The sequence below is a fragment of the Dama dama genome, chromosome 21 (assembly GCF_033118175.1).
Source record: "Dama dama isolate Ldn47 chromosome 21, ASM3311817v1, whole genome shotgun sequence".
NCBI lineage: Eukaryota > Metazoa > Chordata > Mammalia > Artiodactyla > Cervidae > Dama > Dama dama.
The window spans coordinates 19417234-19489322 of NC_083701.1; the positions used below are offsets into that span (position 1 = coordinate 19417234).

The 72089-nt window shown below is 43.0% G+C and overlaps 1 protein-coding gene across 1 annotated transcript; it reads right to left on the bottom strand.

The window, feature by feature from the left end:
- Positions 1–6027: 6027 nt before the first annotated feature.
- LOC133042186 (cryptic protein-like) lies at positions 6028–19770 on the bottom strand. The gene is made up of 5 exons (XM_061122745.1): positions 19674–19770; positions 17510–17704; positions 16313–16427; positions 16051–16160; positions 6028–6165 (listed from the first exon to the last, which is right to left on the bottom strand). Exons 1-5 carry the CDS (start codon positions 19768–19770, stop codon positions 6044–6046), a joined length of 639 nt encoding a protein of 212 aa, XP_060978728.1. The 3' UTR covers positions 6028–6043.
- Positions 19771–72089: the final 52319 nt, after the last annotated feature.

Here is a 72089-nt window from a genome sequence, read left to right on the forward strand (position 1 = left end):
GTTTACCACTACATTGGAATTTACAACATAGAACATTATAAATGTTTATTACTATTTGCAAATTCTGTGCTGTATATGAAACCATTTACCTCAGATGGGACTTGAACGCATGTGCTGGGACTTGAACCCAGCCAAAACCCACAATACCTGGTTTCAGGACCTAATGAAGCTCAGATTCTTGCTGTCTCATCACAGAAAGAATTTAGTAAAAGACAAAGTGATAGGTAAGTAGTGAATTTATTTAGAAATACATTCCACAGACAGAGTGTGGGCCATTGCAGACAGTGAGTGTGGTGGCCACAAAGTGTGGTGTGGTGAGTTTTTATGGACTGGGTAATTTCATAGGCTAATGACTGGGAGGATTATTCCAACTATTTTGGGGGAAGGGGTGGAGATTTCCAGGAATTGGGCCACCACTCACTTTTTGTCTTTAGACAGTGCCTTGGAATTGTCATGGCACCTCTGGGTGTGTCATTTAGCTTGCTGATTGAGGATCAAGGTCTAGTTGAAGTTGACTTGTCTACCATCTTGGGCCCATTTGATTCTAATCAGTTTATTTTATGTCCTTGAGCTATGTCGTTCTTTCAAAAATTGTGCCCTGCCTGCTTCCCTCTTGTTTTATACTCTATGTGTAATAAACCACTTTACTTGTAATAAACTGATATATATGTAATTTTTTCTGGAAAGCTAGTTATTAAACATTTACTTGCTCATCATTCTACAAACTCCATTGGAAGTGTGCAGACATTTCCAAGCACAGCACCTTCACTCAGCTTGGCAGTGTTCAACTGCTGGGCATTCAGCCATCTCTGTGACTACAGATTTCCACTGTACCTAGTTGGGGTCCTGCAGGGATCCAGTTGCTGGTCAGGTCAGCAGTCAGCCAACAGTTCTAAGTAGAAGAAACACAGCCCCTCATTTTTGTTTCCCAAGAGCAGACAGTCCAGGTGAAATGGAAAAGGCTGTGCTTATGAAGCTTACTTTTAGCTATTTAAAGCTAAATTTAATAGATCTGTCACAGGACCTATGACTGGTGTGATATAAAGCTACATGTGCCAGAGTGGGTTTTTGAAGATAGAAGAAATTAATACATTCAGAAGCTGGTTTTCAATGCTCTCAGCCAAGATTAGAGTCAGTTGTTCTCATGCTAGAAAGGGGTAACTGTGATGTGGCGGAGAAGTACAAGAGGGCACCTCCCCACCAGACTCTTGCTTTGGCTCTGAAGTAAACTCTAACACAGGGATGGGTTGAAAGGTTTTGAACAGCCAGGGAATTGAAATCATGTGACTAGTATAAATTCCTGTGGCTTTTTCTGTTCCTTCTTTCAGTGTCTCTGTGTGTCCTTAGTGAGAATACACATGACATTGTGGCAGATCCTAGTTTTCTAGGCTATGCAAGGGTAGACTGAGTGAGAACAAAAGCTGGAAAGGAAAGAGTGGGCTTCTATAAACAATCCAGAATTGGAGAGAGCTTGTTATTGCTTTCTCCAAAGGGAGGACTCCTCACCCTCTGTCAGAGTGAGAAAAACCAGGGTGTGAAAAAGCTCTTTCCTGTGGTGGGGGCAGCTCTGAGATAACGGCCCAGGAAGACTGTCTCTATCTACATTCTTCAACAGCAGGAGATAGGTAAGATCCACGACACATTTATGTGAATGAAGCTTCCAACCAGGAGTCCAGTATCGTCATTTGTCTCCTGGGAAGTTTCTACTTTTTAATGATCTTTCTGAATATCTGGGGAACCATTTACAGGGAAAATACCTTTTACACTCAAATTCTTCATGCGCTATAGAAAAAGCTGGCAGCTTACTTTTCACAATTTCTGTTCTTTTCAGAGCTAGGTAAATCAAGGTTTCTCAGTTGGTTAGTTAAGTGGATGTATAAATGAATGGATAGACAGAGAAAATGGTTAAGTTGATTTTCTTGCTTAAAATCAGGAATTATTCTCTTAAGAGAATCCATAGTCTGGATTCCTAATTTTCTATTTAAAATGTAGATGAGCATTTATATCCTGCATATTCTTACTAAAAATGAACATGTCTTGCTTTTCCTTTTTATTACAATTATAATTGTAATAAACTTTTTTGTAATAACTGTTCAAGTGTGGAACAGCCTCTTAGTTCAATTTCCTTAAGTGGAGCTATTGACAACGAGACAATGTATCTTTTTGTCTGTTTGTTTTTGTTTTGTTTTTTAGCAAACTTCATATTGGTATAAAAGTGTAGAAGATATGCATTTTGTAAACATTTTACACATAATATAAACACATTCATCAGGTTCTTAGGATAAATTTGCAAAGTTCATCACTTGTTTATTTCTAGAAAATTAAGCTACAACAGATAGTACTGTTCAGAACGTACTTGAAACCATGTAAAGACAGTATTGCTATCAGAAGACATTATTACCCAGAAATATTTATGTCTCAAAACTTTAATAATTATTTTTTCCCAAACCATAGTCTCAGTCAAAACTGGCTGAACTCAACTTTTTTTCTTTACCTCTCATTTGAATATTACATCAAATTCATATTTCCATAGCCAGTGGTGGAAAAATTTGAAAATGCCCAGAAACTAATTTGTAACATACATTTTTAAAACAACTCCATTTCATTCCTTAGGAACTAAGGAGTATTTAAAAAGCTGAAAAAGTCAATGGAAGTGTCACCTACTTGTGAGCTTTCAAATTGAACATTCTGAAGTGTGCAGTTTCATGCGCATGGGGCCTTTCTCAGTCTGCCTGGCTCCTTTGTGTTCTGAAGAATCCTGGGAGACTTCCATAGTCACTGACTTTGGCACTGTTTCACTTCTGTCTCCTACTCAAGCCAGAAGGGTGGGACCATCAACCCCAACTTATAGGGGGCCTAAGAAGGTATTTGCTGTGTGTTTGTGTGTGTGTGTGTGTGTGTGTGTGCACGTGCGCACATGCATGCATGCCTGCTTGCTTTGTAGAGCTCTGAAGTACTAAAGTATTCACTGTTGTTAAGTCACTAAATCGTGTCCAACTCTTTATGACCCCATGGACTGCAGCACGCCAGGCTTCCCCTGTCCTCCACTATCTCCCAGAATTTACTCACACTCATGTCCATTGAGTTGGTGATACCATCCAACCGTCTCATCCTCTGCCATCCCCTTCGCCTCCTACCCTCAATCTTTCCCAGCATCAGGACCTTTTCCAATGAGTCAGCCTTTCCCATCCGGTGGCCAAAGTATTGGAGCTTCAGCATTAGTCCTTCCAATGAATATCCAGGGTTGATTTCCTTTAGGTTTGGCTGGTTTGATCACCTTGCTGCCCAAGGGACTCTCGAGAGTCTTCTCCAATACCACAATTCAAAAGCACTGGGGCTCAGCCTACTTTACGGACTAATTCGCACATCTGTAAGTGACTACTGGAAAAACTATAGCTTTGAGTATACAGACCTTTGTCGGCAAAGCGATGTCTCTGTTTTTTAATATGCTGTCTAGGTTTGTCTTGGCTTTTCTTTCAAGGAGCAAGTGTCTTTTAATTTCATGCTGTAGTCACTGCCCACAATGATTTTGGAGTCCAAGAAAATAAAATCCGTCATTGTTTACACCTTTTTCCCATCTATTTGCCATGAAGTGATGGACCCAGATGCCATGATCTTAGGTTTTTGAGTGCTGAGTTTTAAGCCAGCTTTTTTCACTCTCCTTTGCCACTTTCATCAAGCACTCTTTAGCTTCTCTTTGCTTTCTGACATTAGGGTGGTGTCATCTGCATATCTGAGGTTATTGATATTTTTCCCAGAAATCTTGACTCCAGCTTGTGATTCATCCAGCCCAGCATTTCTCATGATATACTCTGCATAGAAGTTAAATAAGCAGGATGACAATATATAGCCGTGACATACTCCTTTTCAATTTTGAATCAGCCCATTGTTTCATGTCTAGTTTAACTGTTGCTTCTTGACCTGCATACAGGTTTTTCTGGAGGCAGGTAAGGTGGTCTGGTATTCCCATCTCTTTAAGAATTTTCCACAGTATTCATAGTGAAAGTGAAAGTGTTAGTTGCTTAGTTGTGTCTGACTCTGCGACCCCATGGACTGTAGCCTCTCTGGATCCTGTGTCCATGGAATTCTCCAGGCAAGAATACTGGAGTGGATAGCCTTTCCCTTCTCCAGAAAATCTTCCTGATCCACAGATTGAACCTAGGTCTCTTCAACTGCAGGGAGATTCTTTACTGTCTGAGCCACCAGGGAAGCCCCAAAATAGAAGCCCATTTAACTCAGCAAAGATCCTATTTCAGTGTTCACACAGAACTCTCTACTTAGCTGTATGTGTAGTGCACTGGGATGACTCTCTCTGGGCAGGGAGGTTTCAGTGTTTATTGAAAGCCACTTTTCTGTCCACAAAATCACTTCAGGATATATAGCTTTATATCACATGCACAATAAGCTCTGTGATGGCCTTTGCATTGCATTCAGCTTTGAATATTTTAAAGGAAATTCTACAAGGTTTATAAAATATCAATATTTTGATCAATTAATTTAATTCAGGCTGTATTGTCTATCCCAGAGTCTTTTTCTCTCTCATATTTTACTCTTATTGATTTTTTTGACTGAATAATTTGCAATATTCTTCCTGTTTTCATTCTTGTGATTTTTAGTTATGGTATCTGTCCAAATAGGGCTGTGTTTAATCAATAGAGAGTTAATGTATTTGACAGATCCAACTGAGAAACACCTAACTCCCAAGTTCTGTGTGATAGGCAGGAAAACAGACTTCTTGGTCCACTTAAAGAGCTCCGTTTTATGGAGATACTGGTGATAATTCCAAAAGGTGCTAACTGTCCTAAAAGCATGTCACAACTGAGTCATTAGCAGAAGCTGGAGAAAAGGAGGTAGGGTGCCTAGCTGCCTTTTCCAGCCATGGCTCCTTCCCCTTCCTGCCCTTCTTTCTCTGTCTATGGAACATTTTTTGGCATCTGCTCCTTGCCACATTCACAGCATAGTGGTGCTGGGGACACACATGTGGCACTGTCCCTGCCCCCCAGGGCTTAGAACTTGTGAAGAGACTGAGTGAACAAATAAACAATGTCAAGTGTTGCAGAATCTATGTGTGGGGCTCAAGGAGTGTGTAAAAGGGAGCTGTTACCTGAAGGGCCACATGTTTGGTCTACTCTGAATCATCAGAGATTCCAGCCGAATAGGTCCCAGCCTCTAGTGTTTACTCCTGCACATCTAGTCATATACAGTAAGTCCCCTACATACAAATTTTTGTCAGGTTTCAAAGACATGAATGTGTGTTCACATGTCCAATCATGTTATTTTGAGGATCTGGCGTACATTGTCAAGCGCGTGCATTCTCTACATGGTTGTGCTTTTGTGTTCTTCACTGTATAGTACTGTACAGAGTACAGTGAAAGTGAAAGTCACTCAGTCGTGTCCGACTCTTTGCGACCCCATGGACTATACAGTCCATGGAATTCTCCAGGCCAGAATACTGGAGTGGGTAGCCTTTCCCTTCTCCAGCAGATCTTCCCAACCTAGGAATCAAACCGGGGTCTCCTGCATTGATAGAGTACAGTAATACAGTATTTATATTTTAAACCCCAGATGTCCAGAAGCAAGCATAAAAGCAGTGGTGATGTAGCAGTGACTATATTGTAAGATTAAAAATATTTTCTTTACTTCTTGTGTTTGTTTTTATGTATTATTTGTGTGAATAGTATTGCAAGACTATTACTAAATAGCTGATTGTATTTGCTTGGTACCTAGGCTAACTTTGCTGGGCTTACAAGCAAACTGGATTTACAAACATGCTCTTAGAATGGAACTTGTTTGTATGCAGGAGACTTACTGTACCTTGAATAACAAGGAAAGCAAGAAAGGATCTTTCATGAAAAAGTTTATTAAGCATTACAAATATTCATTTAATGTTCTGGTTTATAAGAAATGAAACCAGCCTATTACATACAACATAGACAATGCAAGAGGACACATAATCCCTGGCTTCCCCATGCAGCACCACATGGTTCAGCCATGCTGGGAGGCCAGGAACAGTTCTGGTTCTGGTGGGTGAAATGTGGTCTGATCAGCAGGCTCCCCCTTCACTGAGGATGGATTTCAGAAGAAAGCAGGACAGGAGGAGGAGAACACTCCACGTGAGCTGGGTTCTAGGTCCATTAGAGTGTGAGGTGAGAAAGTCTTTCAGGTCTGGAAAAAAAATCCCAAGAGAGTTATGAGACATGCTGTGGCAGGCCTGCTTTAAGAGAATGAGCTAGAAATGTCTGCACCTGCTCAAGGAAAGGCTCTTTTCTGCCTGGGCCTCCTTACTGGGCCTTGCCCTGTGGACTGGGCCAGCTGGGGGGCAGCACAGAGCATGGATGGACACCAGCTGTAGAGAACACAGCACTGCTCAAGGGAGATGTGCTTCCCTTTAGCTTGTACATTCCTTTCACTGCAGCTGGAAACAGAGGGATTTTTATGTAACTTGGAGAGCTGAAGGAGAATCTGTTTGCTGCTTTTAAGGCTCACAAAGAAATAGTCCAAAAAAAAAAAAAAAAAGAAATAGTCCTTCAGCCCTTCTCATTTGGCACATGAGCTAACCAAGGTGGTGGTCCAGAGTACTATACCATCATTTAGCAATTCAGGCTAGTGGATCCTGAATAAAATAAATATAAAATAAAATAAAACAGCTTGCATCCATCTGTTGTCATCTGTTCCCCAGTTAGTCCTAACACTATTTCTTTGACTAGGGACCACTTATTAAAGAGGAGGAAAGCACCCTTTCCTACAGCAATGGTGGACATTCTCACAAAGGACATGACAACGAGGCACAGCTCCAGAGCACTGGGGACTGTGCCCCGGTTGGCGTGCTCACCTCCCCACTGAAGCACTGTGGCTCCTCCACTGCAGGCCTCACTCTAAGCCCCAGACTCAGTAGGTCTGGCTTTCTCTATAGCCAGGACCCCACCCCAGAGGTGTTGAGTGAGAATCTCTGGGGTAGTGAGACCAGATAAGGGTGTTGGCTTAACTCCCCGGTGGTGAAGGGTTACCATGTGAAACTGACAAGCCCGACAGGTACGGCTGTAGGCAGGGGTACCAACTCCACTAAGTAGTCTCCCAAGCAAATCTGGGGCTGGACGTGGGACCGGCTGGGTAGGGAAGCATACAAAGGCCCAACTTACAGGGACTTTTTCCCCAGGCTGCTTGGCAGAGGCCAGCCTGCGCTTCCCCCTGACAAACCTGCCAAGCCCTGCCCTCTAGGATTCCGCCAGAAAGTGCCTTCTGAACGCCAAAACCTATGGTCAGCTTGAACCATCACTAGCTAATGAGTAGAGACAAAGACAAGCCCCCGCAGCAGAGACCTGCCCTGCCTCTTTCTGCAGGTGACTGGTGAGCACGGCCAGGAGGCCACACTCATCACAAGACTGAGGGCAGGCCCGCTGCAGACCTGGGCACCATTCCCCACATCACCCCACATGGGAGAGGGTTGTTCCAGGGTACGAGAACCCCACAAAACAGAAGCCTTAGCATGCAGGCACAGAGGAGGCTCCAGAAAAGCTGATGATACATTAAGTGTTCTCAGTGTGAGAAGCAGCTACACGTCAGCCCATACTGAGCTTCACTGTTGATTTTTCTCCTGGTGAAAGGGAACAGGCTGACCACAGAGAGGATTCAGGCCCTGTTGGCAGTCTTTTCTTGCATATGAACTCAAAAGCCATTGTTAGAGTCAGCTTTATGAGCCAGTCCCTCAAGCAGGGGTCACCAAACTGGGGCTGTGAGCACCAGGCAATGTCCCTCCTAAGGGGCCCAAGGTCGCCCACTGAGCTAAGAGAGAAAATATTAGAAATTCCACTATATATTGATAGGAAAAATTAAAATAAGCTTTATTCACATTCACTGTTTATTGGAACCTACAAAATCAATGGTTCTGTGGCCTATCATCATTTTTGCTGAAATAAGTCGCTCAGTCATGTCCAACTCTCTTTTTGTGAACCTATGGACTGTAGTTCACCAGATTCCTTTGTCCATGGGACTCTCCAGGCAAGAGTACTGGGGTGGGGTGCCATGCCCTCCTCCAGGGGATCTTCCCAACCCAGGGATCAAACCCACATCTCCTGCATCTCCTGCACCAGCAGGCAGGTCCTTTACCACTAGCGCTACCTGGAAGCCCATCATTATTTTATTTCCTGCCAAAAAGGAGACTCGGCTACCAATGATGACATACTATAACATGAGGTTTTAATTATATACTTACCAGAAGTTCTCTTTTTACTTACACATCGCAGAGATTTTTATCATTACTTTAGTCTTAAGCATGTGTGAAAAGGAAGATAGAAGTGAAATCAAACTTGTGAATGCTCAGCATGTGGCACTATGTCACCACCACTAAGTGGTGATTTAACAATAGTTTGGAGACCACCTTGGGTGAGGATAAAATCACACTTCAATATGAGGTCCAGAGCTAGCATTCCCCAAATTTTCCAGTTTACAGATACCCCTGAATGCCCTTGGAAAACCAAACAGCTTTCTCTCCTGTCGTGACACCCAGAGAAGCTACGCCACTGAAATGACACCTATCATGGGAGAATGTCCCAGAGGGATTTACAAAGGGTCTGCTCTCTCGCGGTCAGCATGCCCTGGGCTGACAGCCAGCTGGGGCCAGGACCTAGGAAGGCCATCCTTTCAACACATCCACAGTCTGGCTCCGGCCTGCAGACGTTCACTTGCTTGCTGTTTGGTTGGTTGTCTGCTATGTGACAGAACTGTACTTTTTAAATTGCATTTGAAGAATGAGGTGAGGTCTGACCTGACCCCAGTCTGACATTTACATGACCTGTTTCTCTCTGAAGAAGTTCTAAATTGCTTCTTCACTGTGTCATTACTTAGACTCTAAATTTTAGAACATATTGGTTCTTGATCTTAGAGAAATACTTAATTCTTTGGGTTATATGTAGGAAGAATCACCCTCTCAGTAAAATGAGATAATGGGTTGATTTAAGGACTGCTAGCTCCAGGGCTGTCATTCTTCTTGATTTTTTTTTAACCTAGCAATGCTCACCAATTAATGTGTATAGCGGATATTTTTTACAACCTGAAAAAACACATTTTGGTAAATTTGCATATAAGTGCTAGATTATGAAGCAATTTTTTCTAACCTCATTGTACTGATGTGAATACTGTTGATGGTGACAATAATGCAACAATATTTTATTTTATGTATAATATAAAACAGGTATAGGGCCTTTTCATCTTTACAAATCTATGGGGTAAATTATTTCTGCTGTGGAGACTGAAGCACAGTTTATAAAGATGGTAAACATTACAACAAGTATTTCAGGGGATTTGAACAAGTATTTTGGGGATTTCCCATGCTTTTTCTATTATGCCAAATTTCCTCTTTAAACACAAAATTAACAAATGTAAATTAAGAAAATGGTAGAATGATATTTACCTGTATAAAATATACTGTATTTATTAATAGAATACTGAAAATAGATTGTTTTAATGTAATATAATAGTAGGCAATGGCCTTTATGGTGTTTCTTCTTTGGCACTATATCTGGAACTAAAAGGTCAACAGTCATCCATTTAATATTTATTTAGAATTATTATACACAGAGCATTATTTTAGGTCATGGAAGAGAAAAATTACAAAACAGCTCACATCAACAAATAAAACTGTTTTGCATAAATTTTATTCTTCAATATCTGTGTGAAAGTGCAGGGCAGATTATCCTCATTTTACATGAGGAAACTGGAGAATAAATAATGTTCCTCTGAAACAGAATGAAAAACATGTCCTTGAGAAGATATTATATTGGGATTAAGAAAGCCTCTTGTACATGGACCCACAGAGTGTCAAGCAAAGGGGGCACTTGGAGATCCTCTGGTCTTTAGGTGCCTAGAGGAGCCAAAGGACCCTGATTCTGTGGCATACTTTTTATTTTTGGGATTGGCTAAAAAGTGTTTGGATTTTTCCATAAGATATTATAAAAAACCCAAAGGAACTTTTTGGCCAACCCAATATTTGTGATTCCCCTATCCACATGTGTCCTTTCACATTAGAATTATATTGGAAATACAGTTTTCCATTCTATCTTCTACATACTCTTCAAAGTCATCATAAAATTCCATTAAAGGAATTAAAACATTTACTTACCTATTATTCTGCTATTGGATTTACAATGTGGTCAAATTTTCAATATTCTAAATAATACTATCCAAAATATTCTTAAAGAGGCCCACAATAAACCCATTAATAAATGGTCAATTAATCTATAACAAAGGAGACAAGATTATATAATGGAGAAAAGATAGTCTCTTCAATGAGCGGTGCTGGGAAAATTGGACAACTACATGTAAAAGAATGAAATTAGAAAATTCCCTAACATCATACCATACACAAAAATAAACCCAAAATATATTAAAGACTTATGCAGAAGAATGGATACAATAAAACTCCTAGAGGAAACAAAGGCAGAACACTCTTTTACATAAATTGCAGCAGTGTTTTTTGAATTCGTCTCCTAAAGCAAAGCAAGTAAAAGCACAAATAAACAAATGGAATCCAATAAAATATAAAAGCTTTTGCACAGCAACGGAAACCATCGACAAAACCATTGGCAATCTACTGAATGGGAGAAAATATTTGCAAATGATATGACATATAAGGGATTAATATCCAATATATATAAACAGCTCACGCAACTCAGTATTTAAAAAAAAAAACTCACAATAAACCAGATTTAAGGGATGGACAGAAGAACTGAACAGACCTTTTTCCAAAGAGTAAATGTAGATGGCCAACAGGCACATGAAAAGATGCTCAACATGGCTTATCATCAGGGAAATGCAAATCCAAAGCACAATGAGATGTTATCTCTTACCTATCAGAATGGGCATCATCAAAAAGAATACAGATAACAAATGCTGCTGAGAATATGGATAAAAGGGAACCCTTCTACACTGTTGATGGGAATGTAAATTGGTATGCTGCTGCTGCTGCTAAGTCGCTTCAGTCGTGTCTGACTCTGTGCGACCCCATAGACGGCAGCCCACTAGGCTCCACTGTCCCTGGGATTCTCCAGGCAAGAACACTGGAGTGGGTTGCCATTTCCTTCTCCAATGCCGGAAAGTGAAAAGTGAAAGTGAAGTCGCTCAGTCGTGCCTGACTCTTAGCGACCCTGTGGACTGCAGCCTACCAGGCTCCTCCGTCCATTGGATTTTCCGGGCAAGAGTACTGGAGTGGGGTGCCATTGCCTTCTCCATAAATTGATATAGCCACTGTCAAAAACAGTATTTTCAGGTTTTTTTCAAAAAACTAAAAATAGAATTACCATATGACCCAGCAATTCCACTCCTGGGTACTCACCCAGAAAATCCCAAAACACTAATTCAAAAAGATACATGCACTCCAATGTTCATAGCAGCATTATTCAAAATTGTCAAAGTATGGAAGTAACCTAAGTGTCTGTCAACAGTTGAATAGATAAAGAAGATGTGATACACACACACACACACACACACACACACAGGAGAGAATACTACTCGGCCATTAAACGAAATTTTGCCATTTCAGCAACATAAATGGACTTGGAGGGTATTATTCTTAGTCAAATGGCAGATAGAAAAAGACAAATACTGAATGGTAGAATTTATACGTGGAATCTAAAAAACACAATAAAGTATTGAATAAAACAAAAAAGAATCAGACTCACTGGTACAGAAAACAAATTAGTGCTTGCCAGAGGAGAGAAGAAAGAGGGAAGGGGCAATATAAACATTTAGAAAATAAAAGGACTAGGATGTGAGGTTTCAAAAAATTTAGAAAACACTATAGAATTGAAAGAATCTTTCATTCAATTAAAAAAAAGACATATTTAGGGCAAATCTACTCAGTGGCTCAGAGAAAATTCAATAAAAAATGTAGCTTTACTAATAAGAGTTCTAATTATATCCATAATAAAATTTCAGTGTAAAAAAATCACTCTGAAGAATATTTATTTTATACTAAAAATTATAGCAAAAGTCTGGAAGGAGATCTTGCCATTTGCAACAACATAGATGGAACTTGAAGGCATTATGGGAAGCAAAATAAGTGAGACAAATACCATCTGATTTCACTTTTTTGTAGAATCTAAAAATTAAAAAAAAAAGAAGAAAAGAAACTGATGTAATGTACAAGATGGGGACTACAGTTAATAATACTGCATTGTATATTTGAAAATTACCAAGAGAGTAGACTGACACTAAAGCTGCCACCTGATGTGAAGAGCCGACTCATTGGAAAAGACGCTGATGCTGGGAAATACTGAGGGCAGGAGGAGAAGGGGACGACAGGATGAGGTGGTTGGATGGCATCACTGACTCAATGGACATGAGTTTGAGCAAGCTCTGGGAGATGGTAAAGGACAAGGAAGCCTGGCATGCTGCAGTCCATGGGGTTGAAAAGAGTTGGACAGGACTGAGTGACTGAACAACAACAAAGTGAGTAGATCTTGAAATTTCTCATCACAAGAAAAAGAAAGTCATTATGTATGGTGATGGATGTCAACTAGGTTTGCTATGGTTATCATTTCCCAATTATATATATTTGTATATAATACCAAATCATTGTGTATACCTGAAACTAATATAATGCTACATGGCAATCATAAAATTCACTGCAGATGGTGACTGCAGCCATAAAATTAAAAGATGCTTGCTCCTTGGAAGAAAAGTTATGACCAACCTAGACAGCATATTAAAAAGCAGAGACATTACTTTGCCAACAAAGGTGCATCGAGTCAAAGGTATGGTTTTTCCAGTAGTCATGTATGGATATCAAGAGTTGAACCATAAGGAAAGCTGAGCACTGAAAAATTGATGGTTTTTAATTGTGGTGTTGGAGAAGATTCTTGAGAGTCCCTTGGACTGCAAGGAAATCAAACCAGTCAATCCTAAAGGAAATCAGTCCTGAATACTCATTGGAAGGATTGATGCTGAAGCTGAAGCTCCAATACTTTGGCCACTTGATGTGAAGAACTGACTCATTGGAAAAGACCCTGATGCTGGGAAAGATTGAGGGCAGGAGGAGAAGGGGATGACAGGATGAGATGGTTGGATGGCATCACCGACTCCATGGACATGAGTTTGATCAAGCTCTGGGAGCTGGCGATGGACAGGGAAGCTTGGCATGCTGCAGTCCTTGGGGTCAAAAAGAGTCAAACATGACTGAGTGACTGAACTGAAGTATCTCATTTTTTTTAAAAAGTGTCTGACATAGTTCAGGGATGTGCTTATGTACTCTGAATGGTAGCAATTTTATTCCAATTAATATTAATTATATATTAATTATCATTATGTCAATGTTTATACCAGCATGCTATTGTACGTTGATTTATATTTTAAAATAATTTAAATGTTATTATAAAATATGATAATTTATCTCTTAAGAAAAAAAAAAAACCATAGCTGAAGAACTTAACCACTCTAAGCTTCAATTTCCTCAAATATAAAAAGCATAATACTTATTTCTAAGGCTTGTTAAGAATTGACTGGGATTAAGTATATAAAGTCCCTGAAATAAACTGAGAGCTAATAAAGATGCTTATCATGATGACTGTCATCCTCACAACATCATAATCATCTATAGCACTGCTGCTACCATTATCATTGTCATCCTCGGGTCATAACCACCATCAGCACAGCCCCTACCACTGTCATCCGCCCTGACGCACAATCAATGGGTCACAGAGTGCATCTGATAAATTACTCTGAGAGATGACCTCACTATTTGGTTCACCTTTGATGAGCACAAGCCACATTTTCAGAGTCACTGTCATTGTCCTTGGCAGACAGCAGTCTCAGCCTTGAATGTTTTCCAGGATGTGAGCAGACATCCTGGAGCCTAGCTCCTGCTCTGCTGCTTAGAACCCAAGCTGGCCTTGCTTGAAAGTGAAAGTTGCTTAGTCGTGTCCGACCCTTTGCAATCCCGTAAACTATACAGTCCATGGAATTCTCTAGGCCAGAATACTAGAGTGGGTAGCCTTTCCCTTCTCCAGGGGAACTTTCCAACCCAGGGATCAAACCCAGGTCTCCCGCATTGCAGGCAGACTCTTTACCAGCTGAGCCAAAAGGGAAGCCCTTGCTTAGGAGACTGAAAATGATCACAGCTAGGCCTTTCCCCACATCACTGCAAGGAGCGCCAACCACAAGTGGGAAATGACTTCACCTGTAGGATTACACAGGCACCGTCCACAATTCTGATGCTTATGCCATAATCTGTGTCCTCCTTTCTCTGGGTCATTCAAAGACCAGCTACTGAATCAGTGGCACAGGCCCAGCAAATGAAGAGCCCGACAGGAGAGGGAGGAAGGGAAAGTATATTGCACTATAATCACCACCACCCACCCACCCCTTCCCCCTACCCCCCACCCGTAAACCCCCCAACCCCCAAGACACATTGCTGGCACCATGCAGAGCTGGCTGAGGAGAGGGAGCAGAAATGGGGCTGAAGGGCTGCACCTTCATTAAGAATGTCACTAGAATGTTGCTCCTATCCCAGGTTGCAGAGGAGGAAGGAAGGGAGCTGAGCATTCATTATGTGTGTTCTTCCACCAGGCACCCCACCCAGGGAACCCCACCAAGAGGATGGCTTGAAGGGCTCCACCCTCAAGAGTGCTGCCTCTCTACAGCAATGTAACAGTGGACAAGGGGATGGGAAGTGGGGGTGAAGGGCTGTACCACCATTAAGCACGTCCTTACACTGTGGGATTGGCCCAGGGTCAACTACAGTGCAAGAAGGAAAAGGAGAGTAGGCCCACGGCCTTCACATGGACCCCACCCAGGGCTAACAAAGAGGACTGAAGAGCTCTGCCTGCATTAACCAAGTCCCTTACTGCTATCCCAGCCAGAGCTTACTGCAAAGGGGAGAAGGCCATGGAAGCGCTGTGCCTGCCATACCTGTGTCTCTGGTCCCTGCCTGCGATGACAACTCTGCAGCCGAGCATTTTGTCCGTTTTCTGACCTCAGAAGATTCATGTTCCTTAGTTTTACAAGTAAAACATTTGCATTGAGCTGGGAACTGCTCAGAGTCATCACAAATAAGTGTTCACCCTGCGTGTTGTCCACACCCCACTGACTTTTATTTATGTGGCAGGCTTGAGCTGTGGTTACCAGGCACCTTGGTTCCTGGACCACTGCCAGGCTGGCCTTGAAGCCCTGAACCTGGCCATTCAGGCCTGCTCCTGTTCTGCTCCAGGGCGCCCTCTACATTTCACAGTTGAGAAGGTGGGTGTCGGCCCAGTGTAGAGAAGTCCCTATAGAGATTTAGTTTGCGTACCCTGTCAAAGCTATGGTTTTTCCAGTATGGATATGAGAGTTGGACTATAAAGAAAGCTAAGCACCAAAGAATTGATACTTTTGAACTGTGGTGATGGAGAAGACTCTTGAGAGTCCGTTGGACTGCAAGGAGATCCAACCAGTCCATCCTAAATGAGATCAGTCCTGGGTGTTCATTGGAAGGACTGATGTTGAAGCTGAAACTCCAATACTTTGGCCACCTGATGCAAAGAACTGACTTATTTGAAAAGACCCTGATGCTGAGAAAAGTTGAAGGCAGGAGAAGAAGGGGTAGACAGAGGATGAGACTGTTGGATGGCATCACCAATTCAATGGACATGAGTCTGAGTCAACTCTGGGAGTTGGCGATGGACAGGGAGGCCTGGCATGCTGCAGTCCAAGGGGTTGCAAAGAGTCGGACACAACTGAGAGACTGAACTGAACTGACCCTGTCTGTCAGGTAGGGCTCTAATTACCAGCTTGTGTGCTTCCAAAGTTCTCTCTGTAAAGAACATTTAAGGACACTGTTTGGAAATCACATTTAAATTCCTCAAGTAGGAATGGGAAACCTAGGAATAAATTTTTCAACCACTATAATGATAAAACACTATGTGATTCACCACGAATGTGACTTTCCCGAGTGATGAATCCATGCCGATCGCTCATTCCTGTGTCGTCTGGCACAGATAGATCTCTACGGGTCGGTACGTATAAAGGAGCAACTGCCTGAGTGTGGGTTGTGAGCACAGAGGCGGGGCGGGTTCTTCTTACCACAGCGGCCGGGTGTCTGCAGCGGGAGGCAGTGCAGGGCCGCAAAGACGCACCTGCAGAGGTGGCAGCCGCGGAAGGTCCAGGCTCCGTGCACCAGGGCGCCGCACTTGCTGAGGAAGCCCAGGCCTGGCGTTAGCGCAGGCGGCGCGCGCACCCCCGGCCCCGCGCCGCGAGGCCCCGCCGCCGCCGCCGCCGCCCGGCTCCCGGTCTCCTCTCCCCGCAGGCCCCGCCGTGCCCCCAGCCTGCACCACCCCGCGCCTACCTGCGCCTCTGGTCGTGCTCACAGTAGCGGCCGGTGAAGTGAGCGGGGCACACGCAGAAGCTGCTCAGCACGCAGGTGCCGCCGTTCTGGCAGCAGCTCGGCCGCGGAGGTGCACCTGTGGGGGCGTCACCGGGGGTCAGCTCCGCGCGGGACCCTCTACGGCTGATAAGCCCGAGAAGGGCCGAGAGAGATCCCCTCGGGGAGGCAATAAAATTGGCTTCCTGCTAATAGTGTTTGCTCAGGTAAACCCTGTTTGTTAGTTTAAGGATTAAAAACAAACTACCAGGGGTGCGGGCGGGTCAGGAAGGCTCCCTGAGACATATGGGAAACCCTGCCCCCTGCAAGTAGCGTTTTCTTTCTTCCTTCCTTTCATATGTTAAAATTAGGCTGTGACTTCACAAGACAGTGATTACAGACTGGCCTCTCCGGAGAGCGGCGAGCGAGCAGGGACCACCCACGGGTGCAAAGACACCGAAACAATTAAAAAAAAAAAAAAAAAAATTCTACCACTGGAGCCTGAGAGACTGCGATAAGCCTAGCAAACGTCCGCTATTATCTGGGATTGGGATAGCTCTGGACCTGCGGGAAAATAACCAGTTAAAAGCCAAAGCCACGTTTTACCAATAAAACATTAAAACTTTTTTCAGAGTAAAAGAACACCTCACTAGGAAATACCTTTTACTTTATCAATTTGTCGGTTCGGTCGCTCGTTCGTGTCCGACTCTTTGCGACCCCATGGACTGCAGCACGCCAGGCTTCGCTGTCCATCACCAACTCCCGAAGCTTGATCAAGCTCATGTCCATCAAGTAGGTGGTGCCATCCAACCATCTCATCCCCTGTCTTTATACTTTTACTTTATAGTATAAAAGTATGTACTTTATAGTGTCTTTATCCTTTTACTTTATAGTGTCTTTATCCTTTTACTTTATAGTATATATTTAAAGATGGTAAAATGCTATTCATTGGGTTTCTCGTTTTATTGTTAACTTATCCTAGTTTTTTGGGTTTTTTTTTTTTTTTTTTTTTTTTTTTTCCGATCCTAAACTCAGGATTCTGGCTTCCTAGTGGTAAAGAATCTGCCTGCCAAGGAAGGAGACAAAGGAGAAAGTCTGGAAGATCACCTCTAGGCGCACACACACAGACACACAGTCACAGACATACACAGACACACACACACAAACTCAGAGTTCACTGACCGAGATGACCTGTGTCTGCAGCATTGCCGCTTAGCTCTTGGAAAGTCAAGGAGTAGGGGAATGAACCCTGAGGCTTCCAGCCCTCTGTGCTGTCATTCTCCTCCCTTAAATTATTCAAGGTCCAGTTGAGTGTTTTCTGCTGGAACTTCTGAGCTTTACCACTGCTGCTTTCTTCTCTACTAATTTTATATTTCCCTGTATGACAGCCTTAAAAATTAATTGAAAATATGAGACTGATAATGACTGACAAACAAATATGCAATAAAAACTAAGAGAATATAAACAAAATGCTTCTTACTGTTTCCCATGGGGATGGTCTGTAATATCAAACTGATCACAAACAGAAGCCTAGAATATTTAAAGAAATTTAGTCAGAAATTTACATATGTATAAAATGTAATGCATTCATATACAAATATATGTATAAATATATATTTAATGTACAATAGATAATTATGCAATCATTTTGTAACTAGTAGATTTTGATTAATGGTGTCATTCCTTACAAAGATTTTAGACCAAGCATGTACCCATCCCTTTAAGAGAAGCAACACTAAGCATGCATTGCGATTTATTCCAGGCTCTTAAACACCCCTCTTGGCTTTAAGACTTAGATGATTTTTGTTCTTACCTAACAAAATGGCTCCAGGTCATTTTCCCACTGACACGTCTGGTATAAAAAAGTCTCCTCTCATGGATACACTGAAGATCAATTCCACGGGACTGAGTCTGAACAGTTTTTGTATTTGAAGATGTCTTTACTGCAGTTACTGGAAGAACTGCCTCAGGACGCAAGATGGGTAAGTACAGAAGACGCAGGTGTTTCCTGCTCTCTACCTTGGCCTCTAAATAACTGTGAGAATCAGCAATGCAGTCTCCTCTAGGTTCTGCTGTGCAATTGCTTTGGCAAAGGCTGAGCTGTGACAGGCAGGGTCCAGCACAGAGCCTCGGGGACCATCCCTTCAATGATACCCTGCTAGGGCCGGGGGCGGGGCCTGTGTAGACAGGCTGGTTCTCTTCCCCTGCAGAGTTTACAGTGCTGAGAGTAGCAGGAGGAGCCAACCCCTAATGTAAAACACTGGGGACTACAAGGCAGTAGCCTTTTCCCTTCCTGGAAAAAAAACAAAAAAATTATCAATAAAACCTCAACATGAACCAAAAAGTTTTCATGTGGAAATAGAGATGTTATATTGCACACTCCTTGCACTGAGGAGATGGTGAGGGGCCCAGCTAGAGAAGGGAGCTGTTGTGTGGAAAAGAACCAGCTGGCTTGATTCCAAGCCTCGGATGGGGAGCATGAATATAAAAGAGAGACATTTCAACACCTCCTTTCTGGGAACGCATCGTATTTTTACAAAAACTAGGCCTTTTCTCTGTGCCTAGTATAATGATCACTATATCATATTCATTACCCACTTAATACAGGACCCCTCAGGGGAGGCACTATTTTTACCCTCCATATTTTGCTGAGGCAACTGAGGCTTTGAGTTGAAGTCCCAAACCTTTGGCACTTAGATATTTGAAAAACGTGAAATGCACAGACATTATAAGAAAGCTGCAGTGTGCTGGGTGATATGGCCCACAATGAGGCAAGCCTTACACTGGGTATCTGAAGACCGCAGAGCACACAGGTAAGTGCCTCCTGCTAGTAAAACTATTCACCTCACTGGACTTGAACTCATGTGCGGGAACTCAAACCCAGCCAAAAGCCACAGTCTTCCAACTGAGTTCACAGACCTGGTTTCAAGACCTAATGACACTCAGGTTTGTGTGGTTTTTTTTTTAATTGATGGATAATTGCTTTACAGAATTTTGTTGTTTTCTGTCAAACATCAACATGAATCAGCCATAGGTGGACATATGTCCCCTCCCTGGAGGTTCAAGAAGCTCATGTTCTTAATGTCTCATCACAGAGAGAATTCAGTGAGAGATGAAGTGATAGATAAGAAGTGGATTTATTTAAAAAGAAACACACGCTGCAGACATAGTGTAAGCTATCTCAGAAGGAGAGAGGCTGGGTAATTTCATAGGCTAAGGAGTGGGAGGATTATTCCAACTATTTTGGGGAAGGGGTGGAGATTTCCAGGAATTGGGTCACCACCCACATTTTGATCTTTGATGGTGGGCCCTCAACTGTCATGGCGTCTCTGAGTGTGTCACTTACCTTGCTGATGTGTACTGAGCCTATACTGAGGATCAAGGTCTAGTCCAGGTTGACTAGACTTGGACCCATTGGACTCTGTCTTATGCTGGGTCCTCATTCTTTCAAAAGTTGTGCCCTGCCCCCTCCCTGTTTCACTAGTGTCTGATGAGGAGCCTGCTCTGAACCAAGAGGGGAGTGGTTTAGGGGCTTCTTCTGGGACTTGCTAATTTTCAGTTTTTCTAATTGCCAAAATAGGGACTGGGAGGACCCTTGCTTCACAGTACAGAGGATGCTTTGCAACTCTGATACAAATTGTCCTATGATTTTAGTATAAAAAGTGTTTTCTGAAAATGATATGTATCCTCCAAAGATGAAATATTCTTTGATACTGATTTAATGTTTTAAACCTTTAAATAGGAAGTTAATTAAAGATGCTGTTAAATAAACTAGTAGGAAATTGATGAGCTTGGCTGCCATGAGACCTCCCAAAAGCTGGGTCCATGAGCTGCCAGGACCAGAACCCACAGATCTGAGCAGGCAAAACATACAGAGGAGGTTGTCTCATGCCTTCATGAAACATCTGTAATGAGAGTCAAGACAAATATACTTTTAGATGTAATGGTTATTTCTTGCTAATTGCATAATTTAATTATATACAAAAGGAATTACATTTATGACTTTAAGTCAATAGTAGCTTCTTTATGAGCAACATGGATTGAACACTAAAAACCATGGGTAAGCTAAAGAATATTTCTTTAAACAAGTTTTAAAACTGTTCAGTTTATAGGATGATATTGAATCGAAAGCTTTCTTATAATATTAAAGTTTTATAAGTATTTTCTAAAATCTGCAGTTTCTTTTATTAAATTTTGTATTCTCAAATATACACAAAAGCTGAGATATTGAGTCAATAAAATTGAGTTCAGCAGCCAACCATTGCCAATCTTTCCTCATTGTTTTTCTCCCACATTTTTTTTTTCTTGGACTTTTTTAAGATAAATCACAGGCATCATGATATTTCCCATGTCAAATAAGGTTTTGAAAATGTGTATCTTACAAATGGAAACTTTAGAAAAAGGAAGGGAAATGTCTTACCAGCAAGATAGGGCTGAGGCTTGATATAAGACCAATGCCCGTCTCTGGGTGTTTGCTTAAGAGTTGAAATCAGCTTTGAGGAGGGAAAGGGCTGAAAGCCTAGGGGTGATAAAACACTCTGACACTTGCTCTCATTTACTTAAAGGTCTTATAAAGACTTTTGCATTTCAGTAGGAGGAGCCCGGGTTTGCTTAGTTAATAAGGCCCTGCTGGAAAGGGTTGTCTGGAAACAGCTGGAGGCTCAGTGGTTGGCAGGCAGATCCCACCACCCCCCTACCAACTCCCCTAAGTTGGGGAAGGTCCACTTTCTTGTTATCAGTTGTAAACAGATAAGACTGGAGCCAGCACTCCCATCAGACTGCTGACTCCTTTTGAGCTGACATGAAATGTGTGGGAATTTCAGACAGAACCCTGTCTGAAGACTGGAGACCACCTCATCTCTCCATCTTCAGTACATCAATCACTGAGGAAAATGTTCTCTGCCAATTAGGTGTGAAGGAATTCTTTGGGAGTCACTTTCCAGAGAATCTTTGATGTGTACTACTAGGGGTTTCCTGGAAACTCTTAAAATGCACTTAGAGCACACTTCAGGCCCTTTGCTCAGAAACCCCAGGGTATCAGGATTTTTTAAACCTGCCCAGTTCAGTTCAGTCACTCAGTTGTGTCCAACTCTTTGCAACCCCATGGACTGCAGCATGCCAGGCTTCCCTGTCCATCACCAAGTCCGTGAGCTTAATCAAACTCATGTCCATTGAGTCGGTGATGCCATCCAACCATCTCATCCTCTGTCGTCCCCTTCTCCTACCTTCAATCTTTCCCAGCATCAGGGCCTTTTCCAATGAGTTAGTTCTTTGCATCAGGTGACCAAAGTATTGGAGTTTCAGCTTCAACACCAGTCCTTCCAATGAATATTAAGGACTGATTTCCTTTAGGATGGACTGTCTAAGGAATCTCCTTGCAATCCAAGAGACTCCCAGGAATCTTCTCCAACACCACAGCTCAAAAGCGTCAATTCTTCAGTGCTCAACTTTCCTTATAGTCCAGCTCTCACATCCATACATAACTACTGGAAGAACCATAGCCTTGACTAGACAGACCTTTGTTGGCAAAGTAATGTCTCTGTTTTTTAATATGCTGTCTAAGTTGGTCATAACTTTTCTTCCAAGGAGCAAGTGTTTTTTAATTTCATGGCTGCAGTCACCATCTGCAGTGATTTTGGAGCCCAATAAAATAAAGCCTGTACTGTTTCCATTGTTTCCCCATCTATTTGCCATGAAGTGATGGGACCCAATGCCATGATCTTAGTTTTCTGAATGTTGAGTTTTAAGCCAACTTATTCACCCTCCTCTTTCACTTTCATAAAGAGGCTTTTTAGTTCTTCTTCACTTTCTGCCATAAGGGTGGTGTCATCTGCATATCTGAGATTATTGATATTTCTCCCGGCAATCTTGATTCCAGCTTGTGCTTCATCCACTCCAGCATTTCTCATGATGTACTCTGCATATAAGTTAAATAAGCAGGATGACAAAATATAGCCTTGATGTACTCCTTTCCCAATTTGGAACCACTCTGTTGTTCCATGTCCAGTTCTAACTGTGGCTTCTTGACCTGCATATAGATTTCTCAGGAGGCAGGTCAGGTATTCTCAGATTCCCAACTCTTTAAGAATTTTCCAGTTTGTTGTGATCCACACAGTCAAAGGCTTTGGCATCCTCAATAAAATAGAAGTAGATGTTTTTCTGGAACTCTCTTGCTTTTTTGATGATTCAACAGGTGTTGGCAATTTGATCTCTGCTTCCTCTGCCTTTTCTAAATCCAGCTTGAACATCTGGAAGTTCATGGTTTATGTACTGTTGAAGCCTTGCTTGGAGAATTTTAAGCATTACTTTGCTAGTGTGTGAGATGAGTGCAATTGTCCAGTAGTTTGAGCATTCTTTGGCATTGCCTTTCTTTGTGATTGGAATGAACCTGCCCAGATGGGTCCTATTTCTTTGCATTGTTCACTGAAGAAGGGTTTCTTATCTCTCCTCTCTATACTCTGGAACTCTGCATTCAGTTTATCTTTCCCTTTCTCCTCTGCTTTTCACTTCTTTTCTCAGCTATTTGTAAGGCCTCCTCAGACAACCATTTTGCCTTCTTGAGTTTCTTTTTCTTTGGGATGGTTTTGGTCACTGCCTGCTGTGCAATGTTATGAATCTCTGTCCATAGTTCTTCAGACATTCTGTCTATCAGAAATAATCTTTTAAATCTATTTGTCACATCACAAGCTGGAATCAAGATTGACAGGAGAAATATCAACAGCGTCAGATATGCAGATGATACCACCCTAAAGGTAGAAAGAGGAAAGGAAAGAGGATAGTGAAAAAGGAAAGAGGAGAGTGAAGAAGTTGGCTTAAAGCTCAACATTCAGAAAACTAAGATCATGGCTTCTGGTCCCATCACCTCATGGGAAATAAATGGGGAATCAGTGGAAACAGTGGCTGACTATTTTTCTGGGGACCAAAATCACTGCAGATGGTGATTGCAGCCAAGAAATTAAAAGATGCTTACTCCTTGGAAGGAAAGTTATGACCAACCTAAAAGCATATTAAAAAGCAGAGACATTTCTTTGCCAACAAGGCTCTGTCTAGTCAAGGCTATGGTTTTTCCAGTAGTCATATATAAATGTGAGAGTTGGACTATAAAGAAAACTGAGTGCTGAAAAATTGATGCTTTTGACCTGTGGTGTTGGAGAAGACTCTTGAGAGTTCCTTGGACTGCAAGGAGATCCAATCAGTCCATCCTAAAGGAGATCAGTCTTGGGTGTTCATTGATAGGACCGATGTTGAAGCTGAAACTCCAATACTTTGGCCACCTGATTCAGAGAGCTGACTCATTGGAAAAGACCCTGATGCTGGAAAAGATTGAGGGCAGGAGGAGAAGGGGACGACAGAGGATGAGATGGTTGGATGGCATCACCGACTCGATGGACATGGGTTTGGGTGGACTCTGGGAGTTGGTGATGGACAGGGAGGCCTGGTGTGCTGTGGTTCATGGGGTCGCAAAGAGTCGGACATGACTGAGTGACTGAACTGAACTGAAAGGCAGAAATCTAGGAGAAACTAAAGAGCCTCTTGATGAAGGTGAAACAGGAGAGTAAAAAAAAGCTGGCTTAAAACTCAACATTCAAAAAACTAAGATCATGGCATCCAGTCCCATCACTTCATGGCAAATACAAGGGGCAAAAATGGAAATGGTGGCAGATTTTATTTTCTTGGGTTCCAAAATTACTGCGGACTCTGACTGCAGCCACAAAATTAATAGACGCTTGCTCCTTGGAAGAAGAGTTATGACTAACCTAGACAGCATATTAAAAAGCAGAGACATCACATTGCTGACAAAGCTATGGTTTTTTCAACAGTCTTGTGTGGATGTGAGAGTTGGACCACAAAGAATGCTGAAGGCCAAAGAATTGATGCTTTCATACTGTGGTGCTAGTGAAGACTCTTCAGAGTCCCTTGGACAGAAAGATCAAACCACTCAATCCTAAAGGAAATCAACCTTGAATATTCATTGGAAATACTGATGCTAAAGTTGAAGCCCCAATACTTTGGCCACCTGATGCAAAGAGCTGACTCATTGGAAAATACCCTGATGCTGGGAAGATTGAAGGCAGGAGAAGAAGGGGATGACAGAGGACGAGATGGTTGGATGGAATCACTGAACTCAAACTCCAGGAGACAGCAAAGGACAGGGAAGCCTGGTGTGCTACAGTCCATGGGGTCACAAAGTGTCAGACACGATTTAGTGACTGAACAACAACAACAAGGTGGGTCCAGCCTGCAGCCAAGACTGGGAGGTATCCAAGTCCTATTTGGCTGTGCGCTTTCTAGAATGGGAATGCTCCCCTACCTTTTAGCACAGTGCTTGGTGCATGGCACCACACAACAGTCAATGCACTAGCACACATATCCACTTTTCAGTGAGGAAAATGAGGTTTTAAAAGTTACCATCTTGGGGATAGATGACTAACAAACAGCCATGTTTGGCCTTGAAGCTGAGTTCATCTGATCTAAAATCTGTGTTTGATTCAAGTTGCTTTAGAATTATTGAGTGTTTAATGTAGGTATTGGTAACTCAGATGGTAAAGAATCTGCCTCTAATGTGGAGACCACGACTCGATCCCTAGGTCAGCAAGATCCCCTGGATAAATGAAGGGCTTACCCACTCCAGTATTCTTGCCTGGAGATTTCCATAGACAGAGGAGCCTCGCGGGCTACAGTCCATGGGGTTGCAAAGAGTTGGACATGACTGAGCAACTAACACACACACAGGTATAATATATTCACTAGTTACACAGATTGTTTTGTTCTATGGTCATCACATCCTTAATGATATAGGAAAAGGGCAGGACACACTCTTTAAACAAATGACAGTTATTGCAGTCATGACATAAACTAGTTAGAACCAACTAGGCCCAAGATGGTGGACGATTTACTCCCATATGACCTTGAGCCTCAACTCATTTTTATACATCAGCTAAATGACATGCCCTCAGGGGCTATAAAAGTTCCGAAACCAACCATAAAAGGCCAAAAAATGGGTGGTGGCCCAATTCCTGGGAATCCCTGTCTCTTCCTCAAAATACTTGAAATAATTCTCCTACTCATTAGCCTATGAAATTACCCAACCCTATAAAAACTGACAATGTCGTACCCTGACACCTCTTGCCTTTTGAGATGGTGCACACTCTGTCTATGGAATGTGTTTCTTCCTGAATAAACCTTGTTTCACTTTACTATGACTGGCTTATGAATTCTTTTCTGTACAAAGCCAAGAACTCACACTCAGAGGCTGTCCCAAGGACTTGCCTGAGACACGGCACATGACCATCTTCTTGTGCCCCACTTTCTTTCCTGCAACATTATGACATTGTGAAAAATTATGACACATTATTTTTCCATTTTGCAGGTGAGAAAAATGAGATTTCAAGTGTGGAGGACTTGCACGGTGCTTCACAGCAGTGACCAGCACTCAGAGCCGAACTACTGCTCCTGATCCTTCCTGTATGCCCATGTGAACTGGGCTGAGGGCTTCCATGGGACACAGCAGAGGAGAGTGGATGGAGAGACACCGCCCCCTCCTGCAGTAAGGGAGGGTTTTAGAGGACGGAAAGCACAGACAGAACTGGTTACAGGAAGAGGGAAGGCCCTGACTGCTAGAGGGAAGAGGACCTCAGAGGACTGACAGCAGACACAAGAGTGGAAGGGCAGGATGAGAGCAGAGGGTATGGGTGGAGACATTTGATGCAGGTCAGATGACAGGACCCTGGGTGCTTTTCCCAGAATTCATGCATACCTAAATAGGGATTAAGTGGCAGTTAAGAGAAAAGAGTAAATTGTAAACATATATATTTAACAACCAATGTCCTTTTCCTCTGATTATGAAAAATGTAATGTAGTCTGATGTCAGCCAATTTGGGAAGTACAGAAAAACACGACAGAGAAGATAAAAATCACTCATGTTGTCATTGGTCAGAAATGACTACTAAGGGACTTCTCTGATGGTCCAGAGGTTGAGAATGTACCTTTCAGTGCAGGGGATGAGGTTCGATCCCAGGTCAGGAAACTAAGATCCCACAAGCCTCAGGGCAGCTAAGCCTGCATGCCATAACTAAGATCCGATGTAGCCAAATAAATAGATACATTTTTTTTTAAAATAAGAAAGAAAATGAAATGACGATTAGGTTTTCTTCCACCAAGCCCATTATTATCCTGCACGTACTGTACACATGAACTGTACACATTAGGAGACGCAGTCCGCATAGTGAAGGCTGCATAGTGAAGGCATCTGAAGAACGCTGAACACAGGAGCCCCTGCCAACCTGGCAATTTGTCATATTTTTAGATTAATCCTAGGTGATTTTTATATTTTTATTTCATTGTAAATGGTATGCTTTTGTTATTTAATTTTCTGTTGTTTGTATTCAGGAATACAGTTAAGCTTTTTTTATTAATTAATTTTTTTTGTTTGGAGGAAAATTGCTTTGCAGTGTTGTGTTGGCTTCTGCTGCACAACAATGTGAATCAGTCGTAATTATACATATATCTCCTCCATCTGTCCCACCCCTCCAGGTCACCACAGAGAGCCAGGTTAGGCTCCCTGTGTTACATAGCAACTCCCCACTAGCTATCTATTTAACACATGATAATGTATATATGTCAGTGCTACTCTCTCAATTCGTCCCATCCTCTCCTTCCCCCACTGTGTCCACAAGTCTTTTCTCTATTTCTGCGTCTCCATTTCTTCCCTACGGATAGGTTCATCAGTACCATTGTTCTAGATTCCATATATATGCATTAATATACAATATTTGTTTTTCTCTTTCAGTGTGATTTACTTCAATATGTATAACAGGCTCCAGGTTCATCCACCTCACCTTAACTGACTCAAATTTGTTCCTTTTCATCACTGAGTAATATTCTATTGGATATATGTACCATAATTTATTTATCCATTCATCTGTCAATGGACATCTAGTTTGCTTTCATGTCCTGTCTATTGTAAACAGTGCTTCAATGAACACTGGGGTACATGTGTCTTTTAGAATTCCGGTTTTCTCAAGATATATATGCCTAGTAGTGGGCCTGCTAATTGGTAAAACATATATAAACACAAAAAGTCTCAGCTCAGGCTGCTATAACAAAACAACACACATGTATTTCTCACAGTTCTTCAGTTCAGTTCAGTTCAGTCACTCAGTCGTGTCTGACTCTTTGTGACCCCATGAATCGCAACACGCCAGGCCTCTCTGTCCATCACAAACTCCCGGGGTTTACTCAAACTCATGTTCATTGACTCGGTGATGCCATCCAGCCATCTCATACTCTATTGTCCCCTTCTCCTCCTGCCCCCAATCCCTCCCAGCATCAGGGTCTTTTCCAACGAGTCGACTCTTCGCATGAGGTGGCCAAAGTATTGGAGTTTCAGCTTCAGCATCAGTCCTTCCAATGAAAACCCAGGAATTATCTCCTTCAGGATGGACTGGTTGGATCTCCTTGCAGCCCAAGGGACTCTCAAGAGTCTTCTCCAACACCACAGTTCAAAAGCATCAATTCTTCGGCGCTCAGCTTTCTTCACAGTCCAACTCTCACATCCATACATGACCACTGGAAAAACCATAGCCTTGACCAGACCTTTGTTGGCAAAGTAATGTCTCTGCTTTTTAATATGCTATCTAGGTTGCTCATAACTTTCCTTCCAAGGAGTAAGCGTCTTTTAATTTCATGGCTGCAGTCACCATCTGCAGTGATTTTGGAGCCCCCAAAAAATAAAGTCTGACACTGTTTCCACTGTCTCCCCATCTATTTCCCATGAGGTGATGGGACCAGATGCCATGATCTTAGTTTTCTGAATGTTGAGCTTTAGGCCAACTTTTTCACTCTCCTCTTTCACTTTCATCAAGAGGCTTTTTAGTTCCTCTTCACTTTCTGCCATGAGGGTGGTGTCATCTGCATATCTGAGGTGATTGATATTTCTCCTGGCAATCTTAATTCCAGCTTGTGCTTCTTCCAGCCCAGCGTTTCTCATGATGTACTCTGCATATAAGTTAAATAAGCAGGGTGACAATATACAGCCTTGACATCCTCCTTTTCCTATTTGGAACCAGTCTGCTGTTCCATGTCCAGTTCTAACTGTTGCTTCCTGACCTGCATACAGGTTTCTCAAGAGGCAGGTCAGGTGGTCTGGTATTCTCATCTCCCTCAGAATTTTCCAGTTTATTGTGATCCACACAGTCGAAGGCTCTCACAGTTCTAGAGGTTAGGAAATCCAAGATCAAGGTGCTGACAGAATTGGTACCTGGTAAGAGCTCTCCTTCTGGCTTGCAAACAGCTGTCTTCCCATTGTGACCTCATGTGGCACAAGGGAGGGCAGAAAGTAAGCTCTCTGGTCTCTTCATATAAGGGCTCTAATCCCACCTTGAGGGTCCCTCCTTCATTACATGATTTGAACCTCCCAAAGGTGCCATTTCCACGTACCATTACATTGGGAGTTACCACTACAAAGTATAAGTTTAGGTGAGATCATAGCATAATTCTCTTGGATGAGATACCCCTCATCCAAGGTAAGGAGCAGCAGCTGCACTTTACTGGAGCAGTCGTGAAAAGACACCCCAGATCCAAGGTAAGAGAAACCCAAGTAAGATGGTAGATGTTGCAAGAGGACGTGAGAGGGCAGACACACTGAAACCATAATCACAGAAAACTAGCCAATCTGATCATAGGACCACAGTCGTGTCTAACTCAATGAAATTAAGCCATGCTGTGTGGGGCCACCCAAAATGGACAGGTCATGGTGGAGAGGGCTGACGGAATGTGGTCCACTGGAGAAGGGAATGGGAAACCACGTCAGTATTCTTGCCTTGAGAACCCCATGAACAGTATGAAAAGGCAAAATGATAGGATACTGAAAGAGGGGCTCCCCAGGTCGGTAGGTGCCCAATATGCTACTGGAGATCAGTGGAGAAATAACTCCAGAAAGAATGAAGGATTGGAGCCAAAGCAAAAACAATACCCAGCGGTGAATGTGACTGGTGATAGAAGCAAGGTCCAATGCTGTAAAGAGCAATATTGCATAGGAACCTGGAATGTTAGGTCCATGAATCAAGGCAAACTGGAAGTGGTCAAACAGGAGATGGCAAGAGTGAATGTTGACATTCTAGGAATCAGTGAACTAAAATGGACTGGAATGGGTGAATTTAACTCAGATGACCATTATATCTACTACTGTGGGCAGGAATCCCTTAGAAGAAATGGAGTAGCCATCATGGTCAACAAAAGAGTCTGAAACGCAGTACTTGGATGCAATCTCAAAAATGACAGAATGATCTCTGTTCATTTCCAAGGCAAACCATTCAATATCACGGTAATCCAAGCCTATGCTCCAACGAGTAATGCTGAAGAAGCTGAAGCTGAACGGTTCTATGAAGATCTACAGGACCTTTCAGAGCTAACACCCAAAAAAGATGTCCTTTTCATTATAGGGGACTGGAATGCAAAAGTAGGAAGTCAAGAAACACCTGGAGTAACAGACAAACTTCGCCTTGGAGTACGGAATGAAGCAGGGCAAAGGCTAATAGAGTTTTGCCAAGAGAACACACTGGTCATAGCAAACACCCTCTTCCAACAACCCAAGAGAAGACTACACACGGACATTACCAGATGGTCAACACCAAAATCAGATTGATTATATTCTTTGCAGCCAAAAATGGAGAAGCTCTATACAGTCAGCAAAAACAAGACTGGGAGCTGACTGTGGCTCAGATCATGAACTCCTTATTGCCAAATTCAGACTTAAATTGAAGAAAGTAGGGAAAACCACTAGATCATTCAGGTATGACCTAAATCAAATCCCTTATGATTATACAGTGAAAGTGAGAAATAGATTTAAGGGACTAGATCTGATAGACAGAGTGCCTGATAACCTATGGATGGAGGTTCATGACATTGTACAGGAGACATAGATCAAGACCATCCCCATGGAAAAGAAATGAAAAAAAGCAAAATGGATGTCTGAGGAGGCCTTACAAATAGCTGTGAAAATAAGAGAAGCAAAAAGCAAAGGAGAAAAGGAAAGATATTCCCATTTTACTGCAGAGTTCCAAAGAATAGCAAGGGGAGATAGGAAAGCCTTCCTCAGCGATCAATGCAAAGAAATAGAGGGAAACAACAGAATGGGAAAGACTAGAGATCTCTTCAAGAAAATTAGAGATACCAAGGGAACATTTCATGCAAAGATGGGCTCGATAAAGGACAGAAATGGTATGGACCTAACAGAAGCAGAAGATATTAAGAAGAGATGACAAGAATACACAGAAGAACTGTACAAAAAAGATCTTCACGACCCAGATAATCATGATGGTGTGATCACTGACCTAGAACCAGACATCCTGGAATGTGAAGTCAAGTGGGCCTTAGAAAGCATCACTATGAACAAAGTTAGGGGAGGTGATGGAATTCCAGTTGAGCTATTTCAAATCCTGAAAGATGATGCTGTGAAAGTGTTGCACTCAATATGCCAGCAAATTTGGAAAACTCAGCAGTGGCCACAGGTCTGGAAAAGGTCAGTTTTCATTCCAATCCCAAAGAAAGGCAATGCCAAAGAATGCTCAAACTACCACACAATTGCACTCATCTCACACACTAGTAAAGTAATGCTCAAAATTCTCCAAGCCAGTCTTCAGCAATACGTGAACCGTGAACTTCCAGATGTTCAAGCAGGTTTTAGAAAAGGCAGAGGAACCAGAGATCAAATTGCCAACATCCACTGGATCATCAAAAAAGGAAGATAGTTCCAGAAAAACATCTATTTTTGCTTTATTGACTGTACCAAAGCCTTTGACTGTGTGGATCACAATAAACTGTGGGAAATTCTGAAAGAGATGGGCATACCAGACCACCTGACCTGCCTCTTGAGAAACCTGTAGGCAGGTCAGAAAGCAACAGTTAGAACTGGACATGGAACAACAGACTGGTTCCAAATAGGAAAAGGAGGATGTCAAGGCTGTATATTGTCACCCTGCTTATTTAACTTATATGCAGAGTACATCATGAGAAACGCTGGGCTGGAAGAAGCACAAGCTGGAATTAAGATTGCCAGGAGAAATATCAATCACCTCAGATATGCAGATGACACCACCCTCATGGCAGAAAGTGAAGAGGAACTAAAAAGCCTCTTGATGAAAGTGAAAGAGGAGAGTGAAAAAGTTGGCCTAAAGCTCAACATTCAGAAAACTAAGATCATGGCATCTGGTCCCATCACCTCATGGGAAATAGATGAGGAGACAGTGGAAACAGTGTCAGACTTTATTTTTTGGGGGCTCCAAAATCACTGCAGATGGTGACTGCAGCCATGAAATTAAAAGACGCTTACTCCTTGGAAGGAAAGTTATGAGCAACCTAGATAGCATATTAAAAAGCAGAGACATTACTTTGCCAACAAAGGTCTGGTCAAGGCTATGGTTTTTCCAGTGGTCATGTATGGATGTGAGAGTTGGACTGTGAAGAAAGCTGAGCGCCGAAAAATTGATGCTTTTGAACTGTGGTGTTGGAGAAGACTCTTGAGAGTCCCTTGGGCTGCAAGGAGATCCAACCAGTCCATCCTGAAGGAGATAATTCCTGGGTGTTCATTGGAAGGACTGATGCTGAAGCTGAAACTCCAATACTTTGGCCACCTCATGCGAAGAGTCGACTCGTTGGAAAAGACCCTGATGCTGGGAGGGATTGGGGGCAGGAGGAGAAGGGGACAATAGAGTATGAGATGGCTGGATGGCATCACCGAGTCAATGAACATGAGTTTGAGTAAACCCCGGGAGTTTGTGATGGACAGAGAGGCCTGGTGTGCTGTGATTCATGGGGTCGCAAAGAGTCAGACACGACTGAGCAACTGAACTGAACTGATAGCATAATTCGGGCTTCCCTGGTAGCTCAGCTGGTAAAGAATAAGCCTGCAATGCAGGAGACCCCGATTTGATTCCTGGGTCAGAAAGATCCCCTGGAGAAGGGATAGGCTACCCACTCTAGTATTCTTGGGTTTCCTGGTGGCACAGATGGTAAAGAATCTGCCTGCAATTTGGGAGACCTTTGTTCGATCCCTGGGTTGGGAGGATCCCTTGGAGGAGAGCATGGCAACCCACTCCAGTATTCTTGCCTGGGGAATCCCTATGGACAGAGGAGCCTGGCAAGCTACAGTCCATGGGGTCACCAAGAGTTGGACAAGCGCCTAAGCACACTCACATAGCATAATTCAGTCCATAGTAAAATTTGCCATTTTATCATATATATTACAATCATAATATTGTGCAGCCATCACCACTAATTAAAAACATTTTGATTACCCCAAAAGAAACTGTACCCATGTAGCAATAACTCACCATTGCCTGCCTACCTGGCCAGGGGTAACCTCTAATCTACTCTCTGTCTCTATGGATAATGCCAATTCTAGATACTTCATGTGAGTGGCATCATTCATTATTCTTCTGGCTCATTTCGCTTAGCATAATATAGTCAGATTCATCCATGTTGTAGCATGTATCAGAACTTAATTCCTTTTGATGTTTAATATTTCATTGTATATAATACATTTACACACACACATGCCACATTTTATTTATCCATTGTTCTGGGGTTTTTTGTTGTTGGTGGTGGTGGTGGTTTGGGCTGCTCCCTGTGGTTTGCACAATTTTAGTTCCCCAAGAAAAAGTGGAATCAAGGCTCTGGTAGTGAAAGCACTGAGGCCTGACCACTGGACTGCCAGGGAATTTCCTATCCAGTCTTCTGTTGATGGACACTTGGCTTGGTTCCACCTTTTAACTATTGGGAATAATTCTTTTTGAGCCCACATCTCTCATGACTCCTACATTGACAGATGTGTTCTTTACCACTAGCACCACCTGGGAAGCCCACTTTAGTGAACGTTGGTGTAAAAATACCTGTTTGAATCTTTGTTTAATTTTTTGAGTATATTCCTAGGACTAGAATTGTTGAGACATATGGTAATTCTATATTTAACTTTTTGAGGAACTGTCAAGCTATTTTCCACAGTAGTTGCACTATTTTACATATCTACCAGTAATGTTCTAATTTCTGTACATCGTTACCAACATTTGTTATTTTCTTTTTTCTGATAGTAAATATTCTAATGGATTTGAAGTGATTAATCATTATGATTTTGACTTGCAGTTCCTTAATGTGATGTTGACCATCTTTTCAAGTACTTTTTGGCATTTATATACATTCTTCAGGGAAATGTCTATTAAAATTTTCCCTCTTTTTAAGTTGATCTTGTAGATTATCTTTTCAGTTTTTTGTTAATGTACTTTGATGAACAAAAGTTTTAAAATTTGAAGTCTAATTTATCTAATGTTTTTAAAAAATTTTGTTGCCTATCCTTTTGGTGTCATACTTAAGAAGCCATTGTCTAATCCAAGGCCATGAAGATTAACTATGTTTTCTTCTAAAGATTTATAGATTTAGCTCTTAACTTTGTATCTTTGATTCACTTGGTTAATATTGTGTGTGGTATAAGGTAAGGGCCCAACTTTTTTTTTCTTTTGCATGTGGATATCCAGTTTTCTTAGGACCATTTGTTGAAAAGACTATTCTCTTTGAATGGTTTTGGCATTCTCATTAAAAATCAATTGACCATACATTAGAGGATTTATTTATGGGGTTTCAATTCTATGCCACTGGTCTATCTCATCTTAGGCCAGTACCATGTGTCTTGATTACTCTAGCTTAGTATTGAGTTGAAATTGGAAAGTGTGAGTCTTCCAATTTTGTCCTTATTTTTTTTTTTTTTAAGATTGTTTTGGCTATTTGACTCCCTTTAATTTTAAAATGGGTTTACTATTTCTGCAAGAAACATTGTTAGAATTTTGATATGAATTGCTTTAAATCTGAATACTTTGGGTAATATTGTCATCTTAATGATATTTAGTCTTTCAATGCATAAACATTAATGTCTTTCCATTTATTTAAGTCTTTTAAAATTTCTTTCAGCAATGTTTTATACTTTTCAGTAGACAAGACATACTTTCTTGGGTAAATTTACCTATTTTTGACACTACTATAAATGGGATGGCTTTCTTTTCTTCTTGGATCATTCATTACTAGAGTATAGAAACAAACTAATTTTTAAAATTAATTTATTTATTTTAATTGGAGGATAATTACTTTACAATATTGTGGTGGGTTTTACCATACATTGATATGAACCAGCCTTGAGTGTACATGTGTCCCCCATCCTGAACTCCCCTCCCACCTCCCTCCCCATCCCATCCCTCAGCATTGTCCCAGTGCACTGGCTTTAAGTGCCCTGTTTCATGCACTGAACTTGGACTGGTCATCTGTTTTACACATGGTAATATGCATGTTTCAATTCTATTCTCTCAAATCATCCCACCCTCACCTTCTCCCACAGAGTCTAAAAGTCTGTTCTTTATATCTGTGTCTCTTTTGCTGTTTCACGTATAGAGTCATTGTTACCATCTTTCTGAATTCCATATATATGTGTTAATATACTGTATTGGTGTTTTTCTTCCTGACTTACATCACTCTGTATAATAAGCTCCAGTTTCATCCACCTCATTAGAACTGATTTAAATGAATTCTTTTTAATAGCTGGATAATATTCCATTGTGTATATGTACCACAACTTTCTTATCCATTCATTTGCCGATGGACATCTAGGGTACTTCCATGTCCTAGCTATTGTAAACAGTGCTGCAATGAACATTGGGTACATGTGTCTCTTTCAATTCTGGTTTCCTTGGTGTGTACACCCAGCAGTGGGATTGCTGGGTCGTATGGCATTGCTATTTCCAGTTTTTTAAGGAATCTCCACACTGTTCTCCATAGTGGCTGTACTAGTTTGCATTCCCACCAACAGTATAAGAGGGTTCCCTTTTCTCCACACCCTCTCCAGCATTGATTGTTTGTAGACTTTTGGATAGCAGTCATTCTGACCAGCGTGCGATGGTACCTCATTGTGGTTTTGATTTGCATTTCTCTGATACTGAGTGATGTTGAGCATCTTTTCATTTCTTTGTTAGTCATCTGTATGTCTTCTTTGGGAAAATGTCTGTTTAGTTCTTTGGCCCATTTTTTGATTGGGCTGTTTATTTTTCTGGTATTGAGCTGCATGTGCTGCTAGTTTATTTTTGAGATTAATTCTTTGTCAGTTGCTTCATTTGCTATTATTTTCTCCCATTCTGAAACCTGTCTTTTCACCTTGATTATAGTTTCCTTCATTGTGCAAAAGCTTTTAAATTTAATTAGGCCCCATTTGTTTATTTTTGCTTTTATTTCCATTACTCTGAGAGGTGAGTCATAGAGGATCTTGCTGTGATTTATGTCAGAGAGTGTTCTGTCTAAGTTTTCCTCTAGGAGTTTTATAGTTTCTGGTCTTACATTTAGATCTTTAATCCATTTGGAGTTTATTTTTGTGTATGGTGTTAGAAAGTGTTCTGGTTTCATTCTTTTACAGGTGGTTGACCAGTTTTCCCAGGACAATTAAACAAATTGTCCTTTCTCCATTGTATATTTTTGCCTCCTTTGTCAGAGATAAGGTGTCCATAGGTGTGTGTATTTATCTCTGGGCTTTCTATTTTGTTCCATTGATCTATATTTCTGTTTTCGTGCCAGTACCATACTGTCTTGATGACTGTAGCTTTGTAGTATAGTCTGAAGTGAGGCAGGTTGATTCTTCCAGTCCCATTCTTCTTTTTCAAGATTGTTTTTGCTATTTGAGGTTTTTTCTATTTCCATTCAAATTGTGAAATTATTTGTTCTAGTTCTGTGAAAAATGCCATTGATAGCTTGATAGGGATTGCATTGAATCTGTAGATTGCTTTGCATAGTGTACTCATTTTTACTATATTGATTCTTCTGGTTCATGAACACAGTATATTTCTCCATCTACTTGTGTCATCTTTGATTTCTTTCATCAGTAGAAACAAACTAATTTTTTGAGTGTTGATTTTTGTATCTTGAAACTTTGTTGAACTTATCATTTGTTATAAATGCTTTTTTGTTGTTGAATCTTTTGGGTTTTCTATGTTATAAGATCATGCAATAAACAAAAATAGTTTTGCTTCTTCCTCTTCAATTAATTTTTTTCTTATGCAATTGCTCTGATGAGAATTTCCAGTACTATATTGAATAGAAGTGGTAAAAGTGGGCATCCTTGTTTTGTTTCTGATCTTAGGAGAAAATCTTTTTTCTCACCATTGGTTATGGTGTTCATTGTGAGTTTTTCATGTCTGGCCTTTTTGTATTGTGATAGTTTCTTTCTATTCTTAGTTTGGTGAGTTTGTTTGTTTTAATATGAAAGTGTGTAGAATTTTGTCAAATACTTTTTCTGCATCCATTGAGATGATCATGTGGTTGGTTTCCCTTCATTCTGTTAACAGGGCATACTACATTGATTGATTTTTTGTACACTAAAATATCCTTTCACTATAGGAATAACTCACACTTGGTTATGGTGCACTATTCTTTTATTATATTAAACAAGATGCTAGCTGTTGAATTCAGTTTGCAAGTATTTTATTGAAGAATCTGCATTAAAATTCATAAGGGATATTGGTCTGTAGTTTTTCTCTTCTTTTAGTGTTTTTTTCTGGCCTTGTATCAGGGTAACAGTTAATCTATAGGATGAATTAAGACATGTTCCTTCTCTTAAATCTTTAGGGAGAGTTTGAGAAAGATTAATGATTTTCTTCTTTATCAAAGTAAATATTTACACCTATAAACTTCCCTCTTAGTAGTGTTTTTGATACATTCCATGTTTTGGTGCAGTTGTTTCTAGTTTTGTCTCAGGATATTTTCAAAATTCCTTTGTGACTTCTCCTTTCATCCATTAGTTTTTTAAGAGCTTGTTGTTTATTTCCCACATATTTGGGAGTTTCTAAGTTTTCCCTTTATTGGTGATTTTTAGTTTCATTCCATTGTGATTGGAAAGGCAATTTGTATGATTGCAATCTTTAAAATGCAGTAAGACTTCTTGTGGACTAATATATGATCCACTGTGGAGAATGGCCCATGTACATTTGAGAAAAATGCATATTCTACTGCTGTTGAATAGGGTGTTCTGTATGTATCTTTTAGGTCTAATTAGTTAGTAGTTGTTCAAGTCTTCTGTTTCCTTACTAGTCATTTGCCTTGTGGTTCTATCCATTATTGAAAATAGGATATCACATTCTCCAACTACTATTGTAGAATTGTCTATTTTGCCCTTCAGTTCTGTCAATTCTACTTCATGGAACTTGTTCATATGTTTATGAATTGTAGTATCTTCTTCATGAATTTGAACTTTGATCAATATATAATATCATTATTGTCTCTTGTACCTTTTTTCTTAAAATATATATATTGTCTGATAATACAGCCACTCCTGCTCTCTTTGGTTACTATTTGTGTCAAATATCTTTTTCCATCCTTTAAATTTCAACTTATTTTTTCTTTGTATCTATAGTGAGTGTGTCACAGGTAGACAATGTTTTTTAAATTTTAAAAAATTCTTCCAATATCTTCCTTTTTATATGTCATGTTAGTTTCAAGTACAGTGCAAAGTGACTCATACACACACACACACACACACACACACACACATATTTTTCAGGTTCCTTTCCATTACAGGATATTACAAAATACTGAGTTCCCTGTGTTATACAGTAGGTTTTTGTTATTTATTTATTTTATACTTAGTGAAAGTGAAAAGAAAGTGAAGTCACTCAGTCGTGTCCAACTCTTTGCGACCCCGTGGACTGTAGCCCACCAGGCTCCTCCATCCATAGGATTCTCCAGGCAAGAATACTGGAGTGCATTGCCATTTCCTTCTCCAATATATATAGTAGTATGTATATGTTAATGCCAAACTCCTAATTTATGTCTCTCCCTCATCCCCTCTATCCCCTTTGATAGCCATAAAGTTTGTTTTCTGTCTCTATGAGTCTATTTCTGTTTTGAAATAAGTTCATTTTATCGCTTTTTTTACATTCCACATATATAAGTAATATGATATCTGTCTTTCTCTGTCTGACTTAATATGATAATCTCTGCATCCATCCACATTACTGCAAGTGACATTACTTCATTCTTTTTTATAGCTAAGTACAATTCCATTGCATATATTTACAACATCTTTTTTATCCATTCATCTATTATGAATGTTTAGGTTACTTTTGTGTCTTGGCTATTGTAAATAGTGCTGCTATGAACATTAGTATGAATTTATCTTTTCAAATTGTAATTTTCTCCAGATATGTGCCCAAAGGTGGGACTGCTGGATTATATGGTAACTATTTTTTTTTCTGTTTTTTTTTTTAATTGAAGTGTAGTTGGTTTACAATATTATGTTAATTACTGCTGTAAAGCAAAGTGATTCAATGTATACATTCTTCTTTTTATATATTCTTTTCCATAATGGTCTATTATGCATGCATGCATGCTCAGTCACTCGGTCATGTCTGATTCTTTGCAACCCATGGACTGTAGACCACCAGGCTCCTCTCTCCATGGGATTTTTCCTGACAAGAATACTGGAGTGAGTTGCTATTTCTTCCTCCAAGAGATCTTCCTGACCCAGGGACTGAACCTGCATCTCCTGAGTCTCCTACATTGGCAGGTGGATTTGTTACCACTGAGCCTATTTTTGTTTTAAGGAACCTCCATACTGTTTTCCATAGTGGCTGCACTAACATCCCCACAAACAGTGAACTACGGTTCCTATTTCTCCACATCCTCATCAGTATTTGCTACTTGTAGACTTTTATCAAGGTAGCCGTTCTGACAAGTGTGACATGATTTCTCAGTGTTTTGATTTGCATTTCCACAATGATTTTTGATGTTGAGCATATTTTCATGTACCTGTTAACCATCTGTATGTCTTCTTTGGGAAACTATTCATGTCTTATGCCCATTTCTTAATTAGATTGTTTGGTTTTTTTATTTGAGTTTTACATTTGTATATATATTGGATATTAACCCCTTATCAGACATTTCATTTGCAAATATCTTCTCCCGTTCTGTATGTTGCCCTTTGGGTTTGGGTTTTTTTGTTTTGTTTGTTTTTTTTTGAGGGTTTCCATAGTTGTGCAAAAGCTTTTCAGTTTAATTAGATCACACTTGTTTATTTTGGCTTTTCTTTCCCATGCCTGAGGAGATAGATCAAAAAAAGTTTACTAAGACTTATTTCAAAGAGCATATGTTTTCTTCTAGGACTTGCAGTGTGTCCAGTTATACAACTGGGTCTTTAATTCACTTTGAGTTTATTTGTATACATGGTGTGAGAAGCTGTTCAAATTTCATTCTTTTACATGGAACTTTCCAGTTTTTGCAGTATTTCCCAGAATTTCCCACATATTGAAGAGACTCTCTTTACTCATTGTATATTCTTGCCTCATTTGTCATCAATTAATTGACCAAATGCACATGGGTCTATTTCTGGGCTTTCTATCCTCTTTCATTGATCTATATTTCTGGTTTTTCTTTTTTAGGGCCAGAACTATCCTGTTTTGATTGCTGCAGATTTGTAATATAGTCCAAGTCTGGGAGCCAGATTCCTCCAGCACTGTTTTTCTCTTTCAGATTGCTTCGATTATTCGAGGTCTTTGTATTTCCATACATCTTTTTTTCTTTTAGTTCTGTGAAAAATGCCATTGGTAATTTGATGGTGATTGAATTGAATCTGCAGATTGCCTTAGGTAGTATTATCATCTTAACATATTGTCTCTTCCAATCTAAGAACACAGCACATCTTTCCATCTGTTTGTGTTATCTTCAATTTCTTTCATAAGTGTCTGACAGTTTTCTGAGTATAGCTCCTTTGCCTCCTTAGCTAGATTTATTCCTAAGCATTTTATTCCTTTTAATGAGATGGTAAATGGAATTGTTTCGTATTTTATTTTTCTGAATTTTTGTTGTTAGTGTATAGAAACACAAGAGATTTCTGTGTATTAATTTTGTATCTGGCAACTTTACCAAACTCATTGATTAGCTCTAGTAGTTTTTTGGTGACATCTTTAGAATTTTCTATGTATAGTATCAAGTAATCTGCAAACAGTGACAATTTTATTTCTTCTTTTCCAATTTCTATTCCTTTTATTTCTTTTTCTTCTCTTACTCCATTGCTAGGACTTCCAAACTATCCTGAATGAAAGTGGAGAAGGTCAACATCCTTGTCTAATTCCTGATCTTAGAGGAAATGCTTTCAGTTTTTCACCATTGAGAATGAGGTTTACTGTGGATCTGTTGTATATGGCCTTTATTATGTTGAGGTAGATTCCCTGTATGCCTACTTTCTGGAGAGGTGTTTTTTGTTTTTTTTTTTTTAATCATAAATGGGTGTTGAATTTTGTCAGAGGCTTTTTCTGCATCTATTGAGATGATCTATGGTTTTTATTCTTTAATTTGTTAATATGGTGTATCAAATTGATTGCTTTGCATACCTGTGGTAACTCCCACTTGATCATGGTGTATGATCCTTTTAATGTGCTTTTGGATTCAGTTTGCTAGTATTTTGTTGAGGATTTTTGCATCTATGTTCATCAGTGATATTGGCTTGTTATTTTCTTTTTGTGTGTGATATCTTCAACTGGTTTTGGTATCAGGATAATAATGGTGGCCTCATAGAATGAGTTTGGGAGTATTCCTTCCTCTGCAATTTTTGGGAAGTATTTGAGAAGGGTAGGTGTTAATTCTCTAAATGTTTGACAGAATTCACCTGCAAAGCCATCTGGTCCTGGGCTTTTGTTTGTTGAAAGATTTTAGATCACAGTTTCAATTTCATTACTTGCGACTGGTCTGTTCATATTTTCAACTTCTTCCTGGTTCAGTCTTAGAAGATTGTATCTTTCTAAGAATGTGTTCTTTTCTTCTAGGTTGTTCATTTTATTGGCATATATTTGCTTGTAGTAGTCTATGATCCTTTGTATTTCCATGGTGTCAAATATAACTTCTCCTTTTTCATTTCTAATTTTATTGATTTGCTTCCTCTCCCCCTTTTTTTTTCTTGACGAATCTGGCTAAAGATTTATCTTCTGAAAGAACCAGCTTTTAGTTGCATTAACTTTGCTATTGTTTCATCCCCATTTTATTTTCTCTGCTCTGAACTTTAGGATTTATTTCCTTCCACTAACTTTGGGTTTTGATTGTTCTTCAGTCTCTAGGCAGATTCTTTACCACTGAGTCACCAGAAGATGAGGTGTTACAGTCCCCCTTTATTATTGTATTATTGTCAGTTTCCCCTTTTACAGCTGTTAGCATTTGCCTTATATATTAAGGGGCTCCTATTTTGGGTGCATATATATTTATAATTGTTACATTTTTTTGGATTCATCCGTTGATGATTATGTAGTGCCTTGGAATGGTCTTTACTTTGAAGTCTGTTTTTGTTTTTTGTTTGGTTGTTTTGTTTGTTTTGTTTTTAATTGAAGGATTATTGCATTACAGAATTTTGTCAAACCTCAACATGAATCAGCCATAGGCCTACATATATCCTCTCCCTTTTGAACCTCCCTCCCATCTCCCACCCCATCCCACCCCTCTTTTGTCTGATATGAGTATTGCAGGTGGTGCCATGGTAAAGAATCTGCCTGCCAATGCAGGAGACACAAGAAATGCAGGTTCAATCCCTGAGTTGGGAAGATCTCCTGGAGAAGGAAATGACAACCCACTCCAGTATTCTTGCCTGGAAAATTCCATGGACAGATGAGCCTGGCAGGCTATAGTCCATGGGACACAATAAATTGGACATGAATGAGCACAAATGCATGCACTCCAACTTTCTTTTGATTTCCATTTCCATGGAATATCTTTCTCTATTCCCTCATTTTCAGTCTGCATATGTCCTTAGATCTTAAGTGAGTCGCTTGTAGACAGCATATATATATATGTATGGTTCTTCTTTATCTATCCATTCAGCCAGCCTACATCTTTTGGTTGGAGAATTTAATCCATTTGCATTTAAGGGAGTTATCAATATGTATATTCCTATTGCCATTTTGTTAATTGCATTGGGTTTGCTTTGTAGGGCTTTTTTCTTCCCTTCCTCTTTAATTCCCTCCTCTTGTGTTTCCCACCTAGAGAAGTTTATTTAGCATTTGTTGTAAACCTGGTTTGGTGGTGCTGAATTCTCTCACCTATTGCTTGTCTGAAAAACTTTTGATTTCTCTGTTGAATCTGAATGAGAGCCTTGCTGGTAGAGTATTCTTGGTTTTCCCTTTCATCACTTTAAATATATTCTGCAACTCACTTTTGAAGTACAGAATTTCTACTGAAAATTCGGCTGATAACCTTATGAGTCATATTCTTGAATTGTTTTGCAGATACTAAAACCTCCATCAGATAGAAGTTAGCTGTATGCAGAATACAAACACATAGATGGCTTGGAATCAGAAAGTTGATTATGCTAACTCTCAAATTACCTCCTTGTTACCATACCACCAACCTATCAGAAGAAATCCACAATCCACATACCCCTTGACCTCTCCCTTAACTTACCTTTAAAAACCTTTCCCTGAAAGACTTTGAGGGTCTTGGGTCTTTTGTGTGTGAGCTGCCCATTCTTGCTTGGCCCCATTTTGGGTGCCTTGCAATAAATGCTGTTCTTTCCTTCACCAAACCCCATATCTGTAGATTGGCTTTATTATACACATGCAAGCAGACCCAAGTTTGGTTTGGTAACAAGGTCAAGCCACTGATGAACCCTCCTGTAATTGCCTGTTCCCAGATTCCTTGTAATGAGACTATCATGTGCCCTTACTATTTAAGCTACCTCAAGTGGAGTATTCTATTATTTAGTACTTTTTTCCATTTTCAGAGAAAATTTATCTCAACAAGATAGATATTGAGCTGGAGTTCTATTATTTTTCTTTGATTTAATGAAAAGTAGAGAAAACTGTAGTTCAGACTTAGTTCTCTTGATTAGGAATAAAGGCAGAGATGGGAGCTAAGATGGTGGAGGGATAGGATGGGGAGACCACTTTCTCCCCAACAATTTGATTGAAAGAACACTTGAACGCTGAGCAAACTCCACAAAACAACTTCTGAACGCTGGCAGAGGACATCAGGCACCCAGAAAAGCAGCCCATTGTCTTCAAAAGGAGGATCACTGTGGATGGTGACTGCAGCCATGAGGTTGAAAGACACTTGCTCCTTGGAAGAAAAGTTGTGACAAGCCTAGACATCATATTGAAAAGCAGAGACGTTACTTTGCCAACAAAGGTCCGTCTGGTCAGGGCTATGGTTTTTCCAGTAGTCATGTATGGATGTGAGAGTTGGACTCTGAAGAAGGCTGAGCGCCCAAGAGTTGATGCTTTTGAACTGTGGTGTTGGCGAAGACTCTTGAGAGTCCCTTGGACTGCAAAGAGACCCAACCAGTCCATCCTAAAGGAAATCAGTCCTGAATATTCATTGGAGGGACTGATGCCGAAGCTGAAGCTCCAATACTCTGGCCACCTGATGTGAAGAACTGACTTGTTGGAAGGGACCCTGATGCTGGGAAAGATTGAAGGCAGAAGGAGAAGGGGACGACAGAGGATGAGAGGGTTGGATGGCATCACCGACTCAATGGACATGGCTTTGAGTAAACTCCGGGAGTTGGTGATGGATGGGGAGGCCTGGTGTGCTGCAGTCCATGGGGTTTCAGGGAGTTAGACACAACTGAGTGACTGAACTGAACAGGCTTCCCTGATGGCTCAGATGGTGAAGGGTCTGCCTGCAGGGCAGGAGACCCAGGTTCTGCCCCCGGGTTGGGAAGATCCCTTGGAGAGGAGAATGGCAGCCAACTGCAGTGTTCTTGCCTGGGGAACCCCATGGACAGAGGAGCCTGGTGAGTTGCAGTGCATGGGGTCACAGGGAGTTGGACACAACTGAGTGACTAACTCTTGGACTGGTCGTTGGGTCATGTCTGATTCTTTGCAACCCCACGTGCTGGGACCTGCCAGGCTCCCCTGTCCATGGGGTTCTCCAGGCAAGAATGCTGGAGTGGTTTGTCATTTCCTCCTCCGGGGGCTCTTCCTGACCTGGGGATCAGACCTGGGTCTCCTGCATTGGCAGGTGGATTCTTTGCCACTGAGCCACCAGGGAAGCTGGCAGATCCATAAATGCTTCTAAATTTATCATCTGGTGACCCAAGATCATGTAAAGATTTGGATGTTCAAAGGGGAGGGGAGTGAGAGGGGAGGCAGAGGGATGCACATAGATGCCGTTTATCACAGTGTTTCATCAGCTCCCTGTGTAGAGTCCTCCGTGGCTCCCTATTGCCAGTCTTCTCCAGAACCTAGACTGCACCCTGCTTAGAGTGTCTTCAGAAGACAGGTCCAGCCTGAACCTGTCCTGCTTACTGATTCTTCTTTCACTGGACAAATTTGTCTTGGATGAACAGAGGGTCCCAGAACTGTGCTGGACACTAGGCTACAGAACAGACAGACAGACACCCTATCCCCCATGAAGCTTGCAGTCTGATGGGAGAGGGACGTATGATGAATGTGCAGTGATGGCTCCAGGTGACTGACAGGATGATGGGGGCAGTCGCCTAATCCAGCCATTCTCCATCAAACCCAGAGTAGGAGCCATCCACCCAGGGACCCTGGAGGGCAGAGGACATCCTGGAGGGGAGCTGCCCGAGCAGAGCCCTGAGGGATGAGTGGGAGGGGATGGTCCTCAGCGTCCCCTGACTCCGGGGTGGCATGCATCTCCAGCTCACCCAAACATTCCGCTTTCCTCTCTCCCCTAGACTCTTGCTGGGCTCCCTCTCTCCTGCTGTCTCTGGATGCTTGGTGTCTTGAAGGACCTCCCCTGCTCACCCTCTCCTAAACACCCAGCTCTGACAACTTCCCACTGCCCCCACTTCATGCTCTTCAGCACTTAACCTGAAGAACGCAAGGCTCAGAGAGGGCAGGAGACTTGCCAAGGTCACCCAGCAAGCAAGCGTCACAGTGGGGGTTTGAATGTGAGCCCTCAGGCCCTGCAAAAGGCAGAGAGGGAGAAAGAGAGAAATTGCAAGGCTGTGTGGGGATTCGAAAGGCAAAAGCAGAGGGATGCCCAGCATGACCCCTGACAAGGGCAGATGGAAAGGCTCCTGGAGGTGTCCTACGGCGCAGGTCAGCAGACACCTGGGCCTGGGTGGGTGGGTGGCAAAGGGATCAGATAACCCATCAGGAGGATATTAACAAGCCGTCTATCCAATTAGGAGCCAGTAATTAAAATTCATCTTCCTTCCTACCGCACAGTATTAAAGCACAAACACTTCATTATAATAAAAAAAAAAAAAAAGGAATAAAGGCTAATGCATCAACTGAGCACAGAAAGTAACAAGGTCAACAGTATCATATATAAAGTAAAAATAACAAAACAATCACTACTGTTCACTTAACTTGTTGACTTACTTGTGGCACGCTTCTTTTCTGATAAGCATTTTGTATTAATCAGATAGTGAGTGAGAATTGGTGACAGACATATAAAGGGTGATGTGTGTGTGTGTGTGTGTGTGTGGCTTCGGTGCTGGGCCCTGCTCTTGTGAACTGTGCACCAACCAGTTCTTCTCATCAACCAGCATTTTGGACCCAAACCCTGGAGTCATCCCAGACTCTTCTCTTTCTTGTTACCCTCACATCCAGTCTGGTGGCACTTCCTATCGAATCCACCCCCTTTTCAGTGCTTCCTCCACTGCTCTGTTGGCCTGAGTAAGGCAGTAGCACCTTCCATCACTTGAATAGCACACCAGCCCTCCACAGGCTCATGTTCTCAGCCTGACTTCAGCCCATATACTGATCCCCACACAGTGGCAAGATGGTTCACTTCAGAATATAAGAGGCATTATATTTCTCTTCAACTCAAAGCTCTTCTCTGGCTCCCAACTCTGTAGGAATAGAGACCAAAGCCCTCAAGTGGCCTTCATGCCCACCACCATGTACCAGGGCTTCCTCTCAGAATTCACCTTCACCAGGCTTGTCCTTTCGTTGTCCCTTAAATGCAGAGAACTTTCCCACCAGAGCTTCTGCACTTGTGTTTTCCACCTGAGAGTGTTTTCCACTTCTCCCCAGATGTCCTTGGAATTGCTGCCCCAACCCTCTGTCTTTGCTCAAACATCACTGCAAGATAGGCCCTCCCTGAGCAAGCTTCCCCTGTGCTGACACTTCCCGGACCATCTCACCCTGTCTCATTCATCCAGGCTTATTTCTTCCCTGAGTGCTTTCATCAGTTGAAATATATGCATGTAGCTGTTTGTTTGTTTATGTGTCTGTCTGCGATGGTACTGTACACAATGTTCTCGTGTATCTCTATCACATTGCACAGAGCCTATAATTAATTCATACTAATTGGATGAATGAGCACTATATCCCCCAAGGTCTTTCTGACACTATCCAGGGGGTGGAGGAGTCACTCTGCATGATTCAGTTGTGCCCAACTCTTTGCGACCCTATGGACTGTAGCCTGCCAGGTGCCTCTGTCCATGGGGACCTTCCAGGCAATATTACTGGAGTGGGTTACCGTGCCTTTCTCTAGAGTATCTTCCTCCAGGGATCAAATCCACATCTCTTATGTCTCCTGCATTGACAGGCATTCTTTTACCACTAGCGCTACCTGGGAAGCCTGGTGGGGTCATTAGATCTCCCCAATTTATCTTTTACATGTTGAGTGATCCACTTAAATTTTTATTTGATAAAAATGACTATCCTGTTAAAAGATTTTTAAATGTTTATTTTAGACTATTCCACGGGTAAAAGGGGGGACAATGGATTGTGTGCATGAGAAGCAAAATTTCACTACTTTACACACTTTTCTTTAGTTGGAGGATAATTGATATACAATGTTACACTGGTTTCTGCCATACAACAATGCAAATCAGTCATAATATATATCCCTTCCCTCTTGAACCTCCCTCTCCTCTCCCATCTCACCCCTCTAGGTCATCACAGAGTCCCAGGCTGGGCTCCCCAACTTTACTCACTTCTACTGTGTAAATGTAAAAAATGACCATATAGCATTTTAATTTAAAAATAAGATACTTGCAAATAGTGCAGTGATGTGGTGGAGTGTAATGCACTGTCTGCTACCCAGGCCTGTATGTTACCAATGGGAACAGTATAACTCAGATCAGACCTCATCATCTCTTCTCTCTCACTTTCTGTGAGACCTGAGCATTTCTTTACACAAACTACACACTGTGTATGGATTTTAAATGTACAGATTATTGCATCTTTCTCATTTTAAAAATATCCATGCACCTTACAACACAGTTGGAGGAGAATAGTCAAAGGACAGATATGCCTTCCTACAAAGACTAGCACTGGTAACAATATTAAGTACTTTTTATGTTTTGGTTCACATTGCAAGTTTTTTTGTTTGTTTGTTTGTTTGTTTTATGTAGTTGGATATACTTGCATCTAGGTCCAAGTTTATGTCCTTTTAACAAATTTCTACCATATTGAAGTCCTAACTTTCATGCCTTTTGAAAGAATTAAAATGTTAGTTCTTGTTTCTCTCTCCTGTTGCTTTAGAAAAGGTCCTTTGCTTCAGAAAGATGATTCTGACTCATCCCAAGGTCAGTGTGCCCCGCCTGTCTACAGTGGGTCCACTGTGCTTCCTGGCAGCACAATTAGTTCTCTGAAATTTCCAAAAAGCTTAGAAAGACTTCTGATAAATCCACTATGAAAGCCTGAAATAACTCTAGTACAACTAGGCTATTACTCTTTTTTTTTTTTTTTTCATTTATTTTTATTAGTTGGAGGCAAATTACTTTACAATATTGTAGTGGTTTTTGCCATACATTGATAAGAATCAGCCATGGATTTACATGTGTTCCCCATCCAAATCCCCCCTCCCGCCTCCCTCTCCATCCCATCCCTCTGGGTCTTCCCAGTGCACCAGCCCTGAACACTTGTCTCATGCATCCAACCTGGGCTGGTGATCTGTTTCACCCTTGATAGTATACTTGTTTCAATGCTATTCTCTCAGAACATCCCACCCTCGCCTTCTCCCACAGAGTCCAAAAGTCTGTTCTGTACATCTGTGTCTCTTTTTCTGTTTTGCATATGGGGTTATCATTACCACCTTTCTAAATTCCATATATATGTGTTAGTATGCTGTATTGGTGTTTATCTTTCTGGCTTACTTCACTCTGTATAATGGGCTCCAGTTTCATCCATCTCATTAGGACTGATTCAAATGAATTCTTTTTAATGGCTGAGTAATATTCCATAGTGTATATGTACTACAGCTTTTTTATCCATTCGTCTGCTGATGGGCATCTAGGTTGCTTCCATGTCCTGGCAATTGTAAACAATACTGCAATGAACATTGGGGTACACGTGTCTCTTTCAGATCTGGTTTCCTGGGTGTGTATGCCCAGGAGTAGGATTGCTGGGTCATATTAGCCTATTACTCTTAAAAATTATATTATTTCCCTTATCCATGGATCAATTTTCAGAAATTAAAGGAATAACAGTGAACGTGAATTTTATTTGGGTCTTGACATTGGCAGGAAGTCGGTGGGAACATAGACTTCACACATCCTGCCTCATCATCTAGCACTAAGGAGGTGGCACTACTGGAGTGGTGTCAGGAGGCCAATTAAAATGCAAGATGTAAAAAGACAGTCTCAGTCTTCCCTGGTGGTCCAGTGGTTAAGAGTCTTCCTTTCATGCAGGGGAGGCTGGTTCGACCCAGGAAGATCTCACATACTGCACAGCAACTAAGCCCAAGCACCAGAACTACCGAGCCCACACTCTAGAGCCTGAGAACTGAAACTGCTGAGCCCATGTGCTCTAGAACCTGTGTTCCACACCTAGAAAGTAAACCCTGCTTGCTGCAACTAGAGAAAACTCCTGAGCAGCAACGAAAACTCAAAGCAGCCAAAAATTACTAACCAAATAGATAAAATTTTTAAAAAAGACTCAGTCTCATAATACCCAGAATGCCCAGATTTCAGCTGAAAATCACTCCTCTTTCCAAAAAACGGGAAAATCTCAACCTGAATTAGAAAAGACAATAGATGTCAACACCAAGATGACAAGGATATTATCTGACAAGGATATTAAAGGAGTCATCCTAAAAATATTTCAAGGACCAGTCATCAACATGATCAACATACATTTAGGAAAAAAAAAAAAGGAAAATCTCCAGCAAAGAAATAGAAGATAAAGAAGAACTAAAGGAAAATTTTAGAATTGAAAAATATGCAGAGTTGTGTAATTGAGACAGAGAGAGAATGTCTCAGTTACCCACTTTGGAAAGCTCCCTGGTGCACTCAAAATGTAACCAACTCAGCTGCAACTAGCCATTTGTCCCAGTGCCATGTACTGCGACATTATATTTGCTTTTATTATTGGTACATACCCATCATATTAAAAGAAAGGAAGAAGAGTGGACTTCATGTTTTATTTTTAAAGCACATTGAAGTGGCAATTATTTTCTTATCCAATTAGATGGAAAAGCATTGTGTTTATTATGCAACAGCAACTGGACTAAAAAGAATAAAGTGTTGACCTTATGAGACTAAGCACTCACCACAGCATTCCCAACTCACAGGAAGACAAGTTAGAGGAAAAAAAAGGAAATTTTAAAATGAAATAGCTCATCAGAGCAGAATTGCTTCACAAAAATAAAAATGAGGCTGCAACTAAAGTAAGTCTCCAAGTGTTGGACAAACAAGAAGAATCATTTACTAACAGTGAGTTAATTAAATTGATTTACTGCAGTACCTGAAAATAAACTAGTTTAAGACTACTGGTCATTCAACTATAACTTTCTTGAAGAGCTGAGGACATTGTGAGCAACATTAACAGCTAATGAAAATAGGGCAAATATTTTCAAGTGATATTCTTTGGCCTTTGATAAGCCTAATGGGGTTGCTTGATAGGTGTTGCTTATTTGAGAAACCAATACTGAATTTCAAGCACCTGAGTTATACTGTAACTAGTGTGTGTGTGGAGCAGGGACATTTTCAAAGAGGTTCAGAAAACAGAAATTCAGTACAACCTGAATGCAAATTGTTAATAGATGATGGTAAAAACATTTGTGGAGCAAAAGAAGGCTTAGCTGGACAAATTTGCAAAACTTCTGAAAATACAAACCTTTTAATGTGAATGGTTAGTCATTTTGTTATTCAACAGCAGGGACTTTGCAAAAAATATTGGAATCTATAATGTGTTATTGAACCAGTAGAGTCAGCAGTGACCCTCATTTGGACTTAACCTTTATTACTTTCGTGAGTTTTTGTCAGAATAAAAACTGAATATCCTAACTTTCTCAACCGCATAGTAATTTAATTGTAACGTGTTAATTGTGGTGGTTTTTTTTTTTAGCTCAGGGCTGAATTGAATTTTTTTCTAAGATAATCACTATTATTAACCATGGGTTGAATTTGAAAGTTAGGTTAGTTTTGGTTACAGATTTGATAGTGTTTCTTAGTGAAATCGACCTAAAACTCTAAGGAAATATAGAGCTTGTATGTAAAATTTATACTGTAGTAAAGCAAATTAGACAACAGCTAATGTTTAAATCACAAGTAAAGGCAAGTTGCTTTATGTTCCTCCTGTGCTATCAAAAATTACGGACACAGTCAAGGGTGGGGGTGGGAAGGAAGGAGAGGGTGTGATGTATAAAGAGAGTAACATAGAAACTTACATTGCCATATGTGAAATAAATAGCCTATGCGAATTTGCTATATGAATCAGAGAACTCAAACTGGGGCTCTGTAACAACCTAGAGGGGTGGGATGGGGAGGCATGTGGAAGGGAGGTTCAAGAGGGAGGGGACATATGTATACCTATGGCTGATTTATGTTGATATTTGGCAGAAACCAACAAAATTCTGTAAAGCAATTATCCTTCAATTAAAGATAAATAAATTTTAAAAACCAAAAAAAGAAAAAGAGGTGCAAACACTATTCCCATACAAATTTGTGTGAGTATACATTCTGAACTGAAACTACAGTTGTAACAATACTTTTTGGACTGCAATGAAAGTGCAAAGGAATTGTCCTTATTGCAAAATCCATTTACCTGAGAAATTGATGGGCTTCCACCTAACTTTTGATTGGAAGTGATAATCTGCATTGTAATGACATGCTAAAAGGCAGATATCAAGAGGAGAATCTAGCAGAATTCTATAAAAGTCTCCCAAGTGGTAAATACTCTCAGTTAATACCATATCTTTAGGGGCCAGTATTTGCTAGTAATCACCTGCGTGAAAAAAATTTTTTTCAAAAGTAAAATATGTAAAATCTTATTACAGGTCAGCGGTAATAGATGAACACTTGCAATCAATTTTGATGACAGGAAACAGTAACTTTGAACCCCAACTAAGCAAAATGTCATCCCCCAAATACTAGCATTCTTTCCATTAATGTTCCTTTATTGCAAAATATCATGCTTAGTTTTTGTTTATGAAATCTTATGGAAATTTGTTTCTCTCTTGTCATGTAGATATATACTTAATACCTTCAATTTTGCAACTTGGCCTGTAAAGCCTAAAAGAGATTTACCATCTAGCTCTTTTTATAAAGAGGTTGCAGACTCCTGGAGGGGAGATTTGGGTCTGTGTGTATTTATTTTGAGACAGCAAGACAAATGCCCATGAAATCCCAAACAAACCTAGTCTCTTCCTTTCCTTTTTCTTAAATTTAAAATATTCTTCTGAAGTACAGAAAAGCTAAGGAATCTTGACCACCCACCTTTCTGCACACACAGTCTCTTTCCAGAGGTCACCCAGGGGTTATCCTGCTCCCTACCTTTCTCCCTACAGTTTAGTCTCACTCAACAGCAGAGTGATCCTGTTAACAAGCAGGGCAGTTCTGACCCCTCTGCCTTCAGCCCCGCAGCAGCTGCCCGTTTTATCCCTTTTAAAGCCATGACCCCATAGTGGCCCTGTCAGCCCACATACCCACCCCATCCCCACCCACATGGAACTGGCCACACAGGCCTTTGATTTTCCTTGGCACACTCCTTTCTTAGAGGCTTTGCATGGAATATTTGCTCTGCCTGGAATCATGCTGCCTGACTTAGCAAATAAAAATACAAGATGCCCAGTTAAATTTTCATTTCAGATAAACAAATTATTTATTTGACTATGTCCCAAATATTGCATGGGACATACTGACATGAAAAAATTACTCCCTACTTATTTGAAATTCAACTGTGATTGGGTATCCTATATTTTGCCTGCCAGCACTTCATGGAGTGCTCCTAACTTCTATCAAGTCTTTTCTCAGAAAGGTCACCTTCCCAGTGAGGCCCACCCTTAGTACCCATTTAAAATTACTGCCCAGGTCTTTCCCTACCACACCCGAATTCCTTTACCTTTCTTTTTTTTTTTTTCCATTTATTTTTATTAGTTGGAGGCTAATTACTTTACAATATTGTAGTGGTTTTTGTCATACATTGACATGAATCAGCCATGGGTTTACATGTATCCCCCATCCCAATCCCCCCTCCCACCTCCCTCTCCACCCGATCCCTCTGGGTCTTCCCAGTGCACCAGCCCCGAGCACTTGTCTCATGCATCCAGTCTGGGCTGGTGATCTGTTTCACCCTAGATAATATACATGTTTCGATGCTGTTCTCTCCAAACATCCCACCCTCACCTTCTCTCACAGAGTCCAAAAGTCTGTTCTGTACATCTGTGTCTCTTTTTCTGTTTTGCATATAGGGTTATCGTTACCATCTTTCTAAATTCCATATATATGTGTTAGTATACTGTATTGGTCTTTATCTTTTTGGCTTACTTCACTCTGTATAATGGGCTCCAGTTTCATCCATCTCATTAGAACTGATTCAAATGAATTCTTTTTAATGGCTGAGTAATATTCCATGGTGTATATGTACCACAGCTTCCTTATCCATTCGTCTGCTGATGGGCATCTAGGTTGCTTCCATGTCCTGGCTATTATAAACAGTGCTGCGATGAACATTGGGGTGCACGTGTCTCTTTCAGATCTGGTTTCCTCGGTGTGTATGCCCAGGAGTGGGATTGCTAGGTCATATGGCAGTTCTGTTTCCAATTTTTTAAAAAATCTCCACACTGTTCTCCATAGCGGCTATACTAGTTTGCATTCCCACCAACAGTGTAAGAGGGTTCCCTTTTCTCCACACCCTCTCCAGCATTTATTGCTTGTAGACTTTTGGATCCTTTACCTTTCTTACTCTCTTCCTTACAACATTCGTCACCTTCTAACACACCAGATAATTCACTGGTTGTGTTTATTGTTTATTTTTATCTCCTCTTATTCAAGTATAAGCTACACATGGACAGAGATCTGGGTGTTTTGCAGGAGACAAAGCACTAATCTATCCCAGTAACTAGAAGTGAACCAGGCACATGAGAGTTCTCAAGAAATGATTGTTGGAAAATGAGTGAGTGTCCTCCAAGCAGCACCCAGATGTCCACAGGCAACAATTCCACCTTGAACTTATTTATATTTTTCCAAGCTTTTTTTCCCTCCCCATCCATCGAAGCTGGCAGGCTGGTATCACTCCCAAATTCTCCCTCTCCCTCATCCTGCCCTATTCCTCTCCCCAAAATTATTTGGTTTCCACAACTTGCTGCAGTTCCTCTATATTATTCCTCAACCGTCACCTGCTCACTGCTCCATGGTTCTACCTTGTCCTTTAGCTGTTGTGTGTTAATCTACAATCTCAAAGTCTCCTTGCCTCTTATCTATCCCCATATGATCCCTTCCTCATACTACTTCTTAATGATCTTTTTAAAATGCAAAATAATAAGAAATGAAACAGAAACCACAATTTATAAAACTAACAGTGTAAATCTCAAAACTGATAAACTGTCTCAAACTATGACATGACAAGAAAAACTACCTCAAGCTCAAATTGGCCTAACACAAGCTATTTCAGGTCTGTATATTCCAAGATAAGCTCTTAGTTCAGGGGTTCCACAAAGACTCAAAGATTCCAAAAATGAGACTGTGCCAACAACTCCCTTGGTTTACAAATTCTGGTGGGTCCTCGCTGCCCAAACCTGCCCCAGAACCATCTGAAACCTTTCAGCACCCTGCCCTCACTCTCCCTTTGAGATGTTATCAAGATTTCCTGGAGGTGATGCTCACTTTTGCTCAGAAAGTTGAATAAACTCAGCTTCATATGATCAGTCTCTGGTGGTCTTGGTAGGAGCTTTGTAGCCATCTTTCAGTTTTCTTCTTAAGTTCCTTTTATTACTCTCTATTGCCTCCAGGGAAGTCCACTAGTCCCATCATGGTGCACAAGCGCTGTCCCTGAGAAGCCACCTGCCCTCTGCTCCCAGCATGGTTGTGGCTTTGTCCTTTCATCTTTTCCTGATTTTGCAGATGTCCCACCTACCTGTCTTTTTCTGTTCCCTAGTCCATTCTTTCAGGTACAGTTCAAGTTTCATCTCCCAAGCTACACATCTTTCTTATCCATTCTCAGTAGCCTTTTAGACATACATTGGCCCAAGTATTGAATAGTTGTCTTACTCAGCTCACTGGAGAGACATGACTTGCCCCATCTCAGGCCCAGCATCAGACCCAGTGCCTGGTATATGGCCATCATTTGTAAACTTTTCTCCATAAATTAAAGGAAACAGATGAGTAAAGTGTTTTCCTTTTCCCTCTTTCTTTAAGATGTCTCTCATGGGCTTTGAAATTCTCTTGTTCTGTCATAAGGCATGTCCAACTCTTTGTGACCCCATGGACTGCACATATGCGGCTTTCCTGTCCTTCACTGTTTCCTGGAATTTGCTCAAACTCATGTCTGCTGAGTCAAAGATGCCATGAACCATCTCATCCTCTGTCACTCTCTTCTCCTCCTGCCCTCAATCTTTCCCAGCATCAGGGTCTAAAAGACTCATTAAAATGAGTTGGTTCTTTGCATAAGGTATTCAAAGTATTGGAGCGTCAGCTTCAGCAACAGTCCTTCCAATAAATATTCAGGGTAGATTTTGTTTATTATTAATTGGTTTGATCTCCTTGCTGTCCAAGTGACTTTCAAGAGTCTTCTGTAGCATGACAGTTTTAAAGCATCAGACTTCTTTATGGTCCATCTCTCACATCCACACATGACTACTGGAAAAACCATAGGATCTTTGTCAGCAAAGTGATGTCTCTGCTGTTTAATACACTGTCTAGGTTGGTCAAAGCTTTTCTTCCAAGGAGCAAGCATCTCTTAATTTCATGGCTGCAGTCACTGTCCACAGTGATTTTAGAGCCCAAGAAATCAGTTTCCACTTTTACCCATCTATTTGCCATGAAGTGAAGGAACAAGATGCCACAATCTTGGTTTTTTTGAATGTTGAGTTTTAAGCCAGCTTTTTCACTTTTCTCTTTCACTTTCATCAAGAGGCTTTTTAGTTTCTGTTTGCTTTCTGCCTTTAGGGTAGTGTCATCTGTGAATCTGAGGTGGTTGATATTTCTCCTGTCAATCTTGATTTCAGCTTGTGATTCATCCAGCCTGGCATTTTGAATGATGTACTCTGCAAAGAAGTTAAATAAGCAGGATGACAATATACAGCCTTGTCATACTCCTTTCCCAATTTGGGACTAGTCCATTGTTCCATGTCTGGTTCTAACTGTTGCTTCTTGACCTGCATACAGGTTCCTCAGGAGGCAGGTAAGGTAATCTACTATTCCCATCTCTTGAAGAATTTTCCACAGTTTGTGTGAGCCACACAGTCAAAGGCTTTGGCATACTCAATAAAGCAGAAGTAGATGTTTTTCTGGAACTCTCTTGCTTTTTTGATGATCCAACAGATATTGGCAATTTGAGCTCTGCTTCCTCTCCCTTTTCTAAATCCAGCTTGAACATCTGGAAGTTCACAGTTCATGTACTCTTGAAGCCTGGCTTGGAGAATTTTGAGCATTACTTTGCTAGTGTGTGAGATGAGTGCAATTGTGTGGTAAACTGAATGTCCTTTGGCATTGCCTTTCTTTGGGATTGGAATGAAGACTGACCTTTTCCAGTCCCGTGGCCACTGCTGAGTTTTCCAAATTTGCTGACATATTGAGTGGAACACTTTAACAGCATCATCTTTTAGGACTTGTAATAGCTCAACTGGAATTCCATCACCTCCACCAGCTTTGTGCATAGTGATGCTTCCTAAGGTCTACCTGACTTTGGACTCCAGGATGTCTGGCTCTAGGTAAGTGATCACACCATCATGGTTATCTGGGTCATGAAGATCTTTTTTGTATAGTTCTTCTGTGTATTCTTCCCACCTCTTCTGCCCATATCTTCTGCCTCTGTTAGGTCCATATCTTTTCTGTCCTTTATTGTGCCCATCTTTGAACGAAATGTTCTTATACAGGACTGGGGAAACAGACTCTTCGAGGGTGCAAACAAAACCTTGTGTGCACCAGGACCCAGGAGAAAGAAGCAGTGACCCTACAAGAGACTGACTCAGACTTGCCTGTGAGTGTCCAGGAGTCCCCAGAGGAGGCATGGGTTGGCAGTAGCCTGCTGCAGGGTTGGGACCAGAGTGTGGCAGTGCATGCATGGGACCTTTTTGAAGGAGGTCACTATTATCTTTATTACCTCCACCATAGTTTGGTCTCAGGTCAAACAACAGGGAGGGAACATAGCTCCACCCAAAAATAGAAAATTGGATTAAAGATTTACTGAGCATGGCCCTACCCATCAAAATAAGACCCAGTTTCCCCCACAGTCAGTCTCTCCCATAAGGAAACTTCCATAGACCTCTTATCCTTATCCATTAGAGGGCATTCAGAATGAAAACCATAATCACAGAAAACTAATCAAACTGATCACATGGACCACAGCCTTGTCTAACTCAGTGAAACTATGAGCCATGCCATGTAGGGCCACCCAAGATGGATGGGTCATGGTGGAGATTTCTGACAAAATGTGGTCCACTGGAGAAGGTAATGGCAAACCACTTCAATATTCTTGCCTTGAGAACCCCATAAACAGCATTAACAGTATGAACAACAACAAGGGATTTTTAAGAACATTATATCCAAATCGAGAAAACACACAAGTATAAATATAGAAGTGGCTCAGGTAAGCAACACTTACAGAATGTTGTCTTGGCAGTGGTGGTTTAGTCGCTAAGTCGTGTCCGACTCTTACAACCCCTTAGACTGTAGCCTACCAGCCTCCTCTGTCCATGGGATTCTCCAGGAAAGAGTACTGGAGTGAGTTGCCATTTCCTTCTCCATTAACACAAGGTAAACCAGCTTTGATTAGCCAAGTTTCCATTACCATCATTATCTTAATTGCCCATTTTGAGATTAATCATGTAGGGCCCACTTGCTACTAGTTAATCTATGGCAGAAAAGAAGTGAAAAGGCTATAGAAAAGGAACTCAGATTGTGTTAGTTTTCTACTGCTATAAACAAATTACCACAAACTTAGAGACTTAAGACAACATCCACTTACTATCTCACGGTATCAGTAGGCCAGAAGTCCAAGCACAATGCAGATGGGATTTCTGCTGGGGTCTAACATGGATGTAACTAAAATTTTGGCCTAGGCTGCGTTCCCATCTGGGGCTCAGAGTCCTCTTCCAAGCTCATTCAAGTTGTTGATGGAACTTGGTCTCTTGCAGCTGTAGGACTGGGGTCCCCAGGGACTGATCTCAGATTCTAGAGACAACCCTCAGGTCCTAGCGACCTTGGCCCTGTCACAATATGGCAGCCTCTTTAAAGCCAGCAGGAAAATGTACCTCCACACAGAACAACCTAATCAAGGGAATAATAACCCTCATATTCATAGGTCTTCTCTATTCTCCAGGTTGTGCAGGTCTTGTGCATCAACAGGAGGGAATTAGGGGGCCATCTCAGATTCTGCCTACCACACAATGGTTACAGGGAGATTTTTAGTACAGTGTCAAAAGCAGGATCTATTGTGTATCAGAGGAATGCACAGAAGAGAAGTTTCTGTTCTGAAGACTAGGAATTGAGTACTTAACGAAAATAGATATGAAACAACTCAGGAATAATAAACAAAGGCATCAAGCAGTTTAAAGTAGAATTTAGCTAAAATATAATATGATAGATTTTTTTTCTTAAAATGGGAGTTAGCATTTAAACAATTGTTTTATTATTTTTGAGGCAAAATTACAGTGTTATTGATTACAAATATACTGCTCAATGATACAATAAACAGTCAATGTGGAATGCTTTGTGATACACCAGATGGATAATCCAATTCAGACCATCTCCCCATCTTCAGTTTCCTGTCCTCCAGAAAGACCTAAAATTGGTTGAAATGGGCTGAAAGACCATAGCTTTGACCTATGCTGCAAAGTGCAATGTTAATACTAATCCACTAAGAAATCAACTCAGTAATCAGTAAATATTTTGAGTGAAACAACTCAATGTAGCCAGTTAAATAATTTTAAATGTTTGTTTTATAAGTCTAATTTATTTCCTCTGTTCTACCTGCTTTTTTTAATTTTAAAGTGAATCGAGAGATTGGGATTGACATTTATTAATATATACTATTATATATAAAATGGGCTTTCCTGGTGGCTCAGAAGTAGAGAAGTCACCTGCCAACTCAAGAGACATGGGTTCGATCCCTGAGGTTGAGAAGATGCCCTAGAGAAGGAAATAGCAACTGACTCCAATATTCTTCCTGGAAATCCCATGGACAGAGGAGCCTGATGGACTATAGGCCATGGGGTTGCAATAGAGTCAGACATGACTTAAGGACTAAATAACAATGATGATATATAAAATAGGTAACTAATAAGAACTTGCTGTATAGCACAGGGAACTGTACTGAATGCTCTGTGGTGACCTAAATGAGAAGGAAATCTAAAAAAGAGTAGATATATGTATATGTATAATTGATTCACTTTGCTATTCAGCAGAAACTACCACAACATATTAAAGTACCTATATTTCAATAAAATATCAAAGGAATCAATACCTGATTCCTATACTATCATAAAGTATTTTAGATACAATACTTTTATTTTACTTATGAAGGTTAAAGATCATTTTATCTCTTAAACAACATCACAATCCCATTTTGAATAACATAATCTTAATAGTTCAAATATTTTCTAGATAATTATTAATTTTCAATATTTAAAGTCTTCTAATTTCTAGATATGGGAAGGTGTATTCTAAAGCATAATTTGCTTTAGCTGTCTTTTCCCATATACTCTATTTTCTAAAACCATACAGCAAAAATAGTTTAGTTTTAAAGGCTGAAAGAAATTCCCTATGTATGACAGTGTAATATCAGTATATCAAATAACTTCTACTTTTATTGAAAAGAAAATTAAAACACTGAAATACAGAGTAATATAAAACTGAACATATGGACAAAATTTCCACCAGAAAGGATATGAAACAAAATGTTAAATCTGCATGTATAATATGGTATGTTATGCTTCAGTTTCCATAGCAACTTCTTTGACAGATGTTAACAGAGATACTGCTGTGAAATATAAAATAGCATAAAGCAAAGTTATATATATTTTCAATCAGTGATTAGCTTACTACACAAAGAAGACAGAAGCTAAACCACAAGATATTACTGAACTAAACAAAGATGGTGACAAGTCCAAGAGGTTTACAGCATTAACAAATTCTATATTGGAGATATGGGTTTCCTTGGTGGCTCAGATGGTAAAGCGTCTGCCTACAATGCGGGAAACCTGGGTTCGATCCCTGGGTTGGAAAGATCACCTGGAGATGGAAATAACAACCCAATCCAGCACTCTTGCCTGGGAAATCCCATGGATGGACAAGCCTGGTAGGCTACAGTCCATGGAATCGCACAGAGTCTGAGACAACTGAGCAACTTCACTTTTATTTTCATATTGGAGATAAATTGTTCAAATTCCAATTGCATAGCTCTTATAATGGTTCTGATCTTCCCTGGTGGCTCAGATGGTAGAGTCTGCCTGCAGTGCAGGAGAGCCAGGTTCAATCCCTGGGTTGGGAAGATCCCCTGGAGAAGGAAATGGCAACCCATTCCAGTATTCTTGCTTAGAAAACCCCACGGATGGGAGTTTGGCAGGCTACAGTCCATTGAGTCGCAAAGAGTTGGACACTTTGCCTCCCTACAACCTGACTTTTTGCATCATTGTGGCCTGACACTTTGCCACACTGTGGCCTGACTCTGCCACAAAGGGGCCTGACTGTTTGGCTCACTGGTCTGACTCTCGTCCTCACTAAGGCCTGACTCTCGTACACAGTAGGGCCTCACCATGCTCCTCACTGAGGCCTCACTCTGGTCCTCATTACAGTCTCACTCTGGCCCTCACTGTATGCCCTCTCTTTTCCTATTATCTGACACTATCTATCACGAGGCCCTGACTCTTGTCCTCACTGAGCCCTGAGTCTTCTCCTCACTGGGCCCAGACACTAGTCCTCTCTATGGCATGACTCTCTTTCTCTCTACAGCCTGACTCCTCTTCTCTGTATGACTGACTCTGGTCTTCACTATGACTTAAGTCTTGTCCTCATTATGGCCGGACTCTGGTCCTCACTATGGTATGACTCTCTTCCTCATGAGGGCCTGACTCCGGCCCTCTCTATGGCTCAACTCTGTCTTCTCTATGACCTGACCCTTTGCCTCACTGGGACCTGACTGGTCCTCTCATCCTCACTAGAGCCTGACTCTTGTTCTCACTAATGCTGACACTAGTTCTCACTGCTCCCTGAAACTAGTCCTAACTACAGTCTGACTCCGGGCCTCACTAGGACTTTCATCCTATGTCCTGACAGTTGTCCTCACTAGATGCTGGCTCTGGTCCTCACTGGGCCCTTAGTCTGTTCCTCACTGTGCCCTGACTCTGGTCATCACTATGGCCTGACAAAGGTCCTCACTATGGCCTGTCTCTGTCCTCTATGGCCTGAGTCTTTGCCTGACTATGGCCTGACTCTTTTCCTCACTGGCACCTGACTCTGGTCCTCACTTTGTCCTGATCTTATCCTCACTTGAGCTGACTCTTATCCTCACTGCAGCTGACTCTGGACCACGTTGTGGCCTGAATCTCTGTCTCACTCAGCCTGACTCTCCCTCACTTGAGCCTGACTATTTTGTCACAGGGGCCTGATTCTGGTCCTCACTGGCCCTCTGGTCATCTTTATGGCCTAACTCTGGTCCTCATTGGGCCCTGAGTCTGGTCCTCCAAAGGACCTGACCTAGTCCTAACTACAGTCTGAGCCTGCTCCTCTCTATGGCCTGACTCTGTTTCTCCCTACACCCTGACTCTGGTCCTCACTATGACCTGACCCTAGTTCTTCACTACGGCCTAACCCTGGTACTTCCTAGAGCCTGACTCTGATCCTCTCTAGGTCCTGACCATGTCCTGTCTATGGCCCGATGCTATCCTCACTGAAACCTGACTCTTTGCATCACTATGGCCTGACTCTTTGCCACATGGAGGCCTGGCTATTTGTCTCACCGGGACCTGACTCTGGTCCTCACTAAGCCCTGACTCTGGTCCTCAATAGGGCCTGACTCTCTTCCATATTAGGGCCTTGCTCTGCTCCTCACTATGGCCAAACTCTGATCCTCATTCCCACATGACAATAGTCCTCACTAAAGCTTCACTCTGGTCCTCACTACATCCTCACTCTTTTCCTCTCTATTACCTGACACTGCTTATGACTAGGCCCTGACTCTGGTCCTCATGGGCCTTGAGTCTGGTCCTAATTATGTCAGGACACTGGTCCTCCCTGTGGCATGACTCTCTTCCTCTATGGCCTGACTCTGCTGCTCTCTATGGCTGAATCTGGTCTTAATTATGACCTGATTCTTTGCCTCACTACAACCTGATTCTGGTCATTAGGGCCTTACTCTCGTCTTCACAAGAGCTTGAGTCTGGTCCTCTCTACAGCCTGTCTGGTCCTCACTGCGACCTGACTCTTGTCCTCTCTGTGGCTTGACTCTGTCCTCTCAACTGCCTGATTCTTTGCCTCACTGGGGCCTAACTCTGTCCTCAATAAGCCCTGACTATGGGCCTCACTAAAGCCTGATTCTTGTCCTCACTAGGATCTGACTCTGATCCTCTCTGTGGCCTGACTCTTTGCATCCCAACTGCCTGACTCTTTGCTTCACTGTGGCCTGACTCTTGTCCTCACTAGAGCCTGACACAATTCCGCACTGGGCCCTGATTCTGGTCCTTGCTACGGCCTGAATCTATCCACACTACGGCATGACTCTCGTGCTCACCATGGCCTGTCTCTCACCCTCACTAGGGCCTGACTCTAGCCCCTCACCATGGCCGCACTCTGATCTTCACTACATTGGCACCCTTGTCTTCACTTTGGCCTCACTCTGGTCCTCATTATGGCCTCATTCCGGTCCTCACTTCATCCCCACTCTTTTTTCTCTGTTACCTGACATTTCTTCTCACTATGCCCTGACCCTGGTTCTCACTACATGCTGACCCTGGTCCTCTCTGGGCACTGAGCCCTGACATGTGTCCTCTCTACCGCCTGGCTCTGGTCCTCATTACAGTGGACTCTAGTCCACACTGTGTCTTCACTCTGGTCCCCACTAGAGCCTCACCTGGTCATAAATACATCCTCACTCTTTCTCTCTGTTACCTGACACAGCTTATCACTATGTCCTGTTTCTGGTCCTCACTATGCACTGACCCTGGTCCTCACTGTGCCCTGAGTTTGGTCCTCACCATGGCTTGATTCTGGTCCTCTCTACAGCCTGAATCTGGTCCTCTCTATGGCCTGACACTTCATTACAGCTGAACTCTGGTCCTCAGTACGGCCTGAATCTAGTCCTCTATACGACCTAACTCTGGTCCTCTCTAGGGCCTACTCTTTGCCTTACTATGCCCTTACACTTTGTCTCACTGGGCCTGACTCTGGTCTACACTGGGCCCTGAGTCTGATACTCTCCACAGCCTGACTCTGGTCCTCACTGTGGCCTGACTGGTCCTCCCTAGGCCCTTCGTCTGGTCCTCACTGGGCCTTGATGCTGGTCTTCACTACAGCCTGCCTCTGGTCCTCACTAAGGCCTGATTCTCCTTACACAAGGGCCTGACTTTGGACTCACTGGTCACTAAATCTGGTCCTCACTACAAACTGACTGTGGTCCCTAATACAGTCTGATTCTGGTTCTCACTCAAGCCTGACTCTCTCTCATCTTCACTTTAGCCTGACTCTCATCCTCACCCTGACATGACTCTCCTCCTCACCATGGCCTGACTCTCGTCCTCACTATGACCTGACTCTTTCCTCTATCCTGAATCTTTGCCTCAATACGGTCTGACTCTTTGCCTCACTGGGACTTGTTTCTTGTCCTCATTGGACCCTCACACTGTTTCTCAGTGGGTCATGAGTCTGGTCCTCCCTGTGGCCTGACTCTAGTTCTAATTATGACATGACTCAAATCCTCACTAGGGCCTGACACTCATACTCACGAGGGCCTGACTCTGGTCCTCACTGGGCCCTGATTTTGTTCCTCCCTGGTCCCTGTCACTGGTCCTCTTTACTGACTGACTCTGGTCCTCTCTATGGCCTGCCTCTTGTCCTCCCTACTGCCTGACTCTGGTCCTCTCTATGGCCTGACTCTTTGCCTCACTACGGCCTGATGCTTTGCCTCACTGGGCCTGACTCTGGTCCTCAATGGGCCCTGACTCAGGTCCTCACAGGGCCCTGACTCTAGTCCTTTCTACAGCTTGTCTGGTCCTCACTGCAGCCAGACTCTGGTCCTCTCTATGGCTTGACACTGTCCTCTCAACTGCCTGACTCTTTGCCTCACTACAGTCTGACTCTTTGCCTCAATGGGGCCTGACTCTGGTCCTCAATAAGTACTGACTGTGGTCCTTACTGGGTCCTGACTCGGTCTTCCCCACAGCCTGACTCTGGTCCTACTGGGCCCTGAGTCTGATCTTGAATGGGCCTTGACTCAGGTCCTCACTACGGCCTGAATCTGGCCTTCCACTACGTAGTCACCCTTGTCCTCACTTCAGCCTCCCTCTTGTCCTCAAACTGGCCTAACTCTCATCCTGACTACAGCCTCACTCTGGTCCTCACTATAGCCTCACTCTGCTTCTCACTACATCCTCACACTTTTCCTCTCTATTACCTGACATTTCTTCTCACTAGGCCCTGATGATGCTTCTCCATATGCCCTGACTCTAGTCCTCAGTGTTCCCTGAGTCTGCCCTCACTGAGTGCTGATGGGGTCCTCTCTCTGGCCTGACACTCGTCCTCAATACAGGCTGACTCTAGTTCTCACTGTGGCCTGGATCTGGTCCGCTCTACTGCCTGACCCTGCCTCACTATGACCTGATGCTGTGCCTCACTACAGCCTGCCTCTGGTCCTCTTTACAGCTTGATTCTTTGCTCTCTACTGCTTGATTTTTGCCTCACTGGGGCCTGACTCTGGTCCTCACTGGGCCCTGATTCCGGTCCTCACTAGGCCCCTGACTCTGGTCATCTCTTCAGCCTGACTCTTTGCCTTATCAACTACCTGACTCTTTGTCTCACTTAAGTCTGACTTTTTGACTCACTGGGGCCTGCCTCTTGTCCTCACTGGAGCCTGAGATGATTCCTCACCTGGCCCTGATTTTGGTCCTCACTATGCCTGGCTCTGCCACACTATGGCATGAATCCCATCCTCTCAAGGCACTGACTATCATGCTACTAGGGCCTGATTCTTGACCTCACTAGGGCCTGACTTATCCTCAGTATGGCCTCACTCTGGTTCTCACTACAGCATGACTCTGATCCTCACTGTGGCATGACTCTTGTCCTCAGTAGGGCCGGACACTCTTCCTCACTAGACCCTGAATCTGGTCATCATGGGGTTTTAACTCTGGTCCACACTGTGGCTTGACTCTGGTCCTAACTAGGGCCTGACTCTCATCCTCACTTTGGCCAGACTCTTGTCCAGACTAGGACCTGACAGGCCTCACCCTGGCATGACTCTCCTCACCATGGCCTGATCCTCCTCCTCACTATGGCTTGACTCTTTCCTACATGGCCTAACCTTTGCCTCACTATGGCCTGACTCCTTCCCTCACTGGGGCCTGATTCTTTTCTTCACTGGATCCTGACACTGTTTCTCACTGGGCCATGATTCCAGTCTTCACTATAGCATGACTCTCATCCTCACCAGCGCCTGACTTTCATGCTCACTAGGACCAACTCTGCCCTCACTGTGCACTGATTCTGCCCTGTCAATGGTGCTTCCTACAGCTTGACTCTGGTCCTCTCTATGGCCTGACTGATCCTCTCTGTGGGATGACTCTTTCCTCACTGAGCCTGACTCCTGTCCTCACTGGACCCTGACACGATTCCTCACTGGGCCATGATTCAGGTCCTCACTACAGCCTGACTGTGCTCCACTCTAGGGCCAGACTCTCATGCTCACTGGATTCTGATCTCCTGCTTACTAAGGCCTGACTCTCATCCTCATGGCAGCCTCACACTGGTCCTCATTATGTCCTCACTCTTGTCATCACTATGGTGTCACTCTGGCCCTCACTATGTCCTCATTGTGGTCCTCACTACAGCCTCCTTCTGGTCTTCACTACATCCTCACTCTTTTCCTATCTATTGCATGACACAGCTTCTCACTATGTCCTGACAAGGCTTCTCTATGGCCTGACTACAGTCCTTACTCAACACTGACTCTGATCCTAACTATGCACTGACTCTTGTCCTCACTAAGTCCTGAGTCTGGTTCTCTCTATGGCTTGAATCTGGTCCTCTCTACGGCCTGACTCTGGTCTTCTCTACAGCCTGACTCTTTGCCTCAATAAGCCCGACACTTTGCCTCACTTGGCCCTGACTTGTGTCCTCACTGGGCCCTGGTCTGGTCTTCACTGAGCCCTGAACCTGGTCCTTCCTAGGGCTTGAAGCTGGTCCTCACTATTGCCTGAAACTTCGCCTTACTGTGGCCTGATTCTTTGCCTCACTGGGACATGACTCTGGTTCTCACTCGGCCCTGAGTCTGTTCCTCACCAGGCACTGATGCTGGTCCTCACTACAGGCTTACTCAGGGCCTCACTATGCACTGACACTCATCCTCATTAGGGCCTGAATCTCATCCTTTCTAGGGCCTGACTCTGGCCCTCACTGGGCCCTGACTCTGGTCATCAAGACAGCCTGAATGCGCTCCTCACTAGGGCCTGACTCTTGTCCTCACGAGAGCCTGGATCACATCATCTCTACATCCTTAGACTCATCCACAGAGCCAGTACTGTAGCTGTAGGTGCACCCTCCACCCACCCCACAGGCAGAGACCACCGTCCCCTCACAGACTGTCACCAAGTTAAGTCCTATGGACCCTGCCCAGGCCCTAGCCTGGCCAAGGCTCTCTGCCTCAACAGGGAAGGTTTCCTTTTTCCATTTGGGCTCAAGTAGGCGATTATGAAATCAAAGCCAAGAGCAATACAGCACAGGCTTTACTTAGACGCCAAAGAACAGAGAAGCAGGAGCTAAGTTCACAGCTCAACTTCTCACCCACCTGGAGAAAGTGGTTTGATTTTAAACAGTAAAGACAAAGGGAGGAGGAGTGGGGCTAATGCTGGGGAGGGAGGTACGTTTAGGGGAAGGGCAGGGCTTTTCTGAATTAGCAGGGGGCCACCTCATTTTTACCTTGTTTCGGTTCTTCATGTTGGGTTATAGCCACTGGTAGGTATGTCACTTAATATAATGATCAAGTTAGCAGCCAGTGGCGACATAAAGTGAGATCTTAATTCCCTGCCCAGGAATTGAACCTGGGAAGCCTGGATGAGAACCATGAATCCTAGCCACCAGATCAGCATGGGCTAGAAGCTATTTTTCCCTGGAGCTTTGCCCACAGTGAAAAGTGTATTTATCACAGAGACAGAAACTGTAAATTCAAGTATAAATTTTTTAGAGACGTAGAATAACAACAAGCAGGAAAGCACATGGAGAAATGGGTTGTTAAGATAGAAGCACAGCAGAGAAAGAGTGTGGGTGTCCCCCCTAGTGAGGAGGAGCAGAGTAAAGAGATGGTTAAGTCATTTATATGGGGCAGTTCTTCTGAGTTTTTGTTTTCCTTCAGGCTAATTATCTTGTTTCTTTTCCCACACCTGACCTACCCTGGGACCCTCCCCTGGGTGCAAACTCACCCTTCAGCCAAGATGGATCTTGAAGTGAAGTCTTCTGGGAGGAGCAAGACTCATTGCTCCTGGCATTACGTCTTGAGTTTTGACCCACAAGAAGACCCTCTGTGCATGTGTGGTGTCTCCCTTGTCCCAAAAGAGTGGGGGTCAAAGATCCCTTAACTCTTTACTCATACAGGATTTTGTCCTTGCCATGACTATTACCTTAGGGTGTTTACAAGAGACAAACATTGGCTATTTACTCTGTTGTTATTTCCATTTTGGAGGGCAAACGGGAGGCTGATCGTAAATACCTAGACTGAAGCCCACCTAACTCTTCCCTCAGAAATGCTAACAGTTGTAAGTATCCACCATGAAGTCCACTTATTCATGTCCCATGAAATGCAAACAGGAGGTCAGTTATGTCTAATCTGGAGCCCATCTATCTCCTACCTCAATAATATAGTAAAATCAACATACAATGTCTGTTGGAAGTCAGATTCATTGCCAGCTTGGTCCCAGCTGGTTCCATCTAGTTTTGCTTGTAGCTACCATTCTTCTCTCTGGAACCTTTACCTTAAAGACTTTTGTTATCTCCTGCTAAAGGTTGGGGTTAAAGGGTTGTGAACAAGGACACCCCTATTAAAGGGGGTTCAGATGTTGCTATAGAAGCCCCTAATCCTTCCCTGAGAATACTGAGTTGGGGTGAGGGCATTCAGGCAGCAGGGCAGACAGCTTGCCTTAGTGCTCATGTGGTGAAGGGGGGCACAGAATCAGGGGTTCACCCTGCAAACCCCAGAAACACTCATACATCAGCTCCAGAACTGTTCCTGGAGTGACAAGGAGAAGGGGTGTCCCACCTAATAGACATGGAAGAAGTGCAGGATCTCCTGTGCTCTTGGAATGACAAAAAGGGGTGTCCCACCTACTACACGTGGAGGAAGGGAGTGGGGTCTGCTCAGCTCCTGCAGTGACAAGGAGAAGGGGTGTGACACCTACTAGCAGCAGAGGAAGGGGGCGGGGTCTGCAGTGCTCTTAAAGTGACTAGGAGTGTCCCACTTACTAGAGGTGGAGGAAGGGGGCATGGTGCACAGTGATGCTGGAGTAACAAGAACAGGTGTCCCACCTACTAGATGTGGAAAGAGCGGCGGGGTCTGCAGTGCTCTTGAAGCGACAAGGGGAAGGGGTGTCCCCCCTAACAGACATGGTGGAAGGAGCAAGGCCTGCAGTGCTCCTGGAGAGACAAGAAGGGGTGTCCCACCTACTAGGAGAGGACAAAGCGGGCAAGGCCTGCAGTGCTCTTGAAGTGACAAGGGGAAGGGGTGTCCCACCTAACAGACATGGTGGAAGGGGCAAGGCCTGCAGTGCTCCTGGAGAGACAAGAAGGGGTGTCCCACCTACTAGGAGAGGACAAAGCGGGCAAGGCCTGCAGTGCTCTTGAAGCGACAAGGGGAAGGGGTTTCCCACCTAACAGACATGGTGGAAGGGGCAAGGCCTGCAGTGCTCCTGGAGAGACAAGAAGGGGTGTCCCACCTACTAGGAGAGGACAAAGCGGGCAAGGTCTGCAGTGCTCTTGAAGCGACAAGGGGAAGGGGTGTCCCACCTAACAGACATGGTGGAAGGAGCAAGGCCTGCAGTGCTCCTGGAGAGACAAGAAGGGGTGCCCCACCTACTAGGAGAGGACAAAGCGGGCAAGGCCTGCAGTGCTCTTGAAGTGACAAGGGGAAGGGGTGTCCCACCTAACAGACATGGTGGAAGGAGCAAGGCCTGCAGTGCTCCTGGAGAGACAAGAAGGGGTGCCCCACCTACTAGGAGAGGACAAAGCGGGCAAGGTCTGCAGTGCTCTTGAAGCGACAAGGGGAAGGGGTGTCCCCCCTAACAGACATGGTGGAAGGGGCAAGGCCTGCAGTGCTCCAGGAGAGACAAGAAGGGGTGTCCCACCTACTAGGAGAGGACAAAGCGGGCAAGGCCTGCAGTGCTCTTGAAGCAACAAGGGGAAGGGGTGTCCCACCTAACAGACATGGTGGAAGGGGCAAGGCCTGCAGTGCTCTTGAAGCGACAAGGGGAAGGGGTGTCCCACCTAACAGACATGGTGGAAGGGGCAAGGCCTGCAGTGCTCCTGGAGAGACAAGAAGGGGTGTCCCACCTACTAGGAGAGGACAAAGCGGGCAAGGCCTGCAGTGCTCTTGAAGTGACAAGGCGAAGGGGTGTCCCACCTAACAGACATGGTGGAAGGGGCAAGGCCTGCAGTGCTCCTGGAGAGACAAGAAGGGGTGTCCCACCTACTAGGAGAGGACAAAGCGGGCAAGGCCTGCAGTGCTCTTGAAGTGACAAGGCGAAGGGGTGTCCCACCTAACAGACATGGTGGAAGGGGCAAGGCCTGCAGTGCTCCTGGAGAGACAAGAAGGGGTGTGCCACCTACTAGGAGAGGACAAGCGGGCAAGGCCTGCAGTGCTCTTGAAGTGACAAGGCGAAGGGGTGTCCCACCTAACAGACATGGTGGAAGGGGCAAGGCCTGCAGTGCTCCTGGAGAGACAAGGGGTGTCCCAACTACTAGGAGAGGACAAAGCGGGCAAGGCCTGCAGTGCTCTTGAAGTGACAAGGCGAAGGGGTGTCCCACCTAACAGACATGGTGGAAGGGGCAAGGCCTGCAGTGCTCCTGGAGAGACAAGAAGGGGTGTGCCACCTACTAGGAGAGGACAAGCGGGCAAGGCCTGCAGTGCTCTTGAAGCGACAAGGGGAAGGGGTGTCCCACCTAACAGACATGGTGGAAGGAGCAAGGCCTGCAGTGCTCCTGGAGAGACAAGAAGGGGTGTCCCACCTACTAGGAGAGGACAAAGCGGGCAAGGCCTGCAGTGCTCTTGAAGCGACAAGGGGAAGGGGTTTCCCCCCTAACAGACATGGTGGAAGGAGCAAGGCCTGCAGTGCTCCTGGAGAGACAAGAAGGGGTGTCCCACCTACTAGGAGAGGACAAAGCGGGCAAGGTCTGCAGTGCTCTTGAAGCGACAAGGGGAAGGGGTGTCCCACCTAACAGACATGGTGGAAGGGGCAAGGCCTGCAGTGCTCCTGGAGAGACAAGGGGTGTCCCACCTACTAGGAGAGGACAAAGCGGGCAAGGCCTGCAGTGCTCTTGAAGCGACAAGGGGAAGGGGTGTCCCACCTAACAGACCTGGTGGAAGGAGCAAGGCCTGCAGTGCTCCTGGAGAGACAAGGGGAAGGGGTGTCCCACTTACTAGAGGTAGAGGAAGGGGGTGTGGTGCGCAGTGTTCCTGGAGTGAGGAAGAGAAGGGGTGTCCCACCTACTAGAGGTGGAGGAAGGGACGGAGCCTGCTGGGAGGCTCCAGGGCTCAGCACCAGCTGGGGTGCTCACAGCTGAGAGGGGCCCCAGGGCACAGTGGGGAGGCACAGTGGGAGGAGCCCTGAGCTGGTCTCTCATCCATCATGCCTCTCCCCCCTCAAGGGTGTCTGGGGTGTCTCTTCCCCCGGTGACAAAAGGGAGAGCCCTGACAGTCACCCCCACCCCATCTCCCCAGGGAAGCTCACTGGAGACTTGGTACCAGGCTGGGGGCTGGTCACATGATGGTGTCTGCCCTCCACCTCCAAAATGCCAGTGCCCAGAAGGGAAGCCAGGGCTCAGCAAGAACCTCATGGTTAGTGCAAACAGCATAGGTGCAGGGGGCTGCCCCTAATGGGAGAGAGGTTTTAGATCAGAGCAGGGAGCTTCCCATCAGCTGCATAAGCTTCCTGAGGCAATGGTGGCAAACGACCACACACAGAGGCTCTGAACAACAGAAGCTTGTCCTCTCTCAGGCTGGTGATCAGCTGTCTGTTGTCAGGGTGCCCCAGTGCTGTGCTCCCTCCAGAGGCTTCAGCACAGCGTCCTTCCTGCTTCTTCTAGTTTTTTGGGCTCTAGGCGTTCCTGGGCTTGTGGCCCCGTCCCTCCCATCTCTGGCTCCATCTTCACCTGGTTTCTCCTCTGTGTCTGTGTCTCTTAGAAGGATGCTCTCAATGATTTAGGGCCACCCCAATCCAGGATGACCTCCTCTCCAGATCCGTAACCAATTACACCTGCAAAGACCTACTTCCAAATAAGGTTCCAGTCTCAGACTCTGAGGTCATGACACGGACATAGCATCTGGGAGCCCCCCATTCATCCCACTATAGCACCCAGTTTCCAGATGCCAGCCTGCCTTCCTCAGGACAGCACTCAGGCTGGTGACTTTCCGTCTTCCTGCATGGAGGCATCTTTCGTTTCTTACTGTAACTTAGTGAGGCTGGGTGGGGGGCCCTGCTGGCTGACCTTCTGGTGATCCCAGGGACCATGCTGAGTGTCCTCCCGGAAGTGCGGGAGCATGGCCTGGGCTCCCTGTGCATACTCTACACTGACCAGTGGGTGGTCAGGCACCTGCGCGGGCTGGACTGGTCCCTGGACCACTGCACCTTCTACCACATCGGTAGCCTGATGCACTGTGTGTGGGCCTACGATCATGATGTGTGGACCCGCCTGAATGCTGGGAGTCCTCCTGCCTGCCCTCTGGCCTCCAGCCCCCCACAGACCCTCCAGTCCTAGTGTGGACACCCCCATCCAGTCGTGGACCCCTGCTCTTGCCATGGACACCCCATCCCACTGGCGTCCAAGAGGCCTGCTGGGAGGGGTGAGAACTTGGTCATGAAGAAGACAGGGCAGTGGCAGGCTCAGACTCCAGGCCCAGGGATCAACCTTCTTCTGTCCCATCCAGGTCAGCAATGATTATGAAGTCTACAGAAGCCAAGCCATGGATCCACCTGCATGGAAAGAAAAACC

Excerpts from the sequence above, each read along its gene's own strand:
- LOC133042186 (XM_061122745.1), bottom strand. The coding sequence starts at position 19,770 with ATGAGGACCCAGCATAAGACAGAGTCCAATGGGTCCAAGTCTAGTCAA. Across the intron at positions 17,705-19,673 it reads GCTCAGTACACATCAGCAAG|GGAAATATAAAATTAGTAGA; the intron begins GTAAGTGACACA and ends GCTGTCATACAG. Across the intron at positions 16,161-16,312 it reads GAGCACGACCAGAGGCGCAG|CAAGTGCGGCGCCCTGGTGC; the intron begins GTAGGCGCGGGG and ends GGGCTTCCTCAG.